The 71,719-nt window shown below is 45.3% G+C and overlaps 1 protein-coding gene across 2 annotated transcripts; it reads left to right on the top strand.

Annotated features, from left to right (window-relative positions):
- Positions 1-39,678: 39,678 nt before the first annotated feature.
- EMP1 (epithelial membrane protein 1) lies at positions 39,679-61,294 on the top strand. 2 transcript variants are annotated; one of them, XM_004006842.5, is made up of 5 exons: positions 39,679-39,765; positions 55,692-55,804; positions 57,813-57,909; positions 58,010-58,150; positions 59,051-61,294. In XM_004006842.5, the coding sequence occupies exons 2-5, from the start codon at positions 55,727-55,729 to the stop codon at positions 59,215-59,217; spliced, it is 483 nt and encodes a 160-aa protein (XP_004006891.1). In that variant the 5' UTR covers positions 39,679-39,765; positions 55,692-55,726; the 3' UTR covers positions 59,218-61,294. The 2 variants fall into 2 exon arrangements, with proteins under 2 accessions (XP_004006891.1, XP_060270193.1); XM_060414210.1 differs by having other exon boundaries at positions 39,679-46,775.
- Positions 61,295-71,719: the final 10,425 nt, after the last annotated feature.

The raw sequence follows: 71,719 nt of genomic DNA, 5'->3' as shown, positions 1-71,719 counted from the left end.
CCCCAACCCCCCCCACCATGTCCCCAGTTTCTTTTGTCTGTGTGTGTGTGTATGTACTGTCATTTACTTTTTAACCAATTTAACTGCGGTACAATTTGCATATAATAAAATGCACTCGTTTTAAGAATACAGTTCATCCAGTTTCAAAATTTATACCTTTGAGTAACCACCACCGTCACTTCTGTCACCCCCACAATTTCCTCACGCCCCTTTGTCACCAATCTCTTGTCCCTATATCCAGCCCCAGGCAACCACTCAACTATTTCCTGTCCCTATAGTTTGGATTTCCCTTTTTCAGAATCTCATTTGTATGGGTTATATTCTTGTTTGTAGGGAAAAGATTCCTGTCTCCTAGACCTTCCCTGAGTTCCAAAGGGCAGATTCCAGCAGTTACTAATTAGAGAAGGGAGGGAGTGCAGAAACAAAGGAGAAACAGCCAAGGAACAATGGTGCAGCAATAAAGACAGAGTGCTAGCTCCTCCTCAAGGGGTATATGGACACGTAACTATCCGATACAAATCCTGTAGAGTTCTTCTATTGGAACTAAGGTTCTTATCCAGGTGGAGGATGGTAATTTCAGGCTGAGCACAGGATTCCTGGGACACCATCCAATCACTTCATGCTCAGTCATCAGTCATTCAGTCTTTGCGACCCCTGGTCTATAGCCCACCAGGCTGCTCTTTCGATGGAACTTTCCAGGCAAGAATGCTGGAATGGGTTGCCATTTCTGACTCCAGGGCTGTTCCTGACCCAGGGATTGAACCTATATCTCTTGTGTCTCCTGCACCTGGCAGGAGGATTCTTTATCACTGAGCCACCTCAGAGGCAACAATCAGAAAGAGTCATACATTTTATAACCCTCATCCCAAATTTTGCCTTTAAAAAAGTACCCTGAAAATCATCAGGTATTTGGGTCTTTTGAGCATGACTTGCCCACCCTCCCTGCTTGACTCTTTCTCTGCCCCAAACTTTTAGTTCAGTTTAGTTCAGTCACTCAGTCATGTCCAACTCTTTGCGAACCCATGGACTGCAGCACCAAATCCTGGAGTTTACTCAAACTCATGTCCATTGAGTCGATGATCCCTTCCAACCATCTCATCCTCTGTCGTCCCCTTCTCCTGCCTTCAATTTTTCCCAGCATCAGGGTCTTTACAAATGAGTCAGTTCTTCGCATTAGGTGGCCAAAGTATTGCAGTTTCAGCTTTAGCATCAGTCCTTCCGATGAATATTCAGGACTGATTTCCCTTAGGATGTACTGGCTTGATCTCCTTGCAGTCCAAGGGACTCTCAAGAGTCTTCTCCAACACCACAGTTCAAAAGCATCAATTCTTCGGTGCTCAGTTTTCCTTATAGTCCAACTCTCACATCCATACATGACTACTGGAAAGACCATAGCTTTGCCTAGACTGACGTTTGTCGGCAAAGTAATGTCTCTGCTTTTTAATATGCTGTCTAGGTTGGTCATAACTTTTCTTCCAAGGAGTAAGCACCTTTTAATTTCATGGCTGCAATCACCATCTGCAGTGATTTTGGAGCCCCCCCAAAATATAGTCTGTCACTGTTTCCACTGTTTCCCCATCTATTTGCCATGAAGTGATGGGACCGGATGCCATGATCTTAGTTTTCTGAATGGTGAGTTTTAAGCCAACTTTTTCACTCTCTTCTTTCAATTTCTTCAAGACGCTCTTTAGTTCTTCTTCACTTTCTGTCATAAGGATGGTGTCATTTGTATATCTGAGGTTATTTATATTTCTCCTGGCAATCTTGATTCCAGCATGTGCTTCATCCAGCCCAGCGTTTCTCATGATGTACTCTGCATATAAGTTAAATAAGCAGGGTGACAATATACAGCCTCGACATACTCCTTTCCCTATTTGGAACAAGTGTGTTGTTCTAAGTCCAGTTCTAACTGTTGCTTCCTGACTGGCATACAGATTTCTCAAGAGGCAGGTCAGGTGTTCTGGTATTCCCATCTCTTTCAGAATTTTCCAGAGCTTGCTGTGATCCACACAGTCAAAGGCTTTGGCATAGTCAATAAAGCAGAAACAGGTATTTTTCTGGAACTCTTTTGCTTTTTCAATGACCCAGCAGATGTTGGCAATTTGATTTCTGCTTCCTCTACCTTTTCTAAATCCAGCTTGAACATCTGGAAGTTCATGGTTCATGTACTGCTGAAGCCTGGCTTCAAGAATTTTGAACATTACTTTACTACCGTGTGAGATGAGTGTAATTGTGCAGTAGTTTGAGCAATCTTTGGCATTGCCTTTCTTTGGGATTGTGATGAAAACCAACTTTTCCAGTTCTGTGGCCACTGCTGAGTTTTCCAAATTTGCTGGCATATTGAGTGCAGCACTTACAGAGCATCATCATTTAGGATTTGAAATAGCTCAACTGGAATTCCATTACTTTCACTAGCTTTGTTCATAGCGATGCTTCCTAAGGTCCACTTGACTTCGCATTTCAAGATGTCTGAGTCTAGGGGAGTGATCATACCATTGTGATTATCTGGGCCATGAAGATCTTTTTTGTACAGTTCTTCTGTGTATTCTTGCCACCTCTTCCTAATATCTTCTGCTGTTGTTAGGTCCATATCATTTCTTTCCTTTGTTGTCCCCATCTTTGCATTAAATGTTCCCTTGGTATCTCTAATTTTCTTGAAGAGAGCTCTAGTCATTCCCATTCTATTGTTTTCCTCTATTTCTTTGCACTGATCACTGAGAAATGTGTTCTTATTTCTCCTTGCTATTCTTTGGAACTCTGCATTCAAATGGGTATATCTTTCCTTTTTGCCTTTGCTTTTCGCTTCTCTTCTTTTCACAGCTATTTGTAAGGCCTCCTCAGACAGCCATTTTGCTTTTTTTGCATTTCTTTTTCTTGAAGGTGGTCTTGATCCCTGCCTCCTATACAATGTCATGAACCTCGTCCATAGTTCTTCAGGCACTCTGTCTATCAGATCTAATCCCTTGAACCTATTTCTCACTTCCACTATATAATCATAAGGGATTTAATGTTGGTCATACCTGAATGGTCTAGTGGCTTTCCCACTTTCTTCAATTTAAGTCTGAATTTTGCAATAAGGAGTTCATGATCTGAGCCACAGTCAACTCCCGGCCTTGTTTTTGCTGATTGTATAGAGCTTCTCCTTCTTTGGCTGCAAACAATATAATCAATACGATTTTGGTATTGACCCTCTGGTGATGTCCATGTGTAGAGTCTTCTCTTGTGTTGTTAGAAGAGGGTGTTTGCTATGACCAGTGTGTTCTCTTAGCAAAACTCTTTGCCCTGCTTCATTCTGTACTCCAAGGCCAAATTTGCCTGATACTCTAGGTGTTTCTTGACTTCCTACTTTTGCATTCCTGTCCCCTATAATGAAAAGGACATCTTTTTTTTTTGGGGGGGGGGTATTAGTTCTAGAAGGTCTTGTAGATCTTCAGAGAACTATTCAACTTCAGCTTCTTCAGCGTTACTGGTTGGGGCATTGACTTGGATTACTGTGATATTGAATGGTTTCCTTTGGAAATGAACAGAGATCATTCTGTCATTTTTGAGACTGCATCCAAATACTGCATTTTGGACTCTTTTGTTGACTATGATGGCTACTCCATTTCTTCTAAGGGATTCTTGCCCACTCTAGTAGATATAATAGTCATCTGAGTTAAATTCACCTATTCCAGTCCATTTTAGTTCGCTGATTCCTAGAATGTCGACGTTCACTCTTGCCATCTCCTGTTTGACCACTTCCAATTTGCCTTGATTCATGGACCTAACATTCCAGGTTCCTATGCGATATTGCTCGTTACAGCATTGGACTTTGCTTCTATCACCAGTCACATCCACAGCTGGGTGCTGTTTTTGCTTTGACTCTGTCTCTTCATTCTTTCTGGAGTTATTTCTCCACTGATCTCCAGTAGCATATTGGGCCCCAAACTTTGAGGTTCCCATTTGTTTGGTCTCACTGTGCATAAGGCACAGGAACTTGGGTTTGAAACCACAGGTTCGTCCCTGTCTAAAGAAAATGAACAATCTGTTCTTCGTGTTGGAACTAATGCCACATCTGGGCTCCATTTCCATTCACCCTGAAATGGAACCCAATAGCCAACAGTGCCACATCGAGTTCACAGTCAGCTTTAATAATCCCACCAGTGACTAGGTATTTGGGGTAATTGTGATACATGAAAAGGAAACATTGTGGAATAGAGAAATTATCTCATAGGAACACAAGAGATAGTTCAGGCTAAATAAGGAGCTTGAGAGAAACAGATTTGTATCCTCAGAGACATTTATGAAGACACCACATCAATTAAACAAGAAGATGCTATGAAAATGCTAATTAAAATGTTGGAAGATAAAATAGAGGAAACCAAAAGAAAAAGAGCATAAAATGATCAACAACAACAAAAACATTTAAAAATAACCCAGGGGCTCAATATCCAGCTGATGGACAATCCAAAAGAAAAATATGTGGGAAGGAATTACAAAGAAATATTACAAGAGAATTTCCCAGAGTCAAAGGATATAAAAGTTAAGACAGAAGGGTCTACCTACTCCCCACCATAACGAATAAAAGATAGCACAAACATCACTTAAAATTTTGGAATGTTGATATTAAAAGAGAGATCTTAAGTGCTTCCAGAGAGGGACAGAGACAGGGACAGAAATGAAGAAAAAAAACAACAACCCACAAATAAATGGGCACCGAAGGCTTAAGAGCAACTCTAGATGATAGACTGTAATGAAATGCTTTGTATTATGAAGGAAAGCTCCTTTTCACTAGAATTCTATTCAGGAAAAATAATTGTGAATTTTGAAGGCAGAAGAAAAGATATTTTCAGACAAATGCAGTGTTGAAAAGCCTTAATTCCACACATCTTTGAAGGAAGTCATTTGAGGACACAGCTGCAAAAGGAGAGAGTAAAGCAAGCCAGAAGGAGACGTAGGATTCTGGAAGCAGTACCTGCAGCTTGGACAGGCGGGAAGAGAAATGTAGATGACATTTTTGCTGTAGGTCTAACGAGAGATCAGTACAGATTTTACAGCTGAAGGAAACTTGGATTTGTATTTTCTGCCATTTATAAAGACATCATAAACACAGAATTGTTAAGTCAGTTGAAGCTGGCAATCTGGGCCCAATTAGTCTAACTTCAGAGAGTGAACGCTTACTTTTTTTTTTTAATCTTATGTTACTTCGTCTCATAACTTAAAGTGATTTATGGTTTCCACCAAGAAAATAAAAATTTTAGTATGTGTCCTGTATGCTAAGCACTCTTATTAGAGTCAGAATGCAAAAAAAAAAAAAAAAAAAAAATTTATGCAAAATTGCTAAATTAAGAAATGACTTTCTAGAAACCCAAAAATAGTTCCTAGAGAAATGAATGTAACCACAAGGAGAGAAAATTTTAAAGAGTGAAAGGCAGTTTAGTTGAAGTAGTTCAGAGGCGGAGGGAAGAGGAGGGCAAGAGATTAAATTAATCATGTGTATTCCTTTGAAAATTTAAAACTTTTTTGCTGTGTATTAAAAAAAAATATTTAAGTAATTTATTTGGCTGCACCAGGTCTTAGTCACAGCATGCAGGATTCTTAGTTGAGGCATGTAGGATCTTCTTCCCTGACCATGGATGAAACCTGGACCCTTTGCGTTGGGAGCATGGAGTCTTCCCTTCTAGACCACCAGGGAAGTCCCTGTTTCTTTGTATTAAAAAAAAAAATGAATAGGGCTTGTTTTAATGATAAACCAAATGAGGAATTACAGCAAGGCACAAAGGCCTGGAAGAGTAAAACGTTCGTGGCTTGGAGGAGGTCGGTATGGCTTAAGGGACTGAACTGGAGGATGGTTGGGGGCAAGTAGGAGAAGCTGGAGATGACTCTGGAAAAGTAGACCAGGGCAGGGCTGTGAAAAGCATCGAATGCCACGCTAAATAGATTGGAATTTCCTTTGTTGGCAACAGAACGATGAAAAGTTTTTGAGCCGCGTGATTCCATCTGTGTTCTAGGAGGTGCATCCTTATTGCGATGTGAAACCGGCGCTGAGTGTGGGAAGGCAGGAAGCCGGAGGATGGAGGACGAGAGCAGCGCCGGGTACAGCCGGGTTCAGCCGTCTACGGGTCTGAACGAAAGCTTTCATCCTGGGAGGAAACAAGTTCCATACCAGTGACTGGAATCAAAAGCCCTCCTGCCACGTTAGCTGCCGCCTGGGCCTGCTGCTGTCTGCGGTTCAGTGCCCTCTCTCTGGTTGGATGGTCCCCGGCCCGGGATGCACGGCTGGTCCTTGTGTTGGGGCAGCGGGGTGGCCTCGTGGAATTGCAGCCCCTCCTCCCCCGGGAACCGCTAGAAGCCCACGCCTGGGTGGCGTCTCAGTTCAGCTTTTTAGACCTTCCTATAAACTATTTTTTGGCTACTTCTAAAGCCATGTTTTAGTTTTTCATATGGGATTTTTACCAACTTCTCTGCACCCCCTCCACACCCTTGAATGGTTCCCCTGGTTTTTATAAGCAGTTTTTCAGTTTTTTCCTCCTGTCTTGCCAACACATCTAAGAAGTAGGGTTTTTTCTCTCTCCTTCTTTTATTATTAATAGCTTTAAAATAATATGATGGAAAGAATGAATGTTTGTAAACTTCTGCCCTCCTGCTTTCTAGGTTCACACCCAGGGGTGCCCTCCCTCTGAGGCTAATTAACATTCCACGTGCTGGGTGTGGGTGTCTGTGTGGCTAGGAGCTCTCAGATGGTTTCAGCCCTGTCTCCTCAGTTACCCCGATTTCCTCCCTGACTTTTTACCTACCTCCTTGTCCTTCTCCTGCCTCTGGTTGCTAGACAACATAGCTCAGGGGCAAAAGAGTTTGGTTGGAAGTGCCTAGGTAAGGAACTCCAGGAGTTGGGCAACATGCTGAAGGTCAAAGGCAGCCATCCATGGCTGTGGCATTCTCCCCTCTAGGCATGAACCTGACTCAGGAGGGGAAATATTCGAAGTCAGGGAGTGGTGTGAAGTAGGTAGCTTTCCCTTCACACCCAAGAGACCACATGGTTCCTAGCCTTCTGGCTGAGAGGATCAAAATTGAGCTGAACAGGTCTTTGTGCATTTCAGGAATGTGTTCATTTCCCTCCAGGCTTCTCCTGCCCTTGACTCTGCAAAAATGACAAACTCACTTGTTAGAGGTGGCATTTGAGGGTTGGGGATCCACCTCCCTATTACGATGTCATTCAAAATTTGACCTGGGGACTGGCAGCAGAGGAATCACCTGAGAGCTTGTTAGAAACGCAAGCCTCAGCCCCACCCCAGACCTGTGAGCCAGAATCTGCCTTTTGTCAGAATGGCTGGGTTGTTAGTGTGCACAGTAAGTTTGAGACTTGGATCAGATACTCCGCTGTCAGTTTGGTTAGAATGAGGGCACCTGGCTGACAATGGGACTGGTGTCCCACAGAATCCTACCTTTGCCTGGTCAGTGGAGCATCACAGAGCCATAGAATTGGGGTCTCCTATGGATTTATGGAGAAGTCCATGTGCAAAAGCACAGTCAGTCTCTCTTTCTCCATCCGCCCTGATCTTTCCCAGGTTCCCCCAACCATGCATGCTCAGATTCGTTCTCCCACCTCATCCTTGCAGAATCCTAGGGGGTAGCAAATTGGGGTTATTAATCTCATTTTAAACAGTAAGCCTCCATTTTATGGATGACGGAATGACTATCTCATTCAATGTCACAGAGCTGCTAAACTCTACTTACCCTTCTGATCACCCAGCATCTCACTCCCAGACTAGACTTTCAGCCCTTTTCAGCATGAAGCTAAGAAAAACTAATTACTATGGAGAAAAAAAAAAAAAAAAAAGTCATCAGAAGCATCATGTTGGGTTTGGTTTGAATCATAAATTCCACCATGTAGGGCTGCATCTAAAGCCTTCTTCCTGAGCCTGTGCAAACGATTCCAGTGGTTCAGAGGCCCTTTGAGCAAGAGCTTACACGGATTGAGTTTCAAAGAAAAGAATGTCGAAAAAGATCTCCCAGATGAGGATGGAGTCCAGATGTGGACATGACTCTTCCAGATGTGTGGGAGAGTCGGGTTGGGGAGCGAGTGGCCTCACATGTCTGCAGGATGAAATGGAAAAACCGCTAGCAGCCACGGGAGAAAGTAGGACAGGGGGAAGAGGAAAGAGATGAGGGGGAACGGAATCCAAGCTCAACTCTGCCACACAGGACCAGACGAATTTGAGGTGCCTGTTCCCACGTGAGCTGACATTTCCAATCTGCGGTCCTTGTGGAGGCCACACCTCATACTGCGCTGCTGGAGATAAAACTGAGACGGTGTTGTGCCTTCAGGTTGCTGAATGAATCTGATCTGCCCCACAGAGGACTTTGCCACGTGAGGCTGCAGGGCAGGCCAGGCACCTGGAGTCTTGCACAGGGCAGAAGGGAACCTAAGGCTGGAATGCGGAAGAAGGAGCCAGAAACTGCCTGGTCCTTCCTTCCCCCAGCCTCTGAATCAGCAGCTCGTTTTCTCCGGCCTCACCTGCTTTGTTGTTTCAGCAGGGTTGGGACATTCCCTGTTTCTCAGATGAGTAAATCTGCACAGAAAACAGAGCTCGTGTGCACCGAGTCATCATGGTTTGTCACATCTCTGAAAGCCAGTTGTTCTTCAGTTGCTAAGTCGTGTCCAACTCTTTGTGACCCCATGGACTGCAGCACGCCAGGCTCCCCAGTCCTTCACCATCTCCTGGAGTTTGCTCAAATTCAAGTCCGTTGAATCAGTGGAAGCCAGAACCACTGTCCAACTCCTGGCTGCAGGGAGTACACCCCCTCTATTTCCCTCGGTCAGCATCTTTCCCTCCTCCTGGAAGATGTCCCAGATCACTGCTCGTGGCGTGCTGTTGTTTCTCTGCACACCACTCCCACCCCCGTGCCCCGCCACTCTCCCAAGCCTTCCTCTTCTTCCACGTAAGGACCATCCTCAAGTTCCTGAGTCCGTGTCACTCTCGGCCATGCATTCCCTCTTACCCTTCCCGATATGTTTCAGCAACACAAATAACTCACTCTGCGCTAGTCCCACTAGTGGGGTCCATGTTTCTGTTTCCCTCTAAGGGGTCCCAGAATCCGAGGAATGCATTCCAACAAAATGAGTACATTTAAGTTGTTAATTATGTGTATTATTAAAACATGTGTGCATGTAACAACTCCTACATACTGACTACACACACACACACACACACACACACACACACACACACATACACGCACGCACACAGTCACAGTCCCTGGTCAGTATGCTAATAACACAATGAATGCTCAGTTGAAAAAGATAATTGCCATAAACACACTGCTGCTGCTGCTGCTAAGTCGCTTCAGTTGTGTCTGACTCTGTGTGACCCCAGAGATGGCAGCCCACCAGGCTCCCCTGTCCTAGGATTCTCTAGGCAAGAACACTGGAGTGGGTTGCCATTTCCTTCTCCAATGCATGAAAGTGAAAAGTGAAAGTGAAGTTGCTCAGTCATGTCTGACTCTTAGCGACCCCATGGACTGCAGCCCACCAGGCTCCTCCATCCTTGGGATTTTCCAGGCAAGAGTACTGGAGTGGGTTGCCATTGCCTTCTCCCATAAACACACTACTATATGTAAAATATATAATCAATAAAGGCCTACTGTATAGCACAGTGAACTCAACTTAGTACTTTGCAATAACCTATATAGGAAAAGAATCTGAAAAAAGAATGGATATATGTATATGTAGAGCTGATTCACATTGCTTTACACCTGAAATTAACAAAATATTGTAAATCGACTATACTCCAATATAAAATGAAAATTAAATTAAAAAATAATAAAATATTCAAGAAATTTTTAAAAAAGAGTCAATTAATTTATTAGTTAATCTGTTTTCCTCAGTTCAGTTCAGTCGCTCAGTCGTGTCTGACTTTGCGACCCCATGAATCGCAGCACATCAGGCCTCCCTGTCCATCACCCATCACCAACTCCCGGAGTTCACTCAGATTCACATCCATTGAGTCAGTGATGCCATCCAGCCATCTCATCCTCGGTCGTCCCCTTCTCCTCCTGCCCCCAATCCCCTCCAGCATCAGAGTCTTTTCAAATGAGTCAACTCTTTGCATGTGGCCAAAGTACTGGAGCTTCAGCTTTAGCATCATTCCTTCCAAAGAAATCCCAGGGTTGATCTTCAGAATGGACTGGTTGGATCTCCTTGCAGTCCAAGGGACTCTCAAGAGTCTTCTCCAACACCACAGTTCAAAAGCATCAATTCTTCGGCGCTCAGCCTTCTTCACAGTCCAACTCTCACATCCATACATGACCACAGGAAAAGCCATAGCCTTGACTAGACGGACCTTAGTCGGCAAAGTAATATCTCTGCTTTTGAATACACTATCTAGGTTGGTCATAACTTTTCTTCCAAGGAGTAAACATCTTTTAATTTCATGGCTGCAGTCACCATTTGCAGTGATTTTGGAGCCCCCCCAAAATTAAGTCTGACACTGTTTCCACTGTTTCCCCATCTATTTCCCATGAAGTGATGGGACCAGATGCCATGATCTTCGTTTTCTGAATGTTGAGCTTTAAGCCAACTTTTTGGCTCTCCTCTTTTACTTTCATCAAGAGGCTCTTTAGCTCCTCTTCACTTTCTGCCATAAGGGTTGTGTCATCTGCATATCTGAGGTTATTGATATTTCTCCCGGCAATCTTGATTCCAGCTTGTGTTTCTTCCAGCCCAGCGTCTCTCATGATGTACTCTGCATATAAGTTAAATAAGCAGGGTGACAATATATAGCCTTGACGTACTCCTTTTCCTATTTGGAACCAGTCTGTTGTTCCATGTCCAGTTCTAACTGTTGCTTCCTGACTGGCATACAGGTTTCTCAAGAGGCAGGTCAGGTGTTCTGGTATTCCCATCTCTTTCAGAATTTTCCACAGTTTACTGTGATCCACACAGTCAAAGGCTTTCACATAGTCAATAAAGCAGAAATAGATGTTCTTCTGGAACTCTCTTTCTTTTCCATGATCCAGCGGATGTTGGCAATTTGATCTCTGGTTCCTCTGCCTTTTCTAAAACCAGCTTGAACATCAGGGAGTTCATGGTTCACGTATTGCTGAAGCCTGGCTTGGAGAATTTTGGACATTACTTTACTAGCATGTGAGATGAGTGCAATTGTGCCATAGTTTGAGCATTCTTTGGCATTGCCTTTCTTTGGGATTGGAATGAAAACTGACCTTTTCCAGTCCTGTCTGTGGCCACTGCTGAGTTTTCCGAATCTGCTGGCATATTGAGTGCAGCACTTTCACAGCATCATCTTTCAGGATTTGAAAGAGCTCAACTGGAATTCCATCACCTCCACTAGCTTTGTTCGTAGTGATGCTTTCTAAGGCCCACTTGACTTCACATTCCAAGATGTCTGGCTCTAGATTAATGATCACATCATCATGATTATCTGGGTCGTGAAGATCTTTTTTGTATAGTTCTTCTGTGTATTCTTGCCACTTCTTAATATCTTCTGCTTCTGTTAGGTCCATACTATTTCTGTCCTTTATCGAGCCCATCTTTGCATGAAATATTCCCTTGATATCTCTAATTTTCTTAAAGAGATCTCTAGTCTTTCCCATTCTGTTGTTTTCCTCTATTTCTTTGCATTGATTGCTGAAGAAGGCTTTCTTATCTCTTCTTACCATTCTTTGGAACTCTGCATTCAGATGCTTGTATCTTTCCTTTTCTCCTTTGCTTTTCGCCTCTCTCATTTTCCTATGTGGTATCTAATGTTCCCTGGGTCTGCAGCCCAACACATTTTTCAAAGCCCACATCAGTCAGAGGTTAGATTATCCACTTACAAGGTACTGAGGTCATTGCAGAGTAAAGTTAGGAGTGGCGCACCCTGGGCAAAGAGATAAATGTCATTACTTTGGGAATCAAGTGCCAGGAAGTATAGGACTGTAACTGAGCAGGGCCCTATGACGCCTTTCCAGAATAGACCCCTACCAGTGTCCTCTACCTGCCTTTTGTCTTTAGAGAAACTTTACAAAAAAGAATAAATTTAATCAGAGAACTGAGGAAATGCAGGAAAAAAGGAAAACAGTCGAGCAAGACAAAATAATAATAGTTAAGCCATTCAACAAAGTTAAGGACCATTAGTTCTCCTTCAAGGACTATAGGTGACATTCTGAGTCATGTTCTTTGAGCTGTTGCAGAAACTGAAACTCCCACCAGATGGAAGAAGTTAAGCACACAGACCCCAGATAAGTTGGAACCAGAAGGCTGAAGATGCGGACTCCCAATTACCTCACCACCAATCAATCAGAAGAATGTCCACAAACTGATCGCATACCTCACAACCCCCCTCCCTCATCCCGTCTTTATAAGCCTTTCCCTGAAACCCCTTGGCAAGCCCGCATCTTTTATGCACTAGCTGTCCTGGACCCCTTACTTGGACCTGCATTAACCACACACTTCCCTTCACCGCAGCCCGTTGCCCGTAGGTTGGCTTCACGGTGCACGGGAAGTGTCTCCAAGTTTGGTTCTGTAACAGTATCATTATCATTATCATCGTCACCATCAGCATCATTGTTGGCCAATGGCAAATGCTTTATTTCCCTCATTTTATCTATACGTTTTTAGGCTGTGCTGGGCCTTCCTTGCTGCACTGGCTTTTCTCTAGTGCGAAGAGCAGAGGCTGCTCTCCAGGTGTGGTGCTCAGTTTTCCCACTGTGGTGGCTTCTCTTATTGCAGAGCAAGGGCTCTAGGGCTCGTGGGCTTCAGTAGTTGCACTGCATAGGCTCAGTAGCTGTGGTTCCAGGGCTCCAGAGCATAGGCTCACTCACTGTGACGTGTAGGCTTAGCTGCTCCGTGGCCTGTGAGATCTTCCCAGACCAGGAATTGACCCTGCTGCTGCTGCTAAGTCGCTTCAGTCGTGTCCGACTCTGTGCGACCCCATAGACGGCAGCCCACCAGTCTCCCCCGTCCCTGGGACTCTCCAGGCAAGAACACTGGAGTGGGTTGCCATTTCCTTCTCCAATGCATGAAAGTGAAAAGTGATAGTGAAGCTGCTCAGTTGTGTCCGACTCTTTGCTACCCCATGGACTGCAGCCAACCAGGCTCCTCCGTCCATGGGATTTTCCAGGCAAGAGTACTGGAGTAGGGTGCCATTGCCTTCTTCAGAATCGAACCTGTGTCTCCTGCATTGGCAGGCAGAGTCTTTAACACTGAGTCACCAAGGAAGCCCTATTTTCTTTGTTTTAGTCTAAGTTGAGTTAAATTCTCAAGCTACTGTTTGTTTTATATTTGATTCTAAGGGCAATACGATATTCCAATTAGTACCTTGTCCAGTTTTGTAAAATTGATTCTGTCCTGGTTCACTAGAATGTACATCTTTAAGTTTTTATATGTAAACCCACTTAGAATTGGCTTTAGGCCTAGACAAATAAAAAGCTAGGCTAAGTTCAGTGTGTGGTTCAGAAAATGTCTACACTTCATCCTGGCTTTTAATCACCAACTTATGTATTTCATGCTTCTGAACTGGATAGATTTCTGTTTGGCATTTTGGGTGGCCATGTTGATTGAAAGTTCTTGTAAGCTGGTTGTATTCATTGTTATTTTAGAAAGATTCTAGAAAGCCTGGTGTTATAAGTAGCTTACTTTGCCCCCAAATACTGCCCTGTGGATCCTTAATCACGGCATTTTGCTCAAGTTTTGTGTTATCAAGCTTTTCCACCTTCTATTTCTGGGCTTTTCACAGAGTCACACATCTGCTCTGGGAGTGATGGTATTCGGGTTTGCTTACTACCCTGGTTCAAGCAGGCCTGTTCAGGGAGGAAGGATAAGGCTTTTCTCCTATCAGAACTTCCACCCCTGCTGGAGAGAGAATCCCAGCCCATTACTCCTCAGTGGTGACTAAGGCTCAAAAGCCTAGCCCTTGTCCTTGGATCCCACCTGTGTAATTTCATTTGGAATGTACCTTTCTGTTTACTTGTTCTCCTCCTTTCTTTTCACCTATCTGCTATGCTTACCTCTGCCCTCGCATACGTGTTAATTCTAATCCTTTGGTGACCTAAGCTAGAGAAATGCCGCAGGAATACACTGTTCACCATCCATGAGTTTTCTCCCCTGCCTGCTATTGCATCTATTCCTCTGACATTAATGCACTGGTGTTACTGAACACGCATTCAGGTACCTGATGCACAGTGAGGCCAAACAAGCCGAAACATCAGAGTCTGGAGAAGAGAGGTGTTTGTTGCAGGACCACTCAAGGAGACTGGTGGCTCATGTTCCTAAACCCCCCAAACCCCCAAAGCGTTCCAGCAAAACATTATTAAAGACCAGGTGAAGACGGGGTATTGCTGGTTTTTGCAAACTTCTCGGCGTCAGAATTCTTTGTTCTTACAGCTGTCTATGTGGGTCATGTCACAATGTTCCTATAAACCTCCAACAGGACAAATGTTATTCTCTGTTCTGCAACTTTTAATCTCTATATGAATGGAAAAGTGTTTTACCCTGAAAGATGAGAGCCTTCAGAATGGGCTTTCCTATACATTTCAGGCTAAGGCAACATTCTAAGTCATGGAACACAAAGGGTAAAGTAAAAGAATCAGAGCCAATCTGAAGTCAGATTTGCTCTTCCCTATTACACTGAGTTAAATCTTTCATTAATTATATAACTATGTGCCAAGAAATTGACTCATGTTTATCAAATTTATTGCTACTAACAACCCAACTAGCTACATGGTGTTCTCCCCATTTTACAGATGAGGAAACTGAGGCTCAGAGTGGCTGAATGCCTTGCTCAAGTCACTGCAGCTGGAAATCAGATGAAACCTGGTTCATGTGACTCCAGAGCCTCTTCTCCAAGGACTTTTAGTTCTAGTTCAGGGTACCCCAAGAGGTCTTCTGTTATTTCAAGAAATTCTCAAATGGCCAAACCCACCTGTTTGAATTCAGTGTATTAATAAAAACAATAATGCTTATAGGTCTCATAGTAATAAAGTGAAAGGAAGGAGAAGAGGGTTATAGCCTGAAAGGCTGGAAATCGCCCTCTCTACACTGGAAGGAAGACTTCAGGTTACACATTAGATGTTTCCACTGGAGTGACTTTGGCCATCGGTGTGTGAACCCTCCACCGCCCTTTCATTTGGTGGGTGGATTTAAGTCTGCAGCTGAACCTGATGGAGGAGATTCCTTCTAGGTTCATGGCCCTGCTCTTGGGGATGCAGAGTCTTGAGCTGGCAGGTCCTGAATGGCAGAACAAAGACTGAGTGAGATGCACAGGAACAAGGGCTGGAAGTTTATTTCATCAAACAGTTGAAAATGCAGATATTCTTTCTAGAACTTGTAGCAAAATGGTGCTTTCTATTGCAAGAAAATACAAACCACTTCTCCGTCAAGGTTATTTCCTTGTGCATACCCCCTGACACCCTTGACACTGATCCCTCTCGGCCTCTGGAGAACAAGCCTGGGTAAGTCTAGAGAAGCATGGTCCAGTGTAGGTTTACAGCTTTATCCTGCCTCCTTCCACAGAGTACTCGAGGCTGCACAAGTAATACTGTGAGGCTCTGGCAATGCCATTTTTCCCAGTGATAAGTTTGCAGACTTTGCCATGGATGACTCTGCTGACAGTCCTGAGAGGGTCACACAGTCCTCTGACAGAAGTCCAAAGTTGAAATTCACAGTCTAACTCTGAAGTCTTATTGTGAGAATTGGTATTTCTGGAGGATGCACAGGAAAATTTTCTCATGGCATCGAGGAGATCAAATCCAAAAAGACTTGAGGAAAGGTTTGAATTTTTAAGCCTTCAAAACGAACTTTTAGGAAAGTGCCTTATCATCTGTGTGTGCATGCTAATTAGTAGTGTCTGACTCTTTGCAACCCTAGGACTATTGTCCACCAGGCTCCTATGTCCATGGGATTCTCCAGGCAAGAATACTGGAATGGGTTGCCATTCCCTGCTCCAGGGGATCTTCCTGCCCCAGGGATCAAACCCACGTCTCCTGTGATTTTTCATCCATTATTATCTACAAACCAAGGAGAGAAGGCCATACCCTTCCAGGATCTTCCTTTTGGGCAATTTTTTTTTTTTTTTTTTTTTGCCAATGATAGGGTGGTATTAAGAGAGAGACACTGAAGTCTCTTGTTCTTCAGGTTAAATGTGAAGTTTGCTCAGGAAATATGAGCAAACATCTAGGAATTCTTATCACCCCATATAAACTGCTTTACTGGTTGACTCTACAGACAGTATCATATTTACAGAAATGAAATGATACCTTTGTGGAGAGTCTTTCATCATAGGATTTCTTGGCCTGGCCATCTGACCCCTAATTTGCAGAGATAAGAATAAAAACTGAGAGAGGTCACAGTTGAGGAATAAGTCATCAGCAGAACATGATGAGAGCTTAGCCTTCACTAACCTGGCATCCAGATCCAAGCCCTGGGCTCAGGACATGAGACTTGTTTGCACTCCCAACCCTGGATAAGCAACCTCATTGCAATGGAGCATGTGTAGTTAGCAGAGTGGAGTGAGTCTAATTGCTGTTGAATTAGTTGAGAGTTCAAGATCAGCTGGGTTCTTTCACCATTAACCATCATCCAACAATACTATCGAGCATCTATATGCCATGGGTGGCACTGGACACCAAGGAGAGAAAGGAAAGGCTGTGACAGTTCAGCTTTTAACTTGTACAGAAGAAACGGCAGGCAGGGTCTCATACTTTTCTTTAGAGAGAAGGTCAGTAAATAAACATGAGGCCAGTAGAGAATGACATGGAGTATGTCATCAAAATGGCAAAGAGAAGAGCATGAAGGAACACTGAAGGGAATGAATGGGTGTTGCTTTCCAGGCCAAGGTTTGAAGGAAGGATGGACAAAGAATGGTTCAGAGAGAAGGGGAAACTACATGGAAATGTTAGTTTTCAGGCAAAGGGGTGGGAATCTCCGAGATGCATGAAGGGCTGGATAAGAAAGAAGCAGACTAGACCTGTAGGGTCTAGTGCTGAAGCAGGTGATGATCGGGTTAAGGAGTTCAGTTCAGTTGCTCAGTTGTGTCTGACTCTGTGACCCCATGGACTGCAGCACATCAGGCCTCCCTGTCCATCACCAACTCCTGGAGCTTGCCCAAACTCATGTCCATTGAGTCGGTGATGCCATCCAGCCCTTTCATCCTCTGTTGTCCCCTTCTCTTCCTGCCTTCAATCTTTCCCAGCATCAGGGTCTTTTCGAATGAGTCAGTTCTTCACATAAGGTGAAAGTATTGGAATTTCACCTTGAGCATCAGTCCTTCCAATGAATATTGAGGACTGATTTCCTTTACGATTGACTGGTTTGATCTCTTTGCAGTCCAAGGGATTCTCAAAAGTCTTCTCCAGCACCACAGGGTTAAAGGAGGAAGAAGCCATACACAGTTCCTGAATCAGGTACAAAATGGTTTTGAAACTAGTTATTCTCACCAGCTACATATGGTATCATTTAATTAAAAAAATAGAAAACAGAATACTACACATATTATCATGTCTAGCAAGAGACATGAGTTTGAGCAAGCTCTGGGAGATGGTGATGGACAGGGAAGCCTGGCATGCTGCAGTCCATGGAGTCACAAAAGAGTGACTGAACTGAATTGAAGAAGTTTAAAGGATGAAGCAGTGATGATACCTTTGGAATGGAGGAAAAGACCTCAAAACAGGAAGTGAGAAAGAGAAAGAATTAGGAGGACTCAGTAAAAAGGGGAAAAAAATAGGCTATGGAGGAGTGATATTGAGTGTGTTTTGGTCGAATCTTTTCTGAATTTTTGAGTTGCCTAACACTTTAGTCCAGTATCCTTATTTTATAAATGAGGAAACCCAGGCCAAGTCTGTAAAGAAGCTGTACATACAGAATTCAGTGTTCTTGCCTGGAGAATCCCAGGGACTGGGGAGCCTGGTGGGCTGCCATCTATGGGGTCACACAGAATCGGACACGACTGAAGTGACTTAGCAGCAGCAGCAGTGAAGTTGAACCAGGCCCTTATCTTATTTAGACAATAATGTAAGTTTTAAGGTTCAGTCACAGAAACTTCTGTAAAATTGCAGGAAGATCAGAGGAAGCAGAATGTAAGGTTTGAACTCATGACTTCTGCATTCTGAGTCTAGAAAGATCTGACTCTTGGAGACCTTTGGTGGATGGAGAGTTACTTTGCAGTGAGGTTAATCTGGATGGAGGGATTCAGGTCATCAAAAAGCCACTGGGAAACGTGGTAGGCAGAGGATGGGGTAGGGGTTGGGGGGTTCCTGAAGTCACACCCTGCTCCTAGGGGCTCCAAGATCTGGGGATGATCAGGCCTGTGTGAATGGTTGGATCTTTTCTGGGGAGCCCCACTCTGGTTGGGATCAGCCAGCTTCCCATCCAGACTCATGCTGGTATTAAACCATGTGATTCTCTGTGACCCTTCAGCCAGCATCGTTTCTCCACACCATATTATAACCAAAAAAAAAAAAAAAGAACTTTCCCATGGATTAGGAATGCGTTTCATCTAGCTTCATTTAAAGTACATTGTTAGACTTGTGTTCACAAATTTGCCCAGTACTATAAATATGTATGAAATTGCAGAGGCTCCCACACCCATAGAAAGGCCAGTTTTTGCACGGCTAACAGACAGACAGAATTTTAAGTACATCCTGTTTCACTAAAGCTTAATATTTTCCCGTTTTTTCTCTTCCTCCTTCTTCTTACTCTGGCTCATCAACCTCCTCACCCTCGGCAATAGAAGTTTTGCTATGAGGGCTGAGCTTGGGCAGAGTTGAAGGTTTCCTCTTGAAGTGTTGCAAAAAATTTAAACTGTGATAGACTTAACAGCCCTCCCCACACACCCAACACAGCTCTCCTCTGTCAAACAGGAAACTAATGCCTGGGCTGGGTGTTTGCAGCTCTGGTTACCTTCCCCTTAGGGTCTTCCTGGCCATTCAACATGGTTAAAAATAGTAACCACCGGAGCCAGAAAAAAGATGATTTCATTGTCTGCCCACTGCCACTAGTGGCCTGATTTGGGTGGTGGCAGATGGAGCTAGTCCTCTGACTCCGCACCTTGTGAATGCTCATATAAGGTCAAGACCGGTCCCTCCCATAGGATTGCAACACCGCGGTGCTCCCCCGGGGGCCAGCCCATCTTGGTGGTGGGGGTGGGGCAGCGAATCAGGCAGAGCCAGCTTGCCCTGCATGTGCACACACAGACACAGAGTAGGTGACACCGTCACGGAAAACTGCCATCCCCTGTGGCACAGCCAGTCATGTGCAGACCTCCTGGCTCCCTGGCTTGAGAAGGCAAGGCTGGGGCAAAATCTCTCTGCCCTCTGAGTTGGCCCTCCTGCTATGGTTTGAGGAAAATGCATCCCACCTGGACTGGCTAGGTACAAAAATTTGTACAATTTACTGAAGCCTACTTGGCCTGAGGGAGCTGTCCGAGTGACAGGTGTCGTAGGGACCCAGTGGTCTTCCAAGGCTGGGAGGAGAGCAAACTACTTTGAGAAGGAACAAAGGATTTGCTGGCAGTTAATCTTGGGGAATAAAGGAGAAATCAGTTTTTACACCCCACCTCCAACTGGTATGTCGTTGGTATGTGAGTTAAATCCTCCGAGCGTGCTCAGCCGCTCAGTCTTGTCTGACTCTTTGTGACCCCATGGACTGTACCCCACCAGGCTCCTCTGTTCATGGGGTTCTCCAGGCAAGAATACCGGAGTGGGTTGCCATTTCCTCTGTCAGGGGATATTCCTGACCCAGGGATCAAACCCTCATCTCCTGTGTTAGTAGGTTCATTCTTTACCACTGAGTCACCTGAGAAGCCCTTAAAATTCTCCTAACAGAGGGAAATTCACAATGCTAAAAAACATCTATGTCCCTCCATAGAGGGCTTATGGTCCTCACTTGTGTTAATCTGTTACTCAGTCAATCAGGCAAGTGGGTTTTAAAATAACATCTATCTGCCTGGCACCTCCCAAAGTGTTGTGGGCATTCAGATTTATAAGACCTGTTTTGCTATCTTTGGGGACTTTAATAGAGAGAGAACTAACTCAACTCCAGTCAACTGGAAAGAAAACATGCCAAGCATTCAAACTTGGCATTCCCTGGAGAATGCTGTGAAAAAAATCATAAACCCCTGCCCTCAGGGAGCTGACGAGCTAGAAAGGTAATAACAAGGAGAAATAAGTAAGGCTATATCACATGCTGGAGAGGATAATTGCTTAGGAGAAAAAGTAGCGAGGAAAAATATGTTGTGTTGGGACCTTCCTGGTGGTTCCATTCCCAATGCAGGGGACCCAGGTTCGATCTCTGCTCAGGGAACTAGACGCCACAACTAAGTTCACAAGCCACAACTAAAAGATCCTGAATGATGCGGCTAAAAAATAAATAAATAAATAAAGAACCCACAGGCTGCAACAAACATTAAAGATCCCGCGTGCCACAACTATCGGTAAGAACTGGTGCAGCAAAATAAGCAAGTTGAATAAATATTTTCGAAAAGAAAGATCGGAGGTGCTGAAGAGAACACATCTGCTGATTCACATTGTTGTAATGCAGAACCCAACACCGCATTGTAAAGCAATACTTTAAAGAAAAACGATTATATTGCATAATTACACCCTTTGGATAAATACATCGGGATCTAGAAATTTACCAGGGATGTCCTGGGGTGCCCATCCTGACATCTGAGACTGGAAGGCAGTACGGGTGTGGGAGCATCCCTTGCTCCGGGGATGCCCACTGGGGTGGTGGTGTGGGCAGAAGAGCACATGCTTTGTTCTCAGCCTTGGGGATATGGGTTCAAGTCTTGCTCAACCAGTTCCTAATCCAGATGTGATACTTCCCTCTCTGAGTCTCAGTTTCCTCATCTTGATATTGGGGATACCAGCCTTTTTTGTTTTTTTAGAGCATAGCTGTTGTAAGAGATATACATAAAGTTCCATTATTATTAGTGTCATGGAATCGCATGACTATGTGAAATAAAGAGATGGGCTCTGTATGGCTGTTGTGGAATCTTGTCATAAGTCTGAAGGATGTTAACAGTAGTTAAACTCGTAGTTCAGTGGAGAGCACTCAGCCTGGCGTGAGTGACTAAGTGGGGACAATGAGAGGTTAAATGATGCACTGTTGACGGTAGGCACTGGGGGTGAGGGTGCGGGGAGTGTGTGATGGGGTTGCACAGTCTGATCTGGGTCCTCAGGGAAGAAAGCGTTTTGAGGGCCTTGACTCCACTGCTAATGAGAAAAGGCAGGGAGCAGGTAGACGGGACATCAGCCCTGGGGCGGCAAGCTCCTGGAAGCCTTAGCGGGTGCTGCATCCCCGGCTTCGTCGCAGAGTCGACGATCGCCTATCAGTCGTTCCCCGGGAGGGTCCCTCAGGATGAGACTTGGCGGGAGCTGGCCTTGGCAGTTTGGTCTTGCCAAGCAGTGTCTCTTCCTCTCTCTTCCTGATCGTGACAGTTCACTCATGTAAATGTTCGAAAGCCACATGATAAAACCCTGATAAACCCAATTAGGACACCCTGAGACGTTTCAGGCACTTACAACTGGCCTGGAGAAGGCCTGAGGGAGGCTCTAGCGAGGGAGTCAAGAAGGGCAGAGGGCCTTCCCTGGTGCTCCAGTGACTGACTCCTCACTGCCACTGTAGGGGGTACGGGTTTGATCCCCGGTCAAGGAACTCGTGTCTCATGGTTTGGCCAATAAATAACTAAAGAAAGAAAAAGAAGAAGGGCAGACAGCACTGGGAAGGTTCATAAATAAAGCTTGGGGAGAAGAGAGCAGAGTGTTTCAGAGCAAAGGAAAAGTCCGAAGGGTCTGATGGAGACGGTGACTTTCTGGGTGGTAGGAAAACCTCCCAACTGGGGCTCCCTGAATGTTTAAGCCACTTTGCCAATATGCGTGCTCATCACTGAGGCCTGGTCTCCAGGGGACAGGCATGTCTAAGGCTTTGCACATGTCCCTCCCACGCACCATCCAGAAATCCTGTAACATCATGGCACCAGGGCCCCTCTTGGCTTCACACAGGTCTGTCTGACAGGCATTCAATTATTTGCTGATTCATTGATCCACAAGGCCGTTACTAGGACTGCTTAACCCATCATTTCTTTTTAACACTTACTGAGCACTTATTATGTGTTAGGCATTGTGCTTTGCCTGCACTATCTTGTTTTATTCTCATAAAAACTTTATGAAGCTTGTGCTCTTGTTATATTTGTTTTGCAGGGAAGGAAACTGAGCTTTTAAGAGGTTACACAATATAGGCAGGCCTGAGGGTTAGTAGCCTCAGACGCCAATGTCTGTGTGCTCGAGCAGAATGCTATACAGCCTTACCATCTACCATCGCTTCAGGTTTGACTTCTTTATGTCTGTAAAAGTGAATTTTTAGACAGGAGATGAGTGATTTTTTTTTTTTTTTAAAGAGGGCATAGAGATGAATGTATTCATAGTACATTTTCAATCTTCCATTCACTTAATAAGCAAGTTTTGTTCAATAAAAATAATACAGCACTGGGTGAGAGGAAAGATAAATTAGGAGTTTGGGATTAGCATATACACACTACTGTGCATAAAATAGGTGAACAACAAGGACCTACTGTATAGCACAAGGAACTAAACTTACTATTGTATAATAACCTATAATGGGAAAAAAATCTGAAAAAGAATAGATCCATCTGTGTAAACCTGAATCACTTTGCTGTATACTTGAAACTAACATGGAACTGTAAATTAACTATGCTTCAATTAAAATACAAAAATAATAATAGAACTACGCTTAGGCATGGTTGATAATTAGTGAGGACTCATATCTTTCCTTCTGGCATGTGCAATCTAAGTTCCCCAATCAGGGATCCAAACCACGCCCCTTGTCATGGAAGTGCAGAGTCCTAGGCACTGGACTAGCAGAAAATTCCCAGGTAATGAGTGAAGATTCAAACACAAAAGACCATTCTTGTCATCTAGGATCTTGCAAAGGAGGAGACTGACCAGTAAATGGGTATTGTATCTCCTTGTGATGAGTATTAAGACAGGTGTGCTTGGAAGCTGCGGGAGGGGTACCAAATCCTCACTGGGGCAGAGGGTATCTTCCTCGGGAAGTTGATGACTGAGCTGAGTCTTGAAGACCAGGTCAGAGGGAAGAAGCATTTCATCCAGATGGGACATTGAAGGGACCATGTGGCGGGGATGTGAGGCTTGAAGACCGAGATATGATCAAATATGAAAGGCCTTGTGTGCTGCCTGAGTAGTGGGCTTGCATTGTACTCTAGCAACAACAGTGGCGTGCCATGAAATGCCTTTCCATAGAGGAGAGTCATGGTGGCCCTGGACAGTCACTCAGAAGAGCAGAGAAGAATCAGAGCAGTGCACCTTTAGTGGGGAGGGATGGCAAGATGGGGAGAGGACACAAGATAGGGAGTGACTGCAGAGATCCGGGTGAGTGGCCAGGACCAGGGCTGTGCTTTGGGCAGATTTGATTTGGGTAGAGATCCCTCTGTCCCAAATCAGAAAACACATACTAAGCCTTCATTTTAGTGTTATTAGCATTATCCTTAAATTCAAATTGGTATTTCTAGTGTTCTGATATCAAATACCCTTTGATCATCATCAACAGAGTCTAAGTCTACAGACGTGATTGAGACAGTGGCAGTTGTGTTCAAACTTTCCACGTAGGTCATGTCATTTCTCTTCCTCTCAACCTTCTGGGATGGCTTTGATTCTTTTCACTTTAGAAGTGAAGAAGCTGAGGCTCAGAAAGATGAAGAACTTGCTCAGAGTCCTTCAGAGTGACAAAGCTGGGCTTCAAACCAAGCCCAGTGCTCTGGGTGAAGTCCCATTGCAGATTTTGGTATTTGTTGGAAGAGCTAATTCTTCCCTTTCCTACCCACACCCATGCTTTATAATTAACTGTTGGTTAATAATCTAGCTTCTTTAAGAAGTTCATTCTTGTACCCTCCAGTTCTTGTCATTGAATAAGGGTTCAGATTGTGCTGGGCACTGGACGGAAGGATTTATACTCTGTAAAATGTCACCTGTGTTACCCATATTGTGTATGTGTGCACGCTAAGTCGTTTCTGTCATGTCCGACTCTTTGCGACTCTAGGGGCTATAGCTCTCCAGGCTCCTCTGTCCATGGGGTTCTCCAGGCAAGAGTACTGGAGTGGGTTGCCATGCCCTTCTGCAGGTGATCTTCCCGACCCAGGGATCGAACCCATGTCTCTCATGTCTCCTGCATTGACAGGGGTGTTCTTTATCACTAGTGCCACCTGGGAAGCCCATTACCCATATTAGACCCTCATCTATTCCTCTGAGGTGGGAATGGCATTATCTCCATCTCACAGATGAGAAAACCAAGGCTCAGAGAAGCAAAAGTCATACAACTAAGTGGTGTAGCTTACTGTTAATACTCGGAATTTATCTTTATCCTTTTTATTGTCTTATGGACTGAATTTAGGTGCAGTGGCATCACCTGGTGATCTTTTGGGGAAAAAAAATTGTTTACCTCTCTGGCTGCTTTTTGTTCATATCCAATTCAACTCATTCAGGAAACATGAATACCTACAGGGTCTAGGCACTGGGTGTTTGAGGATGCCCATCCTGGCCCTTAGGGAGTGAGTGGTACCCAGAGGGGATGGATACTGTGCAGTCAAAGGTGAGATGGCGTGGCACATGCCGTCCCAGAGGTGAGTGCAGAGCCTCCTGGCTCATGGGCAGGGATTACTCACATTGCTAGGGTGGGATGGAGGGATGAGGAAGGCTTCACTGAGAAACCGACATTTGAACTGGCTACAGAGGTTAAACAGCATTTCTTCAGGGCAAGAAGGGCTGGACAGCAACAATAACACCACGGGTATCACTTGCTAAACCCTGGCTAGTCACCAGGCCCTGTGTGAAGAGATTTACAGATACTACTTCTTTGCCCCTCCCAATAAAACCATGAAGTGTCAACTGGTATCATCCTCATTTGAGGACGTGAAGGCTTAGGGAGGGTTTGCCCTTAAGCAGTCTGATTCCAGCATGTTCTTTCGATCACTGCAGCACAGGGCCAGGTACTCAAACTTAAGAACAGAGCTTGAACACAGTCTCAGAAAACAGGACCAGCACTTTTGAAGAGGGGAGTGGGTTCGAGGGGGGCCCAGGCTTGAAAGGTGGGCTGGACCAGTGTAGGGCCAGTGTGTGATGGGTCTTGCATGCATGATTTTATCTTGCAGACAAAGTTAAGTGGCAGCCATGTGATCTGATTTGATCCGATCTGTGTTCCACACAGATAACCGATGGCAGGACACAGCAGGGGCTGAAAATATCTATGCCTAAAGGAGACCAGCCCCCTAAAACCAAAGGATCAGGCCTAATAGGGGAAGGGATGTCCCCTCCCCACTGAGGGTGGCAGGCTTCACACCTCCAGCTCTTCCCAGCTCATCTAGGCCCTTTGCTGCCTTTCCCTGTGATTTTTAAAGAGTCCTTGGAAAACCAATGTTTTAGACATTTTCTGGTTTTAAAGGTGAGGATTGTTTTTAGAACATTTTCTGGGCCAAATAAATTGTGTACGTGGGCTGTTTGTGACCCCTGGTGTGGAGGCTGGCTTGTAATACAGATCTTGTAGAGACAAGGAAACCAGTATCAGGAGGCCATTGTACTAGTCGAGACAGAATAAGAGGCCTGAGCGAAGACCATAGTGGTGGATGTAAAGAGGAGGCAGACCTGAAATATTTACTTTAAAATTCACTTAAATAGAACCTGGTGAGTTTGGGGACTTCCTTGGTGATCCAGTGGCTAAGACTCTGCCTTCCTAATGCAGGGGGCCTGGATTTGGCCCCTGGTCAGTGAACTAGATCCTATATGCCTCCACCAAGAGTTCACATGCTGCAACCCCTCTCCCCCCCCAAAAAAAATCCTGCCTGCTGCAGTGAAGACCGAAGCTCCTCAGTGCTGCAACTGAGACTTGGTGCAGCCAAATAAATACAGTACATAAGTATTTTTTAAAAATGAAGAACCTGCTGAGTTTGGATGTAGAGACGGAAAGGAGGACTCCAGGTTGACTGGGCAAATGATGGACTCATTCATTCATTTAACTTGGGGACAATTAGATATTGAGTGTCTGTTAGACTGAAGCTGAAGCTCCAATGCTTTGACCACTTGATATGAAGAGCCACCTCATTGATGCTGGGAAACACTGGGGGCAGGAGAAGAAGGGAGCAACAGAGGATGAGATGATTGGATGGCATCACTGACTGAATGGATATGAGTTTGAGCAAACCCTGGGAGATAGTGGAGGACAGGGAAGCTTGGTGTGCTGCAGTCCTTGGGGTCGCAAAGAGACAGACACGAATGACTGAACAACAACAACGGATCTAATAGATGCAAGATATTGTGTTGGGAGCTGAGATACAGCAAGGACTAAGACATGCAGGACCTTGCTGAGAGGAGCTGGAATTTAGAGAGGAGGCCTGTTGGAGGGAAGGCGCCCAGGGACTTGTGGGCTCGGAGGGGCACTTCTCCCGGTCTTAGAAAGCGAGACGTCAGGCTGGCTCTGCTGATAAAGGAAATCAGAGATGTGCACGTGCAAGCGAGTCTGATTTGGAATGTGTCTGAACTGAAGCTTATCTACAGCCCATCTCCTCTGTGATCTGATCTTCTCTCTGTTGTTTTTCGCTTTGTGAGCGAAAAGTCCAGACATACGGCACATACCTTTCTTGCATCACGTTTTCCCTTGCCCTTTGTTAAAATGGTCAGCGCAAGTGGGTACACGGCCGAGAGTACCAAAGATGCTGACGTGACCGGTGTCATCCTCCCTTCCCTCCTCCCTTCCCTCTAGTTATTCATCTTAGGTGTTGCAATATTTGTAAAAGGAACCTGGGCTTGTTTTTTTTTTTTTTTTCCAGTTTGCTCATTGCTGTTGTGGTGAAAGATCTGGTTTCTTTTAAGTAATATTACTATTATTGTGCTTCCCTGGTGGCTCGGCGGTAAAGAATCAGCTTGTCAATGCAGGAGATTTGGGTTTGATGCTTGGGTTGAGAAGATGCCCTGGAGAAAGAAATGGCAACCCACTCCAGTATTCTTGACTGGACTGGGAAATCCAGAGCCTAGCAGGCTACTGTCCGCGGGGTTGCAGGGTCGGACACAACTAAGCAACGAAACAAAGGGCGATTATTATTGCAGGGTTTTCCAATTTAAATGTTTAAGGGGAAAATTCTCTGTTCTGTTACTCACTCTACATCCTTCCTCTGCTCACCCCACATTCTTTTTCAAAATGCAGGCAAGGTTTCACTTCATTTATTCAGCAAATAATTATCAGGCGCCTTCTGTGTTCATTCAGCAAATAATTATCGGGTGGCAGATGATGAGATGGTTAGACAGCATCGCTGACTCCATGGGCATCACTTTGAGGAGACTCTGGGAGATAGTGAAGGGCAGGGAAGGGAAGCCTGGCATGCTACCGTCCGTGGTATCGCAAAGAGTCAGACACGATTTATCGACTGAAAAACAGTAATTGTTCCAGGAACTGTCCTAGGTGCTTGGAATGCATCCCTGAACAGAGAAGGACTCCTATGCTCATGCAGCGTGACTCCCCTGCAGCCTAAATGGTTTTGCTCTCACTGAATTCTCTGTTGCTCTCTGGGGGTGTGCATAGATGGAAGGGCACCTCCTGGCCAGGAGAATGTTCCCTCCAGCTCTTTCTCAAGAGGGAGGCTGTGTTCTCCCTCACCTGAGACTCTCCAGTCCTTGACCATGGATTGTCAGCAGTGTGCCCGGCTTCTTACCCAAGCAGGTGGAGTGCCACTGTTCCCAAAAGAACCTTAAGTACTTTGCCCAAGCTCTAAATATCAAGGTTACAGCCTTTTCCCAGACCATAACTAGAAGGCCGCTCCTCAAAATACTCTGAAAACGATTATGTTCTTTTGAGAAGACAATTTAACAGTGTCTTTATTTAAAATTTTATTCATTCATTTATTTCTTTTTGGCTGTGCCAGGTCTTTGTTGCTGCACAGATTTCTCTAGTTGTGGTCAGCCAGGCCTGCTGTCTAGCTGCAGTGCTTGGACTTCTCCTTGCAGCAGCTCCTTCTGTTGCGGAGCACAGGCTCTCGGGCGTGCGGGCTTCAGTGGCAGTGGCACGTGAGCTCAGTAGCTGTGGCTCTCCATCTCCAGAGCACAGGCTCAGCAGTTGAGGTGTGAGGGCTTAGTTGCTCTGCGGCACGTGGGATCTTCCCAGATCAGGGATTGAACTCACATCTCCTGCACTGGCAAGCAGATTCTTTACCACTGAGCCACCAGAGAAGTCCTTAACTGTGTCTTTAACCCTCCCGTGGACCAATCCACCAGATATACCTTCTGTGATAAAGACCTTTTAGTCTTTCATTCTTTGCCCTCAACGAAGAGTCTTTTCTAGGGGGGTGAAGGGTAGGTCTCCAGGTAGTCTGAAGCATGCCTGGAACCCAAGCTTGAGCTGGTTCATTGATGTGAATTTGGTAAAGCGGGATACTCAGGCAAATGTTCCTGGGGAGGCTGACCCCCACCAGATCACAGGGCAGGCAAGGTAGGCCCAGGATCGCCAAGATAAGCCTGCATGGGTCATTCGTGCTGAAGGAGTTCCTCACCCAGAGAACCTGAATTTAGAGCCCTCTTGGAGTCACAGCTCCTCTGTGAGTGTCTAGAAAGCTCTAATTTGGACAGTGTTCAATTGGAGTAGCTCAAAACCATCTCACATGTCTGGAAATCCTGAAGCCTTTTGGACCATCCTAGATTTGTAGCAGACCCTTTATAGCTTCCAAGAGCCTCAAAAAACTCAGCAACATAGGGGAAAGAAAAACAGTAATAGTTAACAAAGAGTTAAAAAAAAAAAAACGAAACAGACCTGGACTTCCTGGTAGTAGAGTGGATAAAAATCCACCTGCCAATGCAGGAGACACAGGTTCAATCCCTGGTCCAGGAAGATCTCACATGCTGAAGAGCAACGAAGCCCCTGCTCCACAACAAGAGAGGCCACCTCGGTGAGAAGCCCAGGCACTGTGACTGGAGAGCACCCCACCCTCCGCAACTAGAGGAAGCTCATGCAGCCACAAAGACCCAGCACAGCCCAGAATAAATAAACAAAGGCCCCTTTCCCACATACCTAAGAGACCCCAATGCTATTCCTTAATAGTTCTGTGGTCTTCATCAAGCTATTAGGCCTCTCTGAGCCTCAATTCCACCCTTGAAATGACATGGGAAAAGGAAGATGTTAAATGCAAGGAAAGTATATTTAGAAGATGCTATGCAAATGAAAGTTTTTGACTATTGTTATCTTCAGCAGGCCTCTTTTCTGGAGTTCACAACTGTCTTGGACCTGAATCCTCAAAGTTGCCCCAGAGCTCCCCCCCGCCACTGGCTGAGGACAGCCCAACAGCCAGTGTCCAGCGAACCACCCCTGCCCTGCTCACCAGCCAACCACCCCTGCCCTGCTCACCAGCCCGTCGGCCCTGGGCTGAGGAAGCCATGCAGCTGTCACCTTGCCGCCAGAACAGGGATCTTGCATTTTATTACTTCTGGGCGCAGGCTGGAAATCCCTTGGCAAGGGCTCCAGCAGCACAGACTGGTCTGTCTCCCTGCCCCCAGTTTGCTGCGGGCACCCCATGGTACCAAGAGACGACGAGCTAGAAGTTGGTCAGAGACAGGTCACTGGCTTACCTCCTGTGCCCCCTCTAGAACTCTGTGAGCTGTAGCTTGTGTATCTAAAAGGGTCACACCCTGAAACCAGGGATGAAGGCACAAAATGGGTGAGATGACGCCATGAGCCTGGAATTTCGGGAAATGGGTGTCCTCCAGTTGAGAACACGAATGGAGAGGTAGCCAGAGCCACAGAATCTTTCACATCTCAAATTCCTGGCAGCCACCCAGCTTTATATCATTAGGGTTGGGCGGTCTGATTTGGCTCCATTTTCTTAGATGAAGGATCAGAAGGACAACAATATGAATGGTCCATCATTGTTTATGGGATAAAAAAGAGAAGGTAGAGGCCAGAGAGAGCTGGTTGGCATCCATTCATACATGCCTTACATGAGCTTTTAGAGTTGGGAAAGGGGCCGTAAGATATGGAGCCTCACAGGTGCCCTCCGAATCACGAGGAACAGGATCCAGAGAGCTTTAAGACATTTTCTAAGCCTGCGTGCACACCTCTGAGGGATGAAATCAATCCTACATGCCTGTCCAGTGAATGAGGGACAGAATATTTAATAAGATAGCAAATATGACATTCCATGTAGAGATATGCTATGTTCAAAGAGTTTTACCACAGTGCTGCTTTCTAGTGACAAAAAAATCAAAGCAACACAAATATCCATTTATCCATTAATAGGGAATTGTTTAAATACTTCATAATAGAAGGCACGTGATGGAATATTTTGTAGGCGTTACAAATAAGGTAAGTCCCCTACCTACGAACAAATTCCATTCTGAGAGAGTTAATTTGTTCAGTAAGTCCAGCAAAGTTAGCTTAGGTACTCAGCTAACACAGTCGGCTACATAGTACTGTACGGTAATAGGTTTGTAATACTTTTCACACAACACATACACAACAAGCACAAAAAATAAAGAAAACATTTTTAATCTTACAGTATAGTACCTTGAAAAGTACAGTAGTGCCAGCTACATCACTGCTGCTTTTTTGCTCGCTTCTAGACATCCTGGGCTTAAGATACTGTACTCCTGTACTCTATACTGTGTGTGTGTGTGTGTGTGTGTGTGCACGTGCGCTCCCGTGCCCTGTTGCTCAGTCGTGTCTGACTCTTCACAACCTAATGGACTGTAGCCCACCAGGCCCCTCTGTCCATGGGATTCTCCAGGCAAGAACACTGGAGTGGATTGCCATGCCCTTCTCCAAGGGATCTCCCCGACCCAGGGATCGAGCCCTGGGTCACCTGCCCTGCAGCAGGATTTTTCACCACCCGAGCCACCTGGGAAGCGCTACTCTACGCTGCACTGTGCAGCACACAAAAGCCCAGCCACTGGCAGAGGGTGCTTGCGCACGACAGACACATGAACTGACTTACGTGACTGGACACACGAATACACATTTGCATCTTTGAAAGTTCACAACTTGAGGGCTCCTATGTAGGGGACTTACTGTGATGCCTATACTGCAATGAAACAATAACGATTGTGTGTGCCTACATCTATTGACATGGGAAGCTGTGGGGCTTAGCTAGAAGGTCACTTCTGTTGACTTTCTATTGTGTGGCAATAGTAGGTGTCAACGCAACATATACATCACCCGGGGTAAAATTTTACATACGTATGCGTGTGTGTGTGTGTGTGTGTGTGTGTGCGCGCGCTCATTCACTCAGTCATGTCTGACTCTTTGTGACCCTATGGGCTATAGCCCACCAGGCTCCTCTGTCCATGGGATTCTCCAGGCAAGAGTACTGGAGTGGGTTGCCATGCCGTCTTCCAGAAAATCTCCCCAGTCCAGGGGTAGAACCCACGTCTCCTGCATTACAGGCAGATTCTTGACCGCTGAGCTGCTGGGGAGGCCCACATATGTGTATGAACAGATAAAAAGGAGTCTTTGTAATAATTACCTCAGAGTGAGGTTTTTGGATGACTTCTAACTTTCTTATTTACATTTTCACGTACTGTTGGAATTTTGTTCAGAAATCATGTTTTTTATAATCAGAGAAGCTGATTAAATTGGACATCCTCCTTGCTGTCGTGGATCCTGTGAGGACTGCAGGAGGCAGACAGGGAATGTCCCCACATCTGGCTGGTTTGGAGTTGCTCTCCCCTCAAAATTCAGTGAGTGCTTCCCAGAACACCATCCAGAAAAAAGAACTGTAGTGAGGGCATGATGGATTTTCAAATGGAAATTGTTATGACCAGGGGTAGATTAAGAGGTCCCCATAACATCGAGATAAACCTCTCTTTAAGAGTAAAAAATTAGGAAGACTGGGCGTATTTGGTTTGAGTCCGTGGAAGTGACCACTCTACAAATAGGCACCAATGGGTGGCAGAAGAGACGTAGGTATCTCCCAACTGTAATTAAGATGCTGGGTCACAGACCAGAATGGTTAAAGTGAATTTATAAGTAGAAAGATGAAATGGAATAAATTGCACGGGATAGCCCTGGAATTTGGATGAAGCATAGTTGAAACCAAGGTGGGGATGATTGGCAAAGGGTCTGGAAAAGGAGCTCTGTGTGTTTGTCAGCATTTACCTAGCTCTGCTAAGGAAGAATGGCTGTGAATTCTGCGGCCACAAGCCCTGCCAGGCTCCAGATCCTTGAGACACTTCTTACATACCACCCACAAAGAGTCAGGTGGCCCTGGCATCTGTATGTTTAGAGGAGCAGATTACCTTGTGTATGTGTGTGTGTGTGCATGTGTGCAAGTCATAAGGGTTTGAAAGAAATCTCTTTAGTCCTGCAAGACTTAATAGTTAAAAATATTACTCTAAGCAATTCTCCTAAAATTTAACCAGAAAGAATTTCCAGTGAGGATGAATTATTGAGTCACTCTTGTTGCTGTTCAGTTGATCAGTTGTGTCTGATTCTTTGCGACCCCAAGGACTACAGCATGCCAGCCTTCCCTGTCCATCTCCAACTTCCGGAGCTTGCTCAAACTCATGCCCATAGACTTGGTAATGCCATCCAACCATCTCATCCTCTGTTTTCCCCTTCTCCTCCTGTCTTCAATCTTTCCCAGCATCAGGGTCTTTTCCAGTGAGTTACCTCTTGGCATCAGGTGGCCAAAGTACTGGAGCTTCAGGTTCAGCATCAGTCCTTCCAGTGAATATTCAGGGTTGATTTCCTTTAAGATTGACTGGTTTGATCTCCTTGCAGCCCAAGAGACTCTCAAGAATCTTCTCAAACACCATAGTTTAAAAGCATCAATTCTTCGGTGCTGAGCTTTCTTTATGATCCAACTCTCACATCCATACATGACTACTGGAAAAGCCATAGTTTTGCCTAGACGGACCTTTGTTGGATTGAGTCACTTCAGTTTTTTTTTTTTTTCACCAAGAAATGATCTGGGTCTCTGAAATTGTTAAAGCTTGGTCTCAAAGATCACTTCAAGAGGGTCCTGAAGTCTTGTGTGCTCTGCTGACCACACAATTTCCCAGTGGGAAATACATTCTAAGACTTTCAGGCTGGACTGTCCAGCTTTATATCCCTTCCTCTGACAGTTTTCTTCAGGAAAATTCAAAGGTATGTTCTAACTGCTTTTCTCACAGTGATGGGGGTTTAGCGAGCAGGTTTGCTCTGACCAGTATTGGAGTTCAAGGGGTAAATCTTGAAGGAGGACGTGAGATTCCTTTACTTGGGGATTGGACACTTGGTTGACTTTAATGGAACACAGGCTATGTGGTCAGCCTCCACCCTCTGGGCTTGCTGCCTTCAAGGCAAAGGGAGAGATAGTCAAATCTCTAATTCCTTATAAATATTCAGTCCTTTACCTGAAATGGTCCATTAAGCAGTAGGGATAATGTATTCATGAGAGGCCAAGTGGTGAAGGTGATATACCTTTAATATTTACCTTCCAGAATGGGCTACTATTGGCATTAGCTGGAAAAAGGCAGAATCTTTTCACTTTTTATTTTGATCACAACTGCTTATTTGTATGCTTGTTATTCTCTGGTTATGAATCTGTAACCAAGCAGCCACAGATCAGGAGATCTGTTCTTTTAGCCATTCTGACCACCCATACACATCCTGAAAAATAGATCATGGCGATTTGTAACAGTCTGGTAATTGTAATTATTCAGTTTCCCAGGTGGCTCAGCGGTGAAGAATCTGCCTGCCATGCAGGGGATGTGGCAGGAGCCGAGGGTTCAATCCCTGGGTCGGGAAAATCTCCTGGAGAAGGGAATGGTAATCCACTCCAGTATTCTTGCCTGGGAAATCCAACGGACAGAGGAGCCTGGTGGACTACAATCCATGGGGCTGCAAAGAGTCGGACACGATTTAACAACTCAGCAACAGTAATAGCTGTCCAAGGTGGCAGGGTCGGCTCACTTCTCCGGCCAAGTTCAGATGTCATTGTCAACACAGCCCTCCCTATTCTATAATTATTAATACCTGCATCATACCACTTTGCTAGCAAGACTTTCCACGCAGCTGAGAAATACTCAGCCAAGAGCCTGTGCTCTGGGAAATTCTTGGAGTTTCATTAGTTTAATCTTTCAAAAGTAGTTTCAGGATAAGCTTGCTCAGAGACAAAAAAGGGGAAGATGCAGGGGGTACCTAGAGACCTCTCATTTCATGAAATCATATTCAAATATTTCACTGAGAGGAATTTAGAAAGTAAACAATAAGAACAGGAAGGAAAGAGTAGGTGGAGGGAATGAAGGCAGAGGCATAGCAGAAATAAAGGAAGAGGGAGGAACATGACATTTTTGGTAAATCCTAAACTTTTAAACCAGAGTGGCAAGGAGTAACATTCATTTGACTTTGGAAGATACTATATAACTTTTTTGGGGGAAAGGCTGAAGGCAAAAGGAGAAGATAGCTTCACCAACTCAGTGGACATGAATCTGAGCAAACCCCAACAGATAGTGGAGGCCAGGGGAGCTTGGCACGCTTCTGTCCATGGGATTGCAAACAGCTGGACATGACGGAGCGACTGAACAACAGCAACAATATAACTTTCATTTACTTCTGTTTACCTTTCAAACAGTGCTAAAATGAACATTGGACACTCCCAGCACATATAATAGCTTTGTTTGTGTTCAGGCGCTTCCGACTCTTTGCGGTCCCATGGACTGTAGCGTGCCAGGCTCCTCTGTCCATGGGATTTCTAGGCAAGAATACTGGAGTGGGTTGCCACTCCTTCTCCAGGGGATCTTCCCAACTCAGGGATTGAACCCTCGCCTCCTACGTCTCCTGCATTGGCAGGTGGATTCTTTACCACTAGAATGGCAACCCACTCCAGTATTCTTGCCTGGAGAATCCCAGGGGTGGGGGAGCCCGGTGGGCTGCCGTCTCTGGGGTCGCACAGAGTTGGACACGACTGAAGCGACTTAGCAGTAGCAGTAGCAGAACAGCTTTTAGGAACGTGTCTGAGATTCTTTTTGGCTAACTGAGCAAGTTCAAGCTCTTATGAGTTTTCTTTTCTGAGAGCAACAAGGGGTCAGACCTAACTTAGACGATCTATCCTTGTATCTTGTCCTGAAAAGCCCTGAATTTACACATCCATTTAAGGTATTTATGCCAGTTCGTACTTGAAAATCTGCCCTGGATGGCATCGAGCCAGAAGCAGATGCCTGTTGCTTCAGAGGAGGAGGGGATGTAGTCCTGTGTGTGAGCACCATGGTATGGCAAATGGGCCAGAGGGGACATTCCTTCCCAGGGCTTTACTGAGGTCAGATGAAACTTTGCCCAGTTCTTGCCATGTGGAAAACCAATGTGTCTAAGCCAAGTGGGGGAAATGGGGACTGAGAGCGGACAGGCAGATCACCCTGGATGATCTGAAGCTGCGTGACAGACAGAGTGGAGTGGCATCCTTCAGCCCCATGCGGCTCTATACCCCTTTACCATCTGCAGTCTCAAAGCTGACCAGCTCACGGCCAGGAAGAGAATCAAGCTATTTTCATCACATCCAGAGGCAGAGTAAGCTGGAGCTTCCACTGGGACAGATCCAGTTTCCTGCCCAGACTTGATAATTTTATAAAGAGAGCTCACTGACACGGCAAGGGTTAATTCCAAGCCTTTAGAAATCGCTAGACAGGGAAGCCCGGCATGCTGCAGTCCACGGGGTCTCGAAGAGGCGAAAACGATTGAGCAACCGAACAACAGAAATCTACGATTGGCATTCATCTTTTAGAAATACAGCAGGTTATCTGTATCTGAGGGTTCCACCTCCATGGATTCAACCAACCGAAAGTTCCAAAAAGCAAAACTTGAACTTGTTGTTTGCTGGCAACTATTTGGGTAACATTTGCTTGTATTTACAATGACTGACTTAGCATTTACGTTGCCTGCCAATGCAGGGGATGTAAGAGATGCAGGTTTGATCCCTGGCTCAGGAAAATTCCCTGGAGGAGGGCATGGAAACCCACTCCAGTATTCTGGCCTGGAGAATCCCATGGACAGAGGAGCCTGGAATACTAAAGTCTACAGGACTGCAAAGAGCTGGACACGACTGAAGTGACCTAGCATAGCACACAGCACAGGTATTATAAGCAACCTAAAGATGATTTGAAGTATATGTGAAGATGTTCACAGAGTATATGCAAAAACTCACTATTCAGAAAACGAAGATCATGGCATCTGGTCCCATCACTTCATGGCAAATAGATGGGGAAACAATGGAAACAGTGCCAGACTTTCTTTCTGGTCTCCAAAATCACTGCAGATGGTGACTGCAGCCATGAAATTAAAAGATGCTTGTTCCTTGTAAGAAAAGCTGTGACAAACCTAGACCACATATTAAAAAGCAGAGACATTACTTTACCAACAAAGGTCCATCTAGTCAAAGCTATGGTTTTTCCAGTAGTCATGTATGGATATGAGAGTTGGACCATAAAGAAAGCTGAGTGCCAAAGAACTGATGCTTCTGAACTGTGGTGTTGGAGAAGACGTTTGAGAGTCCCTTGGACTGCAAGGAAATCAAGCCAGTCAGTCTTAAAGGAAATCAACCTCTCTTAAAGGAAGTACTGATACTGAAACTGGAGCTTCAATACTTTGGCCACCTGATGCGAAGAACTGACTCATTGGAAAAGACCCTGATGCTGGGAAAGATTGAGGGCAGGAGAAGAAGGGGACGACAGAGGATGAGATGGCTGGATGGCATCACCAGCTCGATGGACATGAGTTTGAACAAGCTCTGGGAGTTGGTGATGGACAGGGAAACCTGGCATGCTGCAGTCCATGGGGTTGCAGAGTTGGACATGACTGAGCAACGGAACTGAACTGAATGCCATTTTCTATCACAGACATGAGCATCACAGATTTTGGTATCCTTAGGGTCCTGGAAGCACTCTTCTCACTGGATCCCAAGGACAATTGTATTTACATAACCACTGTGTGTGTGTATGTATTGAGATCAAGGCATTTAACATTTTCTCTCCAAGCTCTGAACGTCTCTCAAAGTACAAAGGAATGTGAGATTCACCAGGCCTACTTAGAAGCTATGACATGGGTTCATTTTAAGGTTGAATTGCAGGACAGCTGTCATTCCCTGACCCACCCCCTTGCCTCCCCACCACCAGGTGGTGGGAGAGGAAAACTAGAACTGTTTTCTGAGTTCTGTCCTCAGAACTCCTTTCTTTTTCTTTCTGGCTGCACCTGCTGTACCCACCCTGCGGTACCCACCCTGCGGTATGTGGGATCTGATCAAATCCATGCCCCCGGCAGTGAAAGGAGGAATCTTAACCACTGGACCATGGAGAAAGTCCCTAGAGCCCCTTTCTCAATTCACTGCCTCTCCTTTGCAGATCAAGTTTGGGAATCCAAGAGTCCAGAAGGACCAAATGACTCCTCTGCTCAAGCACCGTAAGACAAGTTTCTGATTTTTTCCCCCATTTGTTTACTGTGAGAGGGAGGCAGGAGGGAGATGGTCCCCCCCACCTCACTGTTTCCCAGCCCCAGATTTCTCTCTAAAAAAATGCAATCAGACCACATACCCCTCCCTCAGCATCCCTGGACTCTGCTCCTGGACCCGGCCCCACTTCGCGTGCCGCTGGGGCATGGGAGAATTTGAAACTGGCAGAAAGCTTTGGAGGTGAAAGGCAAGCCCCAGAATTGTGGGGGGAAGGCCTGCAGGTAGGGTGGCCTGGCAAACTGCAGCTCGGGGATGCTGCGCCTTCATTCTGCTCTTATAGCCTGTGAAGATCTCCAGATCTCTTCATCAGACACCCCTGTTCCCTAGACTTAGGCTGCTCTTGAACCACTGCTGGAGGAGTTTCTCAAAGAGGCATTTTTATATCAGATGAGTGATGGAGTAAGTGTGTGTGCATTTGTGTTTTTTCTTCATCAATCATGTCAGATAATATTCCCTTCTAAATATTAAAAAAATATATCTTTTCTTAAAAACCAAAGTAATGTAGGTTCATGGCAGAAGATTTGGAAAACACAGAAATGCATCCCAGAAGAAACTAAAATCCACCTACGATTTTACCACCTCGTTTCATTGGCATTTAGTTGAACAGCCATCAGTCCCTACTCTATTCTTGTAAGTAAGTAAGTAAGTAAAGTCACTCAGTCGTGTCCGACTCTTTTGTGACCCCGTGGACTGCAGCCCACCAGGCTCCTCAGTCCATGGGATTCTCCAGGCAAGAATACTGGAGTGGGTTGCCATTTGCTTCTCCAGGGGATCTTCCCGACCCAGGGATCGAACCCAGGTCTCCTGCATTGGAGGCAGACGTTTTAACCTCTGAGCCACCAGGGAAGCCCACTTTTATGGAATATAAATTCTTTTATGGAATATAAATTCCAAGGTGACAGAGATCTTGCTCACATCTGTGACCCTGTGCTCTAAACAGAGTGCTAGTGCATGGCTATGTGCAAATATATAGGCTGGATCAGTAAGTTCTAGAAGAATAGTTTGAATTGAAATAAGTTGTCATGATACAGTAGAGAACAGCAGAAATGGAGTTGCTTTGGGTGTGGCTGATCTGTGACTCAGCTGCTCCTGCTAATGTGCTGTTCTCCTTGGATCAGTTACTTCACCTCTCTGGGCCTGGGTTCCATCTTCAGTAAAATACTAATTCTAGTTAATATTTATCAAGGGCTTATTAGGTGCTACGCATGCGATAAGCTCTCTACACGTATTTCTCACCATAACTCCATGAGAGGTACTATCTACCACATTTACACCCCAGGAAATACAGGCATACAGTCACGTGGCTAAGTGGAGAGCAGCCGGACTCTGGGCTCCAGCGGATGCCTGGCCTTGGGGTGACATGACTTCTAAAGGCCCCTCCCGGCTCTGGTGCTGAGTGAGAGAGGAGTGGGACAGGGAGATGGCTGGGACAATTATGCACGAGGCGCTCAATTGTGGAGCAAGGTCCAGGTGATTATTACTTAGAGATCAGAGAGCAAAGTCCTTAACTAGACGACTTCCTCCTGACTACTGTGAATGTGAGAAGCCTTGCTGGGCATTCCTGGAGCCTAATCACAGGGCTGTTCAGCCAGCCCTCCATCATTCAGAGACAGGTTTCCGAGGGCTCCTGGTGTGTTCCCTTTTTCACCCCTGCCCATCCCCAGGACAGTGTCCAGGGTCAGGCAGGGAAGTAATCAGAAGTCAACCTGATCATTCCTGACCGTGAACTGCTGTGGATGTGTTTGATGGGAGAGGAATAATGGCACATTTGTGGGATGATTAGCTGGGATGTCAGTGGGCAGAGCACTACAGTCCCCCTATTCCTGCCCCCACCAGATAAAAGTGTGGGCTGATCACCTGTGTTTTACTTGTATCCATGGCAACCCACTCTCTATGGTGAGGAGGACTGGGCTTCGGTAAACAGATCTGTTTGTGTGACTCCTGTTGCCCATTTGAAGCCATGTCACTCCTTTTTCCACTGTGGTCTCTGTGTCTGAGTCACAGGGAGCCTAAACTGGCTTCTCTGAATTGATGGCTCCCTCCCAGCCTGTCTTGACTGCCTGCCAACTGAGCAGGGCGTAGCTTACCAACACTTTTTTTTTTTTTTAAGCCGGACTGATTCATAGAAACTCCTTTAAAACAGTAAAAAGAAACCGCCCATCACACACCCCAGCACACCAGCTCAGGAAACTTATAACCTCGAGAGGCCAGCCCTCTGCTCACTGTGGTCACAAACCTCCAGGAGAGCGGACGCCTGCCACCAGCTCCTGCCACTCAGGGCGCCTCGGTTTGGTGACCAGACCCTCAGGTAGGACAGTTCCCGACACTGCTGGGAAGCAGTGAACCAGAGAACTTTCCTTGCTTCCCACTGCTCTCCTCCTTCTGACCTTACTGAAGCTTTTTCTTATTTCCTGTGCTATTTCTCTAGGACTCCTTGAATTGAGTCTTTCAAGCTTTTCAGCTAAAAGTGGGCATTGATACAACTCTTTCCCTTAAGGTTCAGTAAAATCTAGTTTCACGGGGGCCCCAGGGTTGGGGCAATCAGTCTGTCTGGGCCGTGATTATGTCTTGCAGGAACGGGGTTCTTGTTCTGAAAGTGTGTTGGGAGCAGGGACTTTTGGAACATGAGAGGATAGCATTTGCTTTCTGGAGGAAACCCGACGTACCTTTGAAACCGGACTGCACCGTGGGCTGCTTGCCAGACTTTGTCAACTGCTCTGCTGTGATTTAAATTGCTCAGGACTTGAGTTGTTTCTCTGCTTGCCAGTCTTTTGGGGGTGAGGGTGGGTAGCATCTGCTTTTCAGTTTATTTTCCTGGTGGATTTTATGCGGCTGTCCTTTAGCTTGTGCATTCACTTTTGTTAAAGAATAAATGTTTGTTCTTTTCTTTTATTTTCTTTCCACGGGATAGGAGGAGAGCAGGGTGGGCTTGTTTAAAGAAAACCGTTAGAGGGAGAGAGGGAGGGAGAAAGAGGAAACTTTCTCTCTTTAAGTTTGAAATGTAATGCAGGAGGGGGCTCCTGGTGCCTGATGAGGATTTCAGAGCTCTCTCCTGGGCCAGATGTGGAGGGTGGGGTCTCAGGGAAAAGTTGGGTTTGGAGGGCAGGGTGGGGTTGGGGGAACTTCATCTGTTCTTATTTAAAATAAAACAAAACTCTGCATCACTTTATGCTTTTATCCCAGAAGCTGCCAAGTTCGGTGCAGAGCAAAAAGACAGCCTATCAGAAATGTTAAAATAATTTTTATTTTCTTAGGTAGATGTGAGGTGTTTTTTTTTTTTTTTTCTCCTGCATGCCAGGCAGTGATTGTTTTGGAACATTCAACTTCTCACTCTTTCCAAAACATGGCCGTACAAACGCAAACACTTGTGCTAATCATGAAAGGATCTGGAAAAGGAAGAAGGGTGATTTCTATTTGCTTTTTCTTTTCAAGGTTAGCATGTTGGTTGGCTGAGGTGTGGCCCATTTCAACATAGATACTGGTGTATCTCCCTGCCCTGCCACCCCACTCTGCACAGAAGACGAGGAGAATGACAGGATACAGCTTGTCTGATGAAATTAAGCTTTTCTTTAGAAATGTGGTTCGTTGGAAGAGAAGATTCAAACATAATCAGCCTGGATCCAGGCAAGGTGCCTGCTAAAGTTGCCCTCCAGGGGACGATTCAGTTAGTACAAGGGCAACTTTTTAAGGTGCAGGGGATTCCCACCTTTGCTTGAAGTGTTGATTATTTCTAGATTACATCGACCTGGATTGGGGAGGCCATTGTCATTAATGGTATCCTGAGAAGCTAGAAACAAATCTTTGAGCCTGTGCAGGCTGAAACTAGTAAGAAAGATTTAACCAGTCAGGAAACAGAAAACACTGACAACTGTGGGCACGTAAACTGTCCTGAATCTCACTGTTTGTACGGTGTCTCACTTTACGCTGGAGTTTTATGCAGAGAAAGGTGTGCTGTGTGTTACTGCTTGGAGTTTAAGGGCAATTTAAAACATGCTGTTCTTATTCCTGCTTTCCCATCTTCCTCCAACAATTAGTGAGAGAGTTCCTTGGCTGTGGGTTTTTTTCTAGATTTCAGCTATGTATGCTCGACAAGACTGGACCGGGAGTTCTTTTCTTTTTTTTTCCTGCTACTGTCTCCCACCCTCGGGGGTGGATTGAATTCCACCCCAGACTCTGAGGACTGAGACAGGGGTTGGGGGCAGACCGGCAGGATGTCTGGTCTAGCGTCCTGGTCTGAGGATGCCCCAGATTTTACATTGTTTGAGGATACAAAACTGTCCTGGGAGTTGGCAGGAGGCCTTCGAGGACCAACCCAGGGCAGATCACATCCCAGGGCAGATGGTGGCTCCCTCCCAGGAGGGGAAGAGAGGTCCTCAGGTCTCAGAGGGGAAGAGACGTCCCTTCCACAGACCGTGGAAAAGACTGGGACTGTCTCCTCTCTTCCTGCTCCCCTGCTAGGCCAGACTTGGCCCGTCCAGTTCCCATAGACATCCAGACTCTGGGGGATTGAGGGAAGGAGCTCCATAGAGCCCACCCTGGGGATGCAGACCGTCTTTGCTTGGCTGTGTGGCTCTGGGGGTTTCAGCTGGTACCCGGACCCACTGGGACCAGTGGAGAGAAAGCAGCCAGTGCCTCAGAAGGCTGAGAGATGAACCCAAAGGGCTTTTCTGTAGGCGCCTCAGCATCAGATAGGGAATATATCTGAAAAACGGCCTCAGAAAAAGGCACACGGCAAATATAGTTACGTGTCATCATTGATTTGTGCATGGAGTTTGGTGCAGATCTTGGAGGTCAACCTGCCATAGGCAGAAATCTTATTTTCATACCACCTTGGATGGATGAGTGTTTTATGCTCTCCTACAATTTCCAGAGAAGGGACTTGGCACCTTAGAGAGTACTTCCATGCCCACCCCGCTTCACAGGACAACTCTCATAGCTAGAGTTTCTTAGATCTGGCAAAATTAGCTTCTCTATAACTTGTATACTTTCTTCCAAGTTCTCCAGTCCTGAAAATATCTATTCCATTTTTGCTGTTGCTGTTGATCCATCCAATGCTCCTTATCTTCTAGACACTTGACTCTTATTTAGTATTTGATGGATAAAACTTGATAGATCTGTGCTGCTGTTATTATTATTATGACCACCCAAACTCCAGTACTTTGGGCACCTTATGTGAAGTAGTTGACTCATTGGAAAAGACTCTGATGCTGGGAGGGATTGGGGGCAGGAGGAGAAGGGGGCAACAGAGGATGAGTTGGCTGGATGGCATCACTGACTCGATGGACGTGAGTCTGAGTGAACTCTGGGAATTGGTGATGGACAGGGAGGCCTGGCGTGCAGCAATTCATGGGGTCACAAAGAGTTGGACACGACTGAGCGACTAAACTGAACTGAACTGAACTGAAGATTCAGAAAGAGCAGAGAACCTTGTTGAAGTTTTGAGGCTATGTACATACTCATTCCTACCCAGGTGGTCTGATTCTGAGGTCTCTTTTTTCCTAAGCAAAGCGTGTGGTTTCTTCTTGGACTGACTGCATACACAGCTGCCTAGCACAAAAGCCCAGAGCCACCTGAGACTCTCAGATATATGTACTCAGAGGGATACCCCGTGACAACCACGAGGCCATGGTTAAATCAATGCAATGCCAGAGACACAGGCATCAAACTTGGCTTTGTGGGGCTGGTCCCTTTACTTGGTCTGTAGTTCATGGAGCCCACGCCTTGCCACTGTTACTTCCTGTAATGGTAAGTACAGCAACAGGCTGCCAGTCAACATAACCTCGGTCTAATTGCCGGCAGGCAATCTGGATGTCCAGCTCCTTGGAAAGGGCTCATAATCCTTAAGTAGTGTAGAACTGGAATTTTCTGACCATAAACTTCCCTTTTCCCATACTCCTTTCAGTTGTGCCCAGATGACCCTGGATTCCTATTTAGTAACCAAGGGAGCTGAAATACGCTTCTAATTAGGAGTTTGCTTGGATTCCCAATACCCTAGACCCCATACACACAAGTCTCAAAACCACACTAAGTAACACTTCAGTTACAAGTCCTTTTTCTCAGTTTAACTGGGAAATCCGCTGAAACTGAACCACAAAGATGGAAACAGAAGCCCATGTGGGGATTGCTGCTTCTCTCTCTTCATTTTAATCACAACATCTGGATCCACCTCTCCTTCTCTGCGGGCCTCCCTGGTGGCTCAGAGGTTAAAGCCTGCAATGCGGGAGACCCGGGTTCGATCCCTGGGTCAGGAAGATCCCCTGGAGAAGGAAATGACAACTCACTCCACTATTCTTGCCTGGAGAATCCCATGGATGGAGGAGCCTGGTGGACTACAGTCCATGGGGTCGCAGAGAGCTGGACATGACTGAGCGACTTCAATTTCCTTCTTTCCTTCTCTGCTGTGGAAATGGCATTTCTCTGGAACCAAATTGGACTCCTCTACTGGTGCCCCTGGCCTTACTGAGGATGTGGCAGTTTTCATATTTCCCAGGCCTGTTTCATGAATTCTCTCTTCCAATGGGGTAATTAAAATTGAGAACCTGCTAGGCTTGGGTTGAAATTGGTGGCTGGAACCCTCTGGTAGGTGCAAGATGGCTAAATAGGAGGCTTGAGGGGCTTGGTCTTGTTCTGAATCTGCCATGTGATGTGGGCAGAACACTTGCCTTCTCAAGAGAGGGAACGAACCCTTGTGGTCCTGAGACCCTATTGTTCTAAGATCCGATAGTTCCTGCTGGGAGAAGTCCCGTGGGTTACGCCAACAGCAAGTTTAATGCATAAACACTGGTAGGAAAGTGAAATGATGTAACATGTCTGCTTGGAAACAGGAGGATGGAGGACCCAGGTGGACTCCTCTGCTTCATCCACTTGAGATTCTCCAAGTACAGATGTCCGCGGGCTTTACCACTGGGTAGCAGTGAGCATTCACCCAGCTCTCGGAAGGAAAGAAAGAGGTTTGATTTATGAAACCTGAGCAGTGCCTAGTTAGCGAAGATTTGCGGGGACATTGACAACAGCAAGTGATCCACCAGTGAACCCAGACCAGGCTCCAGAGACAGAGACACAAAGGTGGTTCTGGGAAAGGAGCCTCACCTTCTTTTCAAGGAGGGTGTGGCCAAAAGGTGTGGATGGGAATGGATGGGGAGCTGGGCTTCGAGGAGGAAAGGGGAGGTGCCAGGAGGAAAGGGGTCGGGAGCAAAGGAACTGCCTGAGGTTTCTTAGACCTGTGTGCTGGCTGAGAGAGGGGGGCAGATGGAAAGGCCTAGAAGAGGGAGAAGAATTGATGCTTGCAAACTGTGGTGCTGGAGGACTCTTGAGAGCCCCTTGGACTGCAAGGAGATCAAACCAGTCAATCTTAAAGGAAATCAGTCCTGAATATTCATTGGAAGGACTGATGCTGAAGCTGAAGCTCCCGTACTCTGGCCACCTGATTCGAAGAACTGACTCACTGGAAAAGATTCTGATGCTGGGAAAGATTGAGGGCAGGAGGAAAAGGGGGCAACAGAGGATGAGATGGTTGAGCGGCATCACCGACTCAATGGACTTGAATTTGAGCAAACTCTGGGAGATGGTGAAGGACAGGGAAGCTTGGCATGCTGCTGTTCATGGAGTCTCAAAGAGTTGGACAGGACTTAGAGATTGAACAACACGAAGAGGGAGAAACTGAAAAGAGGAAGCCAGGGAGAGGGCGAAAGAAGAGGGCAGAAATGTGAAGATGCTGTCCCCCTGACTCCCTCCCCTCTGAGTTGGGAACCACCCACCCTCAATGTCAGGATAGTCCTTGGGGCCAAGAATTTCGTTCTTTGTCTCACCTCTTCTTTCCTCCGCTGTGAAGAACCTTCTGTTGTTAAGGAGGCAATATTAGAATTTCTATGGATTACTTGTGCAGTGGTCGTCTTTCCCTGGGGACATTTTTTTTTTTTTTTTTCCCTTTCCAGAAGGGTCAGGTCAGGACTGACAGCAGAATGAGGTCCTTGATACTTTGATGTCTTCTTTCAAATAATCAAAGAACCCTGCCTGGGAGGCTGGATGCTGGGAGCTGGGGAGAGGTTGTAGAGGTCAGGCCAGCCAGGCGTGTCCACATTCTAACGAAGCTGAGACCTCAAGCTTCCCTTGGCTGGCTGGGCTTCACTGCTGGGGAGGGGGCCTTGTGCTGTGGGTGGGGGCTGGGGTGGATGTTTGAAGCTCCTCTGGGGCCAGCAGTGCTGGCAGGGTGGGCTGTTTCGGCTTGGGCTGTTTCTGCTGGTGGATCTTCTCAGCAACTCAGTAGGAAGAAGCAGTGACCCTCCAAAGGCCCTTTGTTTATTTCCAGTGGCATCACTTTGGAGAGTCTGTGCTGACCCTCTGATTAACTAGGAGGGGTTGGAGAGACAGAATGAAGCAATAGATCTGAGAAGTTCTAGAATTCTGCCAGAAGTAGGAAAGAAGCTATGCTGCAGTGGGGAAAGCCTGGCCCGGAAGATGCGAGGGAGTGGGTTTCATCCCGATTCTGCTTTCACTCTGGAGACTCGCTTTCCCACTTTTGTCAAGGAACTGGACTGATTAACTTCAACCCTGCTAAGCCTCTAAACAACCAACTGCCTGCAGAAAGAGCCACAGGCCCACAGCCCACGCCAGGCACCGGAGTGCCCCTGGCTACACCCGCATCTGTCCCTGGGGGCCCCACTACCTCCCAGACTACAGCCTGCTGGTTGAAGCCTGTTGCCGCCACCTACTGTCAGACCCGCCCAAGCGCCACCCCGCTCCCCCACCCCCCCAACCCCCACAGCCCCGGGCTGGGCCACACCTTGAGTTTCTTCCAGAACCCTAGTTATTATCTTGGCAGTCTGTCTATCGGAGACTTTCTGGCCGCCAGAACACTCCTCTTTTGTCAGCAGTAGAAGACAGCGAAGGTTCCATCCTTGCCTTGGGGACATCGCCTGATGGCCTGACCAGCTGTGGTCTGGGGGCGGAGGCTGGTCTAGGTCACCCCACCCAGGTCTGGCCTTGGCCTTGGCAGCTGTCACCCAGCCCCAGCCCTTCCCCGGACACAAAAGAGGACAAGGGGAAACCAGAGAGAGAGAACGAGAGAGAGAGAGAGAGAGAGAGAGAGAAAGAGAGAGGTTTTTCTCTCTGGGAACATTTGCCAAAACAAGATTCAAGCTGCTTGTTTGCTTTTAGCAGAGTTGCTGGCCCTCGGATTATGCCTGAGAAGTTTCAAGCACATTTCACTGGGTTAAGTTTCTCCTGATTCATAAACGAACAAGAGAAATAACCAGCAGCCGTGCAGCCTTTGCTGTGTATCAGGCACGAGCCCTTTGGTCCTCACGCTAAGGCTATGAGGTATGCAGATGACAGTTAAAAGGGGCTGGAGTTACCACGATGTATGCTTCAAGTAGCTTACAATTTTATGTGCCAACTATACCCATTGAATCTGAACTTTTTTAAAACAGGAGTGCAGTCAGGAGTGGCACCCAAAATTCATGGTTTTTTTTTTTTTTTTTTTCCTATTCACTACTCTGTCTCTCCAGGAGCTACTGTCCAGAGAGGATATGTCATTTTCCCAAAGTCAGAAGAGTCAGAATTTTGAAGCCAGGTTTTCAAAGAAGTGCTCTTTTTCTTTCTTGCTTTTGGTTCCCCTTAAATAACACGCTTGTCCCACTACCTCACCTCCACTTTCTTATCCCTAACTATGTGAGAATCATGCCAATCTACACCAGGGCCAGATAAGCACCACCCTTTCTATAACATACGCTGTTTGCAGATGGGAGGTGCAGTTCCCTCACCTCCTGGATGATGAAAAACAAAATAGTTGTTTTCTTTGGAGCATGTAGATTCCTGTTGCTTTTGCTGCTTGACTGCTGACGTTTCTCCTGGTCATAAAAAAAACTGCCCCACATTTGAAAAGAAAAAAGAAAAACAGACCCCCCAGTATGAGTGTACACAGTGAAGTACAGCCCGAAGTTCTTTCTTGCCACACCAAACATCCAGACATCCAGAAGCAGGAGGAGATGGTGCTTTAGGATTCTTTCTTTCCACGTGTTTCCCACGGATAAATTAACGCCCCCCCATTCCCCACCCTCATGTAAAAACAATATTTAGAATGGAAAAGTACACTTGATATAAAACAACAAGAACAATGGTCAGAAAACCTCATCCAAGGTCTCATTCACTAAGCCTGTCTTTAATCCCAGCCTTTTCCTCCTTCGGATACATCCTCTCCGGCTGCTCCCCAAAGACAGTATTTCCTCTTCTGCTTTTGCGTTCAGTGCATATTAATTTTGCCAACCCACATGATCCTCAGTGGGAAATAAACACATCAAAACAAACCAACAACAGCAAAATGATCCTGACGCGTAGAGGACAGAAAGGCATCAGTGCCACCATCCTGCGCCGTGTTCCTAGGAGGAACACAGCTGCAGCTTTGGGTGTGACGCCAAGGAGGACGGTCAGATGGGGGCTGACTCATGGAGATCGTACGACTGGGAGTGGCTCTGCCTCTCATCTTGTGCTTTGGAGAAAGCCTTGTGTCTTGGTCTGAGAAAGCCTTCTTCAAAGTCTGCAGTTATCCAGAGATGGGAATTTCACTGAAAGCATCAATGGACAAAAAGACAGAGTCTGTCCGGCAGTCGGGTCTTCTCAGGACTGTGTTATGATTTACTTGAGATTGGGCGATCTCTGGCTAATAGTCTGATAACCTGGAAGTTCTGCTGGCAAAGTGACCACTTCAGAAAAATGCTGTTAAGGAAGCATTAGACAAAGGGCAAAAGTAGGATAGAGGTAGTCATTGCCAAGAGCCGCCCCTAATACATTCTCAGGACCTTTCTGATGAAAGAGTGGGGAAATTTTTGTTGATAGTGAGTTACCCGTGACTGGAGAAGTTTAAGCATGATTTAGGTAGTTCCTGGTTATAGATTTGTAGATGAGTTTCATGTTCTGGGGAGGGATTTTAAAGCCTCCTTTCAGTCCAGAGTTTCTGTAATTGAAAGAAATAGATAGGAAAGTCAAATCTATAGATAAAATAGTATTTAGAAGTTTAAGATTTTTTCTTTACATTGACCTGTTTCTTCTTGAATAAGAGGAAACACACATATATAACCTTGCATATTCAAATGTCAAAGATACTCAGGGAATATTCTCAGAGTTCGCATATAGTAAGATGTTCAATACATATTGTTGTTCAGTCTCTAAGTTGTGTCTGACCCTTTGCAACCCCATAGACTGCAGCTCGCCAGGCTTCCCTGTCCTTCACTATCTCATCCTGTCATCCGCTTCTCCTCCTGCCCTCAATATTTCCCAGCATCAGGGTATAGAAATAATTTCTAAAAATAACACGGGACTAAAATTCACCTAGATTAAAAAAAGTAGGGGGGCATCATTTTCTCTCAAGAATTCTGTTGTTTATTATGAAGACTTCAGTTATCTTGACATTCATTGTTTTTCTACAGGGAAGAAAATATTGCCTTTCTTGATTCTTTTGTTTGCTGGCTGAACAGATAATTGCCACATGTCATAGAAAAGATTCTCCTTTCAGAAACTTAGAATCTTGGGGGTTGGGGAGCCAAACATTTCCACAGATAATTCTGTTGCCAAGTGGGCTACCATTAATGATTTTAATAACAGGAGAAAAATGACTACTTTTGACCTCTGTATCAGGGAAGTCTTCCTAGAGGAGGCAGAATTTAAACTTCCTTGAAAACAGTGTGATAGTTAACTGGAGGAAGGCTATAAAAACAGACCTTTAAAAAAAATTTGTTTTTAATCCTAGGATTTAAACTTCCTAGGATTCCCAGGGCCAGTGTGGAGCCTCTTTCCTGATTGGTGGTGGGGTGGTGGTGTGTCTGGAGGATCTGAGAAGAGGAGTGACCTGGTCAGATAACCCAGTGGTACTGAGGATATACTTAAGAGGGAGGATCAGAAAGAGGATCATAGGAGAGGCGGGTGGTCCCCAGCTAGACAGTGACAGTGTGAGTGGCAAGTAAGGATGCGCAGGAGATAAGTACTGGAGGAAGCATGCAAGACCTGACGGTGTTATTTTCGGCAGTAAAAACCTGGGATGAGAGCAAGGAGCAATGCGGACTTTGGCAGCGGGTCACTATTGCTCCTGTCTCCCCAGAAAAGTCTGGCCTGTCTTGGCTGCCAGGGAAATGACTAAACTGTCTTCTGGCTCTCGAGACAGATCCACGTGCTTCTCAGAAAGTTATCTTGTGCCATCTGGTCGAGGATGCTTCCACTTTGCCTTTGTCTGGGAGACTCTCAGCCCCTCCCAGTGAGTCACAGACATTTGAGCTCTGTGGACTGCACCCCCCCACTCCCATCACTCACACAAGCCCCCAACTCCCTGTTTCTGCTCATGTGACACCCCCGGTCTCTGGCTAGTTCTTCAGTGACTCAAGCCCAGGATTTCCATCACTTCCTTTGCTGGAGAAGTAGGTCTTGGGGCTCTGTTCTGTTGTATTGCTTCCAATCCCTGTTCCTCAGACTACTCGAAGGCCCTGCTTTCCCCAGACTGTGGTGGCTGCTCAATAAACAGACAGACCCCAGGGTTCGGAAGAAGTTATCAGTCAGCGGTCTGACCCCTGGCTTAGTGATCATGCCGAATTACCAAGATCTCGACTGTCCGTCTAGAAGTCAGTGATTCTCAATGTCCCTGCTGTGAGTTACCCATCAGAAAAGGAAAGGTGTCCACAGAGATCTGATTAATTTCTCATGGCTGTGCATGTGTGCCAAGTCGCTTCAGTCATGTCCAACTCTGTGCAACCCTATGGACTATAGCCCACCAGGCTCCTCTGTCCAGTATTCTCTAGCAAGAATACTGGAGTGGGTTGCCATGCCCTCCTCCAGGGAATCTTCCTGACCCAGGGATGGAACCCTCAATTCTTGCATCTCTTGCACTGCAGGCGGATTCTTTGCCACTGTGTCACGAGGGAAGCCCTTCTCATGGGCAGACCACCCTGAAAGTGTTAGGTTGCCTGCAAAGGGTGAAGAAGCAATAGCAGGCAGCCTCAGGGCTTTGTTCCTTTGTTTCTTTCATTTTGTGGGAGGAGATAAGAAACCAATAAATATTGAAATGGAGGGAGCCAGCTAGAGAGGGCTGTCAGCCCTTCCCCTACATCAGTTGGGCATTTACAGCTCCAGTCACCAGTAAGCATAATCTTCAGGTTGTTTCACTAACTGCAATGAATGTCCTATTAGCAAAGATCTTCTTCCAGATCTGGAATGGTCAGTGGCTGTGAGGCTTGTATCAGGGACAGGAGTGTAAAGAGACCGCTGCCCTACTGTGGTCTGAGTGATGTGGGAAGGAAAGGGGAAGTGTGGTCAGGAACAAGGATGGCGGTGGAGGAAAGAGAACTGGTGGCCTGTCGATTAGGGCACAGAGAGGAACAGGAAAGGGATAACGAGAGCCTGTGTGTAGCTCGAAGTGGCTAACCTCCATTTATCTTGACAGTCACTTCTCTGCTACCGTCAGCATTCATGCCTCCAATACTTTTCTCAGTTTCCCACCCAGCCCCATGGAGCCCTGATCAACCCTGTCCCATGTCTATTGGGTGGGTGAGGGTGAAGGGGGATCCTACCCTGCTTCCAGTAGGGGGGCCTGTTTCTGGCACCCTGCATAGAACAGTCAGTGGACATCCTATCCCTTGAGAATGCTGTGGATTCAGTAGCTCTGGTGGCCTGGGTCCAACTCCAAGCACCACAAATAACGTTGTTATGGAAGCCCCACCAGCAACATGATGAGCTTTGGGACTGCCCTGAGCTTCCATGCTCTACGAGGGGGTAGCTGTCTCTTAGAACTTCAAAAATGCCATGCTGTTTTCCGTTGCAGTCTGGAGCTCCCCAGCTAGGACAAAGTGTCTGCTTTCCACTGGAGAAGGCTTTTTCATTCTTAAAAAATTTATTTATTTTTAATTGAAGGATAATTGCTTTATAATATTGTGTTCGTTTCTGCCATTCATCAACTTGAATCAGCCATAGGTATACATATGTCCCCTCCCTTTTGAACCTCCCTAAAATGCTTCATTTCAAATGCTGTAAAATTATAATCCTTTAATTTCTAAATGTACAACTGCAATCTTTGATAATTATTACTCAAGAACAGTTATGTTTTATGAGTATTGTTCAATTGTTGTCACCAATAGAGCAACACGCAGACGCATCCATAGCATTTTGATGAGGTCAGAGAGAGAAATCAATGACAGCTTTAGTGAAACCTACTGCCAGGACAGAAAGCTGTAGCAGCCAATACTTCCAAAGATATAAATGCTGAGAAGTGGTCCCTTTTCAGTACTTTTATATGAAGCGAGATTCACATGAGGGCAGGGAATGAGGCTCTCAGAAAGCGGCCTGCATGTGATGGGTGGGTAGATATCTCAAGAGCACCGGGTCCTCTATTATTTCTACCCAAACTCCTCTCCAGTTTGGTAGGTCTCGCCTCACCTGTCCAGTGTGCGGGCTTCCCAGGCGGTGCGGTGGTAAAGAATCCACCTGCCAATGCAGGAGAGGCAAGAGTTCCATTCCGCGGTTGGGAAGATCCCTTGGAGGAGGAAAGGGCAACCCATTTCAGTATTCTTGTCTGGAGAATTCCCATGGACAGAGGAGCCTGGTGGACTAATGTCCATAGGATCGCAAAGAGTCAGACATGGATGAGCACACACGCATGCTGGTCCCTAAAGATCTCAAGAATTACCTCCCATCTTCCCATCTAGGGGTTTCTCTGCTGGGAGAGGGGCAACCTATAGTATAGGGATAGACATTTAAGAAGATAGTTAATTCTGCTTCCAAATGTGTTGCGGAGGGCTACTGAAATTCAAGGAAGCCCTTCTAAGCTGACGATGGATGATCCCAATAAAACCTGGCAAATTTCAGGCAATGAAAAGATGGAGAAGCTACTACCTGTGTTATGTGATAGCTCCAGTAAACAGCTTCTACTTCTGGCTCGATACAACAGCCAAAAGCAGATAAAATTGTGTGTTCTGTGCACTAAGAACACTTGCTAATCCAAGGCATTTTGCTCCATTTTTGGGTGGAAAGATAAAGTGTGATTCAGTTCAGTTCAGTTTCTCAGTCATGTCTGACTCTTTGTGACCTCATTGACTGCAGTACGCCAGGCTTCCCTGTCCATCACCAACTCCTGGAGCTTGCTCAAACTCATGTCTATCGAGTTGATGATAACATCTAACCAATTCGTCCTCTGTTGTCCCCTTCTCCTCCTGCCTTCAATCTGTCCCAGCATCAGGGTCTTTTCCAATGAGTCAGTTCTTTGCATCAGGTGGCCAAAGTATTGGAACTTCAGCTTCAGCATCAGTCCTTCCAATGAATATTCAGGACCGATTTCCTTTAAGAGTGACTGGTTGGATCTCCTTGCTATCCAAGGGACTCTCAAGAGTCTTCTCCAACACCACAGTTCAAAAACATCAATTCTTCAGTGTTCAGCTTTCTTTTTGTTCCAACTCTCAAATCCATACGTGACTACTGGAAAAACCATGGTGTGATAACAGAAATCTAAATATCCTGAAAGAAAATTGCTATCTTGCTTGATCCCCTCACCTACTCCCGCCTGAACCTCACAGGGGAATGGTGATCAGGCAGGGCTGCGGTTTAGAAAAGAAGTGAGAACTGGTGGGCAGGAACTCGGGTATGTGGAGTGATGGTGGTGGTGGTGAGGCACTGAACTAGCCAAGGGGGATGAGCAGGGTATTTGGAAAGCATGAATGTTCAAATGATCAAAATGGAGAGTGTGAGCAGGGGCAAAAAGAATCAGGCTCAACACTGGAGGGTTACAGAGCCGTCTAAGGAGACAGCGAATTCTGCTGGATCCCCAGCAGTGTGTCAGAAAGGAAACTCCTAACATTCCCCTTAACCTCATATAAGAGGCCTTGCTTGGTGTATTGTATTCCATCTCTGGCCCCTCAACCCCTATTAGGAGGAGGATGTTTGTCAATTAAGAGCAAAGGAAAAAAAAAAAGTAATTTCCACAGCCCAAGGAGGATTAAGCACAATCTCGTTATATAATGTTTTAATTCCTTGCATTCAGAGAATTAACTCAGGCCTGTTCCTTTCCCCGTGAGGGGTGAGATCAGGATCTAGTGATGGTGTGAGTCTGGGGGGAGTGGGGAGGGTGACCAACACAGGGATGAGAAGAGTCAGTTTCTCTTCTTCATCCCCAAGGGTGGTCCCTAGTGGTTCCTCCCTGCAAGGAGCAAGGATTAGGTGTAGAGATAATTTCTAAGAGGACCAAAATGGTTTTATTCACACTACCTGTGAACTGGATAGCAGGTATCCTATTGTTTCACATGGGGAAGCCTGGTGAATGGATGACTCAGTTGCCACTCAGTTTCATATAATAGCAATAACAATAACAGTAACAGTAACCCCATTAGTATCTGCCAAGCGCCAAGCACTGTGTTGGGAGTTCTCCATCTAGGATTAAATGTGACACTGTACGATGAGCATTGCAATCCCCACCTTTCATAGGAGGGAACTGACACCAGGAGGTCAAACAACTTTATGTGATTCTAACTCAACCTCTGTCTGATTCAAAAAATCTCCTTTCACTGTGCATTAAAGTCAAGCAGAAAATTGAGGAGGCGTGACTGAGGAGGTGTGCAAGGATCTGAGAAAAGCAAAAATGCACTGGAATGTATGGGGAGATTACGAATAACAGGCACAAAAGCTCTAAGCTCTGCCCTGAAGCCGAGCGGTAAACATCATCATTTTGATCATTCGCAATTGGAGAAATTTCTACAGAAAGAGGCTGGGTGGTAGGGAAGTGCTTAGATGGCGAAGGAGGGCGGGATTGGTTGGAATGGGTCAGGGTTGGCAGTGGAGGCCAGTGTCTGCCTTTCACTCTTGGCTTGTCAACAGCAACCTCCTCCCTCCCCCCACCAGAGTACAGTAGATCATTCTGGATTTGGAGTGCCTGATGAGGAAAGGGAGAGATCAAAAGCACTGGAAGTGTTGGAATGGTTGCATCCACGCTCTCCAATAAGTACCCTGTCTGAAGTGGAAGGGACTCAAGCTCAAAGCTTTAATTGAGGTGGAGGGAGAGAGACAGAAGTGGGACAGGTACTGGATGTTCATAGCCATCTCCTCCCTGGGAGGGGACAGCCACACGTCCACCCTCCCTAGGGTGTGAGTAATGTGAGCCCTTTCCTTCTGAAGTTCCAGCCAGCCTGCACCACCTCTTAACTGTCTTGGGTGTGACAAAGCATTCCTGCCACTGCCATCAATCAAAATAGCCGCCCCCTCACGCATCCTTCACACTTCCATTATGTTCTAGGTTTGATGATCCATGGGCTCCCCTCATCACTTCTGAGATGATGACTGAATGCTTCCATTTACCCATGCGCATTCTTAATCTGTTGGTTTCCCATCCTCCCATCCACCATGTGATGGATGCATCTGCTGATGGGCTGTACTGAGTCCAGAAGGATTGGCGTTTGGGTAAATGTCACACACAAGCCAAAGGCACGTTTCGTCCCTCCCGCTGCACCCAGCCCTCAGAACTGTCATATTGAGTTGCAGGAAATATAACCCTTTGCCCCCAGACCAAAAGCAGAGTCCCTACCATGATGTAGCCCAAAGACTCAGGTGCAACACAAGTCTTAAATATTCCATTGGTAGGTGATCAGACCATTAAACTGTAATTGGGTTGTTATAATTATTAAATATCAAACAGCATTATTATAGTGGAAGTTGTGGCTCTCACATTTTATATTTCATACGGGATCAAATTTATAGCTCATTTGGTCTCTGGGCATTGAGTAATAGCTGCTAGTCTTAGGAAGGCATCCGCTTCAATTAAAATCGCTTGGTGAGCAGTTTGATAGAAGTGTGGACAACTTCCCTAATGGAAAATGCAAATTTATATGACATTGTTGCATAGAGACCTGGAAATGACAGCTGTGAAAGGCCTTTTAAAAACCAAAGTCCTACTTTTCACCTGTACAATGCAAACAAAATAATTACAGTTACCATAAAATTTTTCTTGTTTTGAAACAGGCTGTATTAGAGGGATGAATATATAAATATCTGAGGTAGAATTTTCTTTCTGTTTAGATCTATATAAACAGATGAACAAGCACTTGGGGAACTGGGCTAACTAATTAGGTGTTGGCAGAAATTTATGGAATCATGATGATTTTTACTGTAACTCCTCTTGATTTTAGCAGAGAACCCACCCACAGGGGAAAGCTGATATAACGCATTGAATGAGAGAGTAACCTCTCCTTTTCTTTTCGTGTTCTCCTTTCTTTTCAGAGCTCCCTTCACCCTCAAGCCAACGAAAAGCCAAGATGTTGGTGTTACTGGCGAGTATCTTTGTGGTCCACATTGCCACCGTCATCATGTTATTTGTTTCTACCATTGCCAACGTGAGTCCTGTTCTGTTCATTCATTCATTTGGGAGTTATTTGAATATTTACACAAAGTGCTACAAAAGATGTTTAAGCCATTGTGAATTGACAGCTTAGTTGTGGAAAAAATTAAACACATACTTGCACTTCAAACAACTAAATATTAATAACAAGTGTCCAAATGAGTGATCTCGCCAGGTTGGAGAATACAGTGAGCCTTCTCGGGGAAGGTGGAGCTTGGAGGATGGGTAGATGGGTGGGGTTTCTCGCTGCTAGAGATGCAGAGTGAAAGGAACTTGGGAAGCATTCCAGGAGGTGTGCCCAGCCAGGGAGTACACGTGGGAGGGACAGGCTTTATTCAGGACATAATGAAGACACCATGTGGCAGGCCCAACTTCCTTCTGGGAACCTTGATTAGAAGGAGAAATGGGAGTGAGATGATGGATGAAATGCTTTGGTGGTCCGATCAACAAATACAAGTTCTGAGCAGAGAATAGCATGTGAGAGTGGAATTATGCAAGATTAACCTCGTTTGCCTGAATTAACTAAAAAAAAAAAAAAAAAAAAAAAAGACAGACTGAAAACAGAGTAAGCCACAGGCTCTTCTCTCTGAATCTGGGGCTCCTCTGACCTCTAGTGGTAGTCTGCAGAGTCCAGTTTGCTTTTCTCAGAAAAAACAAAACAAGACAACTCCTTGGACCTAAAAATCAAGGCCATGCATCACTAGATAAACAGATTTGATCCCGGAATCTCTGTGGGTCCTTGTTACAGTTGAAGGATAATGAGTTTTAAATTTCAGAGAAGAGTTTTGCCAATATCGGTGGGTACGATTCTAAGCAAGATTCAACGAAATTTCACCGTGATGACAGAGCCCTCGCTGTGTGGACGCCTCCAAACTTGAATTTAGCTGTTCTGTACACCCGCCCCCCACCAAGTCTCTCAGTTTACCAGGTCCAGTAAATGGCTCCAAACTGTCTTAGTGGATGCCCAGTGCTGAAATCTGAATTATCAGCCTCTAACATGGGGCCGAACACACAGCTGTTTATTAAATCAAGAACAGGCAGGCGATTGGACATCCCGGCCCTGCTTTTCCAGTAACTCGCATTTGAACAGACACTCTGTGTAGACAGGGCCGGGCATGTGTTTTTCATCCCAGAAGGATAACTGTTTCTCTTGGGCCTGGAAGGAGGGGGTGCTGGCACTGTGGTGAGCCTCGGTGAATAGATTTGGGTTGTTTTTCGACTTTCAGCTGCCCCCACAGGACAGGTCTGCCTGGACTATGTTATTATGAGATTACTTTTCACGTTGCGACAGTCAAGGTTTATCCTTCTAGTTAGATGAGCGTGGCTTGTTGATCTCCCAGTCTCAAGGCTGTGTTCTTTGCTGCCCCTTATGTCTCTTACTTTTTTCCAGTTGAACATTTTTTCCTTAACTTTTTTCACCTTCTTTGCCAGGCCCTTTATTGGACACAGTCTTTGTAGGGTGTATGAATTGTACATCTTTAAAATCAATTTCCTCATGCACAGTTTCCATTTCTTAGAGCCTTAGAATGATTAAAAAACCAAAAACCAAAAAACCCCAATGGTTGAATTACGTCTTTCTTTTTTAAGTAATGAGAAATGAGAAGTCCAGAGAGTGAGGTAACTTCTCCTCGGTCGTACGTTCTTCTCTCTCTTTTTTTCCTTGGGACCTCTGTGACTTCAGTTTTAGCAAGACATTATTTCCACCTAGAGATGAGCTTCTTAGCTGTATTTATGGCTAAATATGGCATCTTGCATATATTTAGTCCAGACACAAGCTGATGGTTGTTTCTTTTACTTTCAAGCCAGGGAGTTAGTTTTTAAACAGATTTAAAAAATTTTTTTTAAATTTGTATTGGACTGTAGTTGATTTACCATGCTGTGTTAGCTTGAGGTGTACAGCAAAGCAAATCAGTTATACATGTACATATATCCACTCTTTTTCAGGTTCTTTTCCCACCTAACAGAGTACTGAGAAGAGTTCCTTTATGTCTTTTTGATTTCAGGTCTGGGTGGTGTCAGATTTGAGAGCGGAATCAGTAGGTCTTTGGAAAAACTGTACCATTGGTGGCTGTGGTGACAGCCTTTCCTACGCTGGTGAAGGTACGTGCAAAGATATTGTACCTAGCGCCCTTGAGGAATGGCCAGCCCCTTGGGGGCTGGGTAGCCTGACGTCCTCACTCCCCCTGCTCTCTGTCCGTAGATGCCCTCAAGGCTGTGCAGGCCTTCATGATCCTGTCTATCATATTCTCCGTCATCTCCCTTGTGGTCTTCGTGTTCCAGCTCTTCACCATGGAGAAAGGCAACCGCTTCTTCCTCTCCGGGGCCACCTTGCTGGTGTGCTGTGAGTATCAGCTTACTCAGAAAAAGCTTTCCTGTAGATCTTACCATGGGGGCTGCCAGTGGCGTGGACAGTTGAGCACTAGGGGCAGTGAAACTGCCTTGTACAATTTACTGGCTTGGTTATTTGTGCTCTTGGGGAGAACCCCTGATAGCCACTTGAAGTAAGAACCCTCATCAGCTTCACTGTTTAAACCTGGGGCTCCTGGGCAGATACCAAGGAGCCGGGGTCTGCCCAGCTGTAGTGCTTGTATGGGTTCGTGCTCAGTTGTGTCCGACTCCATGACCCCATGGACGGTAGCATGCCAGGCTCCTCTGTCCATGGGATTTTCCAGACAAGAATACTGGAGGGGGCTGCCATTTCCTCCTCCAGGGGATATTCCTGACCCAGCGATTGAACCTGTGTCTCCTGCACTGGCAGGTGGATTCTTTGCCACTGAGCGACCTGGGAAGCCAGAGCTTGTATTCAAGACAGTTGAAGGGGCAGGCCATGTGGGAGTCCTCAGATAGTGAAATTGCTGATGGCCATTCCCTCTCTCCCAATACACGCAGTCTGATGGAAGGTGTGTTCTTTTGCATCCCCCCAGGGCAGCCTGTCCTAGTGTGCTGGGGTCTAGATGGGAAGGCCAGTGGAGAGGAGTGGGGAAGACCAGAGGAGCTGTGTTTTACTTCACAGCCATACAAACCAGTGCAGGTGTGAGAACTCAGACACCAATGGTACAGCAACATCGCCATCAAGCCTGGTTCAGGGCCAATCAACAGAACCACCGCTGGGGTCCAAACTTCAGATTTCGTTTTCCCATCGCCCACGAGGAACATAGGATCTTTCTAAAGTTATAAATCTTTTTCTCGCTTTGAATGTTAAGAAACCAAACCAACAGTGAATCATTTCTCCCCACTGCAGGGCTGTGCGTCATGGTGGGGGCCTCCATCTACACTCATCACTATGCCAACAGCTCTAAAAACGGTTATGAGAAGAGTCACCACGGCTATTCCTTCATCCTGACCTGGATCTGCTTCTGCTTCAGCTTCATCGTCGGCATCCTTTATCTGGTCCTGAGAAAGAAATAAGGCTGAACACATTTACTGGGGACCTGGGGGGTGGGGAGGAGGGAGCCCTTGAATCTGGGAGGGGAGAGGAAGTTGCTAAGCAGGAAAAACCAGGAGAGGGAAGGGGGGGGAGGGGATGGAAGCGGGGAGGGGCTGAAATCCAAACATGATGGAGGGGGTCCTGTACTGTCCAGCCCCTGCCCTGGGAGAAAGCCATTGGCTGGGACGGGTGCTCCCTGGATGTGGGCCAGGGGGCCTCCCTCCGGGCACTGGGCTTGGCCTCCAGCTGTTCTCCGTTACACACACTGCCTGGGGTCCCAGCAGCTGCCACATCACTGGCTCCACTTCCAAGGGTGAATTCAGTCTTCAGACTCACTGCACCCAGTTAACACAGCGGTACAGGTTCCGGCCAGGGCAGATATTGTTTTTGTGTGGAATAAGCCAAGCCTGGAAGCCACCCCGCCCTTCTGACCCAAAGCAAAACATCACCATGTGAAGGGCTCAAGGGAGGACTTTGGCCACTGTGCCAGGATCCTTCTTGTTAAGCAGAGATTTAACTCTGTGGTATTTGTGACAAAATGGGAAGAAGAGACATAGTGATTAAGGCCAAGTTGGTGGCTTAGCTAAATTGAGAAAGAAATTTTCACAGTGGAAGGCCTGGGGCATGGTCAGAACCCAGACCTGGCCTCACACAGCTGTCCCTTGTGGAGACCTCTTGCCGTGGACTTTGCTTGGTCTCTCGCTTAAAGCCAAGGCAGCACTCTGGAATTTCTGTAAAGCCACTAACAACCAATTCAGTGGTGGGAGCACCACACAAATTATGGGAAAAGGGGGCAGTCCTACAGCAGGATTATATTAGGGTTATGTTATTAGGAACCTCTCTCGGTGCAATCATGTTTAAGTATAAGATGTGAGAGAGATGGACATAGATCCTTGCAACTCAATCTGTTACTCTCCCCCTAAATTATACCCTTTTGAGGAAGTTTTATCTGATTAGCCAAGTTGGGGATCAGGGTTCAGAGATGGCTCTAGCTTTATGAGCTGAAGGGGTCGCCTATCAGAGGTCCTGCCTGTTCCACAATACAGATGAGGCAAGGCAATTTTGGAAGCTTCTTAAAACACATGCAAACCAGACTACACATCCTTGGGTGAAAGGTGCTATACAATTGTCAAGTATTAAGCATACTAGATTTCAGTCACAGTAAGAAGAGAGTGTCTGTACTTCCAGGAAAATAAGAAAATTTCTGTGAGAGAAATAAAAATGTAGGTGATGGGCAGATATTTTCTTTAAGGGAAAAGCAAAAACCCCTAAAAACTCTTGTGGTGCCCAGTCCGATGGTCATTGAGCTTCTCTGCTGCCACAAGAGTGTTTCTTTGTAGGACTTAGAAGTATGGTATTAGTATGGTAATCCTGGTTAAGCAGTCACTGCTCTGGCCTGGCGCAGGTATTTTTAAGCCATCTCAGATTCTGGCTAAAGGGTTTGTTTTGGTGGAAGACACTTCCTTTATCAATTTGAGAAGATCTACCCTAGGGAGAATCTGAGACATCTTGCCTACTTTTCTTCTTCTAGCTCCCCTTTCATTCCATTTCTTATATAGTTTTCCTTTAGGGGAGCTGTTATGCCACAATTGCTGGTATTTATATAAAAGGATTATTACTAAGTTTATTTCTTTATGTTCATTCTGGTTAGGGGAATGTGGAGGGTGGGCCACCAAATTATCTGGACTAGGGGTAAATGGGTTGGAAAGCAAAAAACTGTGGGATGATGAACTTTTTAATTATGATTTAATGATCATATGATTATAGAAGGCTGTCTTGAGTGCAGAGGCAGATTTGCGTATCAGATATATCCAAAAGAGATACTAGCATTGTGTTAAAAGGTTAAACTATGACTGGAGTGAACCATGTATTCCCTGGTCTTTTCCTTTGTTTCTGTGCCATTTATGTCTCGTGTAATTTGCATTACAGTGGTGGGTTGTTCTAGTACTGTATTTGGCTTCTTCTTTAATAGATTGATATTTCATATACTATAATTGTAAATATTTTGATACAAATGTTTATAACTCTAGGCATATAAAAACAGATTCTGATTCCCTATACTGTGTGGGTGTTTTCTTTCTAAAAATGTATGACATTTTCCCCTAATTAAGTTGTCAATCAGTTTGATTTGGACAACTTGGCATTTATCCGATGTAATAAGCTACTTTCTGGTAATGCATCAGGCATTTATACAATAACACTTTCAGACAACTGAATGTTACTATACTTTCATCTTGCTTTCATTAAGCCTTTTGAGCAAAAAACAAAAAAAAAGAAAAGGAACTTCACAAACTATTAGAGAGAGGTTATTATCTTGAATTAGAATGGCTTATGATATTAAGAAATGAGACACTTGCTAATTTTCTTTGAAATAGTCAACTCCACTAATGTGTCTTCAACATATAAAGCAATTCGCAAAGGTGTGTATCACATACATTTGCATGAACCCATTCATTGCACAACCTGGGACGTACCTGTATGACAGAAGGAAAGCTTCGAGGCTTTCTGGGTGCAGTGAGGCCTGGAATCAAGAGTGGAAAGCAGAGTTGATGCTGCCTACCCCAATCTCATGTTGACACCAATATGATGAGTGCTTTCAATGTGGAGCAGGTCATCTTTTAGTCCCCTGTGTCCTTGGATGAAATCACTGCACAGAGTAAAGCACACACAGAAAAACCCCACAATGAAAGCTGAAAATAATACTTGGACATATTTTAAATTAAATTAATCAAATTGCATGGATTATTGATAGCCGCTTAGAGACCTATGTATGTCGGTTCCAAAAGTTATCTTCCTAAGCTGATTGTCTGGAACTCACAGCATGTGGTCCATAGAGACAATTTGAAATGATCTTACTTATGATATGGGCTAAAATGACTTTTGTAAGTCTAGCCTGGAAAATAAGTCTAATAATGATTTAACTCTTATTGTTATCTTCAATGGGAAATGAGTTAGTCAGATTTTGAAACCTATACCCCTCTGTTGCCCCTCCAGACCCTTCATTGCATGAGGAGTATATCTGATAGAGGCAGAGATGGGAAATGAATAGGAGTCAGTCGCCAAGTGGGCATGGCTGCCTGGGAATCTCTCTTCCCTGGTCATGTCAGAGTTTACCATTGAATATAGGAGAAAGTGGTATGTAGCATGACTCTGACTGGCTTCAAATATGTACTTTTTTAAACTGGGGGTTCTTAAACTGGGAGTGCTTGTTCTATTCTGCAACTGCAAGATTTAGAATCAATCTTAATTTCCCTATGTTTATTAGCATATCAATAGCTTAAATCCAGTTTACCTAGAAACATTAGAATGATTCCTATTCCTTGGTACAATAATTGACAGGCTTCTGGAAATGATGAAATCTTACTATTTTAGTTTGATTTCACAACTTACCCTCGCTCTCATAAAATAATTACAAAGGGCACACATATCTATAATTTTGAAGATGAATCAAAAGTAAACCTGTTTTGAGTATTTGAACACAATTTGCAAGAGCTCTTGAGGTAACTAGGCCTTGCAAAATCAAGTTGGAGAATTATAGCACTGGGTTTATGAGTGTGATCGATTACACAAATGAATCTGACATTTGGTCACCTTGTTTTCAAAAAGTTAAAATCATTCTGGCAGTAATATTTAAATACAGATTTGCCTCCATAAACCAAGTTGTCAAACTCACTTCAACGTGGCATACTTGAACTGATTTTACGAATTTCTTTCTCCAGAGTAATTAACATTCTTTACCTCTCATTATATTTAATGTTTGTCAGAGCAAGGCCAGATAAAAGATCAATGCAGACAACTTCACTGGGTTGACCCAGAGGGATGGGATGGGGAAGGAAGGGGAGGGGGGTTCAGGATGAGGAACACATGTACACCCGTGGTGGATCCATGTATGGCAAAACCACTACAATATTGTAAAGTAATTAGCCTTCAATTAAAATAAATAAATTTATATTTTTAAAAAGTAATAAATCAATCACTGTAAGCTAAAACAATAAAAAAATTAATTGTTATTGGAGTATAGTTGCTTTACAGGGCTTCTCTGGTGGCTCAGATGGTAAAGAATCCACCTACAAGGCAGGAGACCCTGGTTTGATCCCTGGGTCAGGAAGATCCCCTGGAGAAGAGAATGGCTACCCACTCCAGGAGAATCCCATGGACAGAGGTGGGCTACACTCCTTGGAGTCGCAAAGAGTTGGACACAACTGCACACACACAGTTGCTTTACAATGTTCTATTAGTTTCTACTGTACAGTGAAGTGAATCAGCATTATGTATGTGTGTATCCCCTCTTTTTTGCATTTCCTTCCCATTTTTAAGTCACTACAGAGCACTGAGTAGAGATCTCTGAGGTGTACAGTAGGTTCTCCTTAGTTACGAATTTTATATTTAGTATAAATAGTGTATATATGTCAATTCCAATCTCCTAACCCACTTGCCGCCTTGGTAGCCATACATTTGTCCTCAATGTCTGTGACTCTATTTCTGTTTTGCAAATAAGATCATCTTCACCATTTTTCTAGATTTCACAGTTCAGTTCAGTTCAGTCGCTCAGTTGTGTCCAACTCTTTGCCATCCCTTGAACTGCAGCACGCCAGCCCTCCCTGTCCATCACCAACTCCCAGAGTCCACCCAAACCCATGTCCATCGAGTTGGTGATGCCATCCAACCATCTCATTCTCTGTCGTCCCCTTCTCCTCCTGCCCTCAATCTTTCCAAGCATCAGGGTCTTTTCAAATGAGTCAGCTCTTTTCATCAGGTGGCCAAAGTATTGGAGTTTCAGCTTCAACATCAGTCCTTCCGATGAACACCCAGGACTGATCTCCTTTAGGATGGACTAGTTGGATCTCTTTGCAGTCCAAGGGACTCTCAAGAGCCTTTTCCAACACCACAGTTTGAGAGCATCAATTCTTCAGTGCTCAGCTTTCTTTATAGTCCAACTCTCACATCCATACATGACCGCAGGAAAAGCCATAGCCTTGACTAGATGGACCTTTGGTGGCAAAGTAATGTCTCTGCTTTTTAATATGCTGTCTAGGTTGGTCATAACTTTTCTTCCAAGGAGTAAGTATCTTTTAATTTCATGGCTGCAATCACCATTTGCTGTGATTTTGGAGCCCCCCAAAGTAAAGTTTGACACTATTTCTTCTGTTTCCGCATCTATTTGCCATGAAGTGATGGGACCGGATGCCGTGATCTTAGTTTTCTGAATGTTGAGCTTTAAGCCAACTTTTTCACTCTCCTCTTTCACTTTCATCAAGAGGCTCTTTAGTTCTTTACTTTCTGGCATAAGCGTGGTGTCATCCGCATATCTGAGGTTATTGATATTTCTCCCAGCAATTTTGATTCCAGCTTGTGCTTCTTCCAGTCCAGCGTTTCTCATGATGTACTCTGCATATAAATTAAATAAGCAGGGTGACAATATACAGCCTTGACAAACTCCTTTTCCTATCTGGAACCTGTCTGTTGTTCCAAGTCCAGTTCTAACTGTTGCTTCCTGACTGGCATACAGGTTTCTCAAGAGGCAGGTCAGGTGGTCTGGTATTCCCATCTCTTTCAGAATTTTCCACAGTTTATTGTAATCCACACAGTCAAAGGCTTTGGCATAGTCAATAAAGCAGAAATAGATGTTTCTCTGGAACTCTCTTGCTTTTTCCATGATCCAGCGGATGCTGGCAATTTGATCTCTGGTTCCTCTGCCTTTTCTAAAACCAGCTTGAACATCCGGAAGTTGACATTTCACATATTGCTGAAGCCTGGCTTGGAGAATTTTGGGCATTATTTTACTAGCATGTGAGATGAGTGGAATTGTGTGGTAGTATGAGTATTCTTTGGCATTGCCTTTCTTTGGGATTGGAATGAAAACTGACCTTTTCCAGCCTGTGGACACTGCTGAGTTTTCCAAATCTGCTGGCATATTGAGTGCAGCACTTTCACAGCATCATCTTTCAGGATTTGAAATAGCTCAACTGGAATTCCATCACCTCCACTCGCTTTGTAGTGATGCTTCCTAAGGCCCACTTGACTTCACAATCCAGGATGTCTGGCTCTAGGAGAGTGATCACACCATTGTGATTATCTGGGTCGTGAAAATCTTTTTTGTACAGTTCTTCTGTGTATTCTTGCCACCTCTTCTTAATATCTTCTGCTTCTGTTAGGTCCATACCATTTCTGTCCTTTATCGAGCCCATCTTTGTATGAAATGTTCCCTTGGTATCTCTAATTTTCTTGAAGAGATCTCTAGTCTTTCCCATTCTGTTGCTTTCCTCTATTTCTTTGCACTGATCGCTGAGGAAGGCTTTCTTATCTCTCCTTGCTCTTCTTTGGAACTCTGCATTCAAATGGGTATATCTTTCCTTTTCTCCTTTGCTTTTCACTTCTATTCTTTTCACAGCTATTTTTAAGGCCTCCTCAGACAGCCATTTTGCTTTTTTGCATTTCTTTTCCATGGGGATGGTCTTGATTCCTGTCTCTTGTACGATGTCACGAACCTCCATCCATAGTTCATCAGGCACTCTATCTATCAGATCTAGTCCCTTAAATCTATTTCTCACTTCCACTGTAAAATCATAGGGATTTGATTTAAGCCATACCTGAATGATTTAGTGGTTTTTTCCACTTTCTTCAATTTCAGTCTGAATTTGGCAATAAGGAGTTCATGATGAGCCACAGTCAGCTCCCAGTCTTGTTTTTGCTGACTGTATAGAGCTTCTCCATCTTTGGCTGCAAAGACTATAATCAATCTGATTTCAGTGTCGACCATCTGGTGAAGCCCATGTGTAGAGTCTTCTTTTGTGTTGTTGGAAGAGAGTGTTTGCTATGACCAGTGCGTTCTCTTGGCAGAACTCTATTAGCCTTTTCCCTGCTTCATTCTGTATTCCAAGGCCAAATTTGCCTGTTACTCCAGGTGTTTCTTGACTTCCTACTTTTGCATTCCAGTCCCCTATAGTGGAAAGGACATCTTTTTGGGGTGTTAGTTCTTAGAAGGTCTTGCAGGTCTTCATAGAACTGTTCAACTTCAGCTTCTTCAGCGTTACTGCTTGGGGCATAGACTTGGATTACTGTGATATTGAATGGTTTGCCTTGGAAACAAACAGAGATCTTTCTGTTGTTTTTGAGACTGCATCCAAGTACTGCATTTCGGACTCTTTTATTGACTATGATGGTTACTCCACTTCTTCTAAGGGATTCCTGCCCGCAGTAGTAGATATAATGGTCATCTGAGTTAAATTCACCCACTGCAGTCATCTTAGTTCGCTGATTCCTAGAATGTCAATGTTTACTATTGTCATCTCCTGTTTGACCACTTCCAATTTGCCTTGATTCATGGACCTAACATTCCAGGTTCCTATGCAATATTACTCTTTACAGCATTGAACCTTGCTTCTATCACCAGTCCCGTTCACAACTGGGTGTTGTTTTTGCTTTGGCTCCATCCCTTCATTCTTTCTGGAGTTGTTTCTCCACTGATCTCCAATAGTGTATTGGGCACCTACCAATCCAGGGAGTTCATCTTTCAGTGTCCTATCTTTTTGCCTTTTCATACTACTGTTCATGGGGTTCTCAAGGCAAGAATACTGAAGTGGCTTGCCATTCCCTTCTCCAGCGGACCACATTCTGTCAGACCTCTCCAGTATGACCCATCTGTCTTGGGTGGCCCCACACGGCATGGCTTAGTTTCATTGAGTTAGACAAGGCTGTGGTCCGTGTGATCAGATTGGCCTGTTGTCTGTGATTGTGGTTTCAGTCTGTCTGTCCTCTGATGCCCTCTCTCAGTGCCTACCATCTTACGTGGGTTTCACTTACTTTGGATGTGGGGTCTCTCTTCAGGGCTACTCCAGCAAAGCACAGCCACCACCCCTGACCTCCGGCCTGGGGTAGCTCCTCTAGGTCGTGCTTGTGTGCCGTCGCAGCCTCCTTGATTTCACATGTATGCATTAATGTTTGATATTCGTTTTTTTCTTTCTGACTTGCTTCACTCACTATGACAGTTTCTAGGTCCATTCATGTCTCTACAAATGATGCGATTTCATTCCTCTTATGGCTGAATAATATTCCATTGTGTATACGTACCACTTCTTCTTATCCATTTGTCTATGTCCTGTCTATTGTGAATAGTGCTAAATGCAGACAACATTTCATTGCAGACAACTCTTAACTTCATTTCAGCCACTCATTCCCATGACCTTTCCGTGAACCTTCCCATTCTTACCTCTAGTTTTTGAATTTTCATGCTATCTCAATTCCTTAAGGATACTTTTTGGCACATCCCTTCTTACTGTTTCTCCAACCTCTCTCTCTCTCTCTTTACTGGAAATGTTCTCTTGTAGATAAAATATGTTTAATTTTATCTTGTTGTAAGCAAAACAAAACAAAACACTCTTTTCTACCCTAATACTTTACCTCTTTCTGTCCGTGGGGCCCCAAGTGAGAGTACAAATGGAGGTCTGCACATCTTGCCTGAATATTTATTTAGCTGTGCTTTGCAGCCTGTGGGATCTTAGTTACCCAACTAGGGATTGAATTGCCCTTGGCAGTGAGAATGTGGAGCCTTAACCATTGGGCTGCCAGACAATTCCCATGTCTCAATATTAAAATGTTACACATCAAGTTAACGAGCTGCTAAATAAAGAGTGTATTCCATGGTTCTACCTTGGTAAATATATGTCTAGAAAGTCAGGATTGGGTTTAGAATTGTCAGAGTCCTTGGGTTCTGGGGTAGAACATGGTTTTGCAGAGGAGGCTTGGTGCTTGGTCTCTGCTTCCCAGCCTGCCTTCCTTACCTGTCACTTATGGCTCCATCCGTCATCCTGAGGGACCTTGAGGGCTTGACTGTGGAGACCCTGGCCCACACATCCAAGTCCAGCTTTCCTCTCTTCTCCATCCTGCAAATGGCCACCCCTCAGCCAGTTCTTGGGCCAAGAGCATGCACACTCGTGGCATGGTCTGGCCTCTGTATGGAGTGGACTTGAGAGGAAGCACAGGGGAGGGAGGCTACAAGTGAGCTTGGGGACTTTTGGGCAGGGAACTTGGGGTCCTGAATAATCAGAATATAATCTGGAAGGAGAGTGTGGGCTCCACTGGGAATGCTCCTTTAAGTCCAAGTTCAAGGACTTCTTGTCGACGTAGACATGTGGCTAGGGGAGGGGCAGAGAGAGCCATAATACACTGGCCTGGGAAAGGCCTTCTCACCTGGTCTAAGGGCACTGGTTCTCCAGCCTGACTCCTCACTCACTTTTTACAGCCTCACTCAAGCCTATCTGCTTCTCCCCTCATCATTCCGAAACAATTGCTCTCTTATGGGTCAATGGATCCTTTACAGTCTCTAGTCCAGGGAACAATCTTTTTTGGTTTATTTAGTCTGTTTTGCTTGAACCCCTGTTCCTTTTATCTCTGTATTCTGCATGAGAGACTTAATTAAAATTCATACAATGAATCACCACTGATCTTGTAATGGTTTCAAAATCTGCATCTTGACTCAGACCGATTTTCTGGCTCCAGTCCCATAAGCACCAAGAATTCAACAGAACCCAGTACGTTCCTCCCCGTTGCATGTCCCTAGTCTCAGGAAACAACCACCCATCGCTTAGATGCTCTTAGATGCTAGAAACCCGAGCATCATTCATGATTCTGCCTTCGCCCTCATTTTTTACATCCAGTTAGTAACTGTGTCTTGTTGATTTTAACTCCTGAATATTTCTAGACTCTTTCCCTTTATTTCTAACCATTTTGCTGTGATGTTAGTTTAGACCTTTAATAGCACTTATTTAAAGGAGCTGAAAAGTCTCTTAAGAATTCATGGCCCTAACTCATTTTCCACTCTGTTGCAAAGAGGATTGCTTAAAATGCAAATTCCATCGTATCCTTCCCATGCTTTTAATCCTTCCTCAGCGCCTTCATGTTGTTCATGATAAAATTCAGAACCCGTCCATCACCACCTTTCCTCTCCAACCTCATTCTATCCTGGAACTAAAACATACTACTTACTCCACACTGTGGGGAGTCTTTCCCCATGCTACTCCCTTTTCCCTGCTTCCTTCTGATCCCTCAAGACTCAGCATATTCCTCATCTCTGGAAGAGTGGCCAGGCAAACCCCAGGCCCTACTGGGATGCCCTTTGTCAATGTCTTCATAATACCCTGTGCATATTCCATCAGAATGTTTTTCGCAAACTATTTTAATTGTGGGTTTAACTGCACGGCTTCCCTTCGAGGGCAGGGAATCCACCTATTTATTACTGTCAGCATGTAGCACTCTGCCTGGCAATTAGCAGATGTTTAATATAATTGGGTGAGAGATGCCAGGGGAGGTGCTGGGGGGTAACTTGATGGGTCACAGACCCCATCTAAGGAGACCTGGACGAGTTGTTCCAATGCAGGCGCTGCGTGATTAATACTGAGAAGGGAGCGGGGATATAGGCTCTTACGTGTTAGTTGCTCTGTCGTGTCTGACTCTGTGTGACTCCATGGACTCAAGCCTGCCGGGCTCTTCTGTCATGGAATTCTCCAGGCCAGAACACTAGAGTAGGTAGCCATTCCCTTCTCCAGGGGCTCTTCCTGACCCAGGGTTTGAACCCAGATCTCCTGTACTGCAGGTGGGTTCTTTACCATCTGAGCCACCAGGGATCCCAAAGATGCCCCTAGGTGGGTGTTTAAAAACCTTCTTGGGGTCATTAAATTTGATTTTAAAAACCCATCTCTGCAAAATGTGCATACTTTTTTTCCATGAAATTTAGGACACTGACAAATTCCCCTGGAGCCATCCACAGATTTCCTATATAACACATCCTTTTGGACTGTCTTAGAGAAATCTGCTCTGACGCTCACCCACCTGTGCCTCTGAGGAGCATCTGAGATGAATTTGAAGGGCAGGTAAAATTTTGGAAGTTGTACTTATGGGGGAAAGAGGGTAGCTAGTTCAGAAGGATGGGGTGAAAAAAGCCTGGGGGGTAGAAAGCTGGCTAGAGCAAGTGACTTATTTGGAAAGGTAGACTGGGGTTTCTGCTGCAAAAGGGGCCAACTCTGAGTTAGGAATTTGAAGCTGATTGTGTGGGATCATGGGATGTAATTAATTTTTTTTTTTGGTGGGGGGCATGACATAATTGGAGTGTGCTTTGAGAGGATGACTTTGGCAGATGATTGAGTGGGTTCCAAAGCAAAAGAAAAGACAGGGAAATGTGCGTGCAGTGGTTGATGAAAGAAATACAACTGAAGAAACTAGACAGATGGGTGGGGATGGAAGAGATTTAGGCAGAAGACATGACTTAGTCACCCAGTGACTTAGCAGGAATTCAAGGAGAAGCCAATAAAGATTATTCTGATGTCACAAGGCTGGACTTTGGGAAACTGGCCATGCTGTTAATGAAACAGGAAAGCTGGAAGAAGAATTAATTTGAGGGAGAAGATGATAAGCTCAGATCTGGACCTGAAAAGTATAAGGAGCAAGCTGGCCATTTAGGAAGCTGTCGGCTTCCCTGGGTCACTAAGAGTCAGACACGACTGAGTGCACACACACACACACACGCACACACACACACACACACACACACACTCTTTCAAAGCTAAAGAGGTTCTAGAAAATTCTTGAAGAGTTCCATTCTAGAGTAGTCCTGGAGGTCTCTGAAGCATCCCAGAATTTAAACTCTGGGGAGCATGCATATTTTTCTGGGTATACTTGTCAATTCTGGACCAACTTGCTTGGGACAGGGGACACTTCTTAATTCAGCTGTCCCACCCTTAAAATTTAACTTTTAAATGATTTAATGGCCACATTGAGCTTCCTCAAATTAGCGTCATTTTTTTGTCTGTGTTAGACCCGATCTTGTTTCTCCATGGGATAACAAGGCCGCTGCGGTGGGGTAACCATGGCAAGATGAAAAGAGAACAGGGCATGGATCCAGGGCAGACGCAGAGTTTTAACTTGGTATCCTACAAAACTTCTTGTTCAAAATATCCGATTTGCTTCAATTTGCTTATCAGAAATGTTACCTTTTACAAGCTTTCCCTTTGGACATGTTTAACATCTGCTTTTGTTTTAAAAGTGCTTGTCTTTTTTCCTTTTTAAAGACATCTTTTACTTTTGTCCAAATGCTGTTATCCTCAACATGGAGACAAACTATTTTGGGACAAACTAATTTGATGTTAAGCCTCTGAACAACCCATCTCACCAATGGGGGATCCAGAATGATGCCTAGACCTACAGGCAACAGGAACCTGGCATGAACAGGAGTCAGGTGATATGATGAACAGGCCCACGTGGTACTAGGACGTATGGAGAAATACTCGCATGAGGTGCAACAGTTTCCCTATATTCTGAATTAGTCACATTATAGTCTGAATTAGAGGACTGTGTTCAGCATCGGTCACCGTGGTTCAAAGGGATGTGAAGAGTTTGGTGTGACTGTAGGAACATGCAACAAAGATGATTAAAGGGTTGGAAAATAGGTACCAGGATGAAAGATGAAAAGGTTTTTTGATGTCTCGGGAC

This window comes from Ovis aries, chromosome 3 (genome assembly GCF_016772045.2).
Source record: "Ovis aries strain OAR_USU_Benz2616 breed Rambouillet chromosome 3, ARS-UI_Ramb_v3.0, whole genome shotgun sequence".
Classification (NCBI taxonomy): Eukaryota; Metazoa; Chordata; class Mammalia; order Artiodactyla; family Bovidae; genus Ovis; species Ovis aries.
Note: the sequence above shows the minus strand (reverse complement) of the source record. Positions and strands in the feature narration are given on the sequence as shown.

Coding starts and splice junctions, on each gene's coding strand:
- EMP1 (XM_004006842.5), top strand. CDS start 55,727: ATGTTGGTGTTACTGGCGAGTATCTTTGTGGTCCACATTGCCACCGTC. Junction 55,805..57,812: donor TTGTTTCTACCATTGCCAAC/GTGAGTCCTGTT, acceptor TTTTGATTTCAG/GTCTGGGTGGTGTCAGATTT. Junction 58,151..59,050: donor GGCCACCTTGCTGGTGTGCT/GTGAGTATCAGC, acceptor TCCCCACTGCAG/GGCTGTGCGTCATGGTGGGG.